The 71,799-nt window shown below is 41.1% G+C and overlaps 4 protein-coding genes and 1 pseudogene across 5 annotated transcripts in view; 3 read left to right on the forward strand and 2 right to left on the reverse strand.

Annotated features, from left to right (window-relative positions):
* The window catches only part of LOC103721059 (low affinity sulfate transporter 3-like), a 17,700-nt gene extending 16,857 nt beyond the window's left edge, over positions 1-843 (forward strand). The window contains exons 10-12 of the mRNA XM_008811094.6: positions 96-181; positions 281-357; positions 460-843. Coding sequence (XP_008809316.5) covers positions 96-181; positions 281-357; positions 460-609 — 313 coding nt within the window. The 3' untranslated portion in view covers positions 610-843. The remainder of the gene's footprint in view (positions 1-95; positions 182-280; positions 358-459) is intronic.
* A 3,082-nt stretch (positions 844-3,925) lies between these two features.
* LOC103721058 (bifunctional aspartate aminotransferase and glutamate/aspartate-prephenate aminotransferase-like) lies at positions 3,926-20,258 on the reverse strand. Of its 2 annotated transcripts, none has more exons than XM_008811092.6 (10): positions 20,083-20,258; positions 19,765-20,005; positions 19,549-19,642; positions 19,361-19,464; positions 5,490-5,738; positions 5,298-5,411; positions 5,067-5,150; positions 4,686-4,856; positions 4,496-4,609; positions 3,926-4,417 (listed from the first exon to the last, which is right to left on the reverse strand). In XM_008811092.6, exons 1-10 carry the CDS (start codon positions 20,193-20,195, stop codon positions 4,277-4,279), a joined length of 1,425 nt encoding a protein of 474 aa, XP_008809314.2. In that variant the 5' UTR covers positions 20,196-20,258; the 3' UTR covers positions 3,926-4,276. The 2 variants fall into 2 exon arrangements, with proteins under 2 accessions (XP_008809314.2, XP_008809315.2); XM_008811093.6 differs by having other exon boundaries at positions 19,765-19,990; positions 20,083-20,249.
* Positions 20,259-23,877: 3,619 nt separating this feature from the next.
* LOC103721057 (heavy metal-associated isoprenylated plant protein 6-like) lies at positions 23,878-25,515 on the reverse strand. Its single transcript, XM_008811091.5, has 3 exons — positions 25,130-25,515; positions 24,376-24,451; positions 23,878-24,263 (listed from the first exon to the last, which is right to left on the reverse strand). The coding sequence occupies exons 1-3, from the start codon at positions 25,412-25,414 to the stop codon at positions 24,142-24,144; spliced, it is 483 nt and encodes a 160-aa protein (XP_008809313.3). The 5' UTR covers positions 25,415-25,515; the 3' UTR covers positions 23,878-24,141.
* Positions 25,516-47,016: 21,501 nt separating this feature from the next.
* LOC103721065 (L-ascorbate oxidase-like) lies at positions 47,017-48,243 on the forward strand. The gene is made up of 3 exons (XM_039117196.2): positions 47,017-47,301; positions 47,902-47,994; positions 48,100-48,243. Exons 1-3 carry the CDS (start codon positions 47,017-47,019, stop codon positions 48,241-48,243), a joined length of 522 nt encoding a protein of 173 aa, XP_038973124.2.
* Positions 48,244-49,176: 933 nt separating this feature from the next.
* LOC148702995 (L-ascorbate oxidase pseudogene) lies at positions 49,177-50,398 on the forward strand (annotated as a pseudogene).
* The last annotated feature ends 21,401 nt before the right edge of the window (positions 50,399-71,799 follow it).

Consider the following 71,799-nt stretch of genomic DNA (forward strand, 5'->3'; position numbering starts at 1 on the left):
ATATTATGCCAAAGAATTTTAGAAGCTTGAGTAGAACAGCACTACAAACTGGGTCAATATTGGCATAATTAATCACCCAGTTCTTATTGTTTTAGGATTGCAAAATGGGTGAAAGAAGAACAAGATGAAATAGAGGAGAATCCCAAAGAAAGAATCAAATCAGTGGTCATTGACATGTCAAGTAAGTTTTTTAAAACTCTCAAGACAATATATTCCTGCATGCTTTCAAAAATTTCTCCAATAATAAAAAAAAAAATATTGTTGATGTATCTGGCTGCAGATGTTAAGAACATTGACACCACAGGGATTGCTGCATTAGAAGAGTTGCACAAGAAGCTAGACAGTCTTGGTATACAGGTGAGCCTAGCTACCTAGTAACTGAGAGAGAAGGAAACAAGCAATTCTTAGAATTTATAGTAGGGGTTGCTCTAAAACTTTAGAACTACTGTTTGGTTGCAGCTAGTTATGGCCAATCCTGGGTGGCTGGTTATTCACAAGATGAAATTGGCTAGTTTAGTGGACATGATTGGAGAGAAATGGATCTTCCTCACTGTGGGTGAAGCTGTGGAAGCATGCCCTAATGCCAAGAGAGACAATGGCAATGGTTGAGTTGATCACCTGTGCTCTGTTTATCTGTTTATAAATGAATGGCTACTTTAGCGCAGTATATATGTCTTTGAAGGAGATTTCAGTGAAATCTCTTTCTCCATATCTATCTATCTATCTAAAGAGTGAAAAAGCTTGGGAATGTAAAAAGGACATGTTGCCTGTATGTGGAGAACTATGTGTGTTTCCTAGAATATTTTAATGATGGTTATCGTTTGCTAATGTACAATGGATTAATCATATATTGGCTTTAGAAGGTAAGTCCATTGTTGAATGGTGAAGCTCACTTGCAAGTGTTAACTATTGTTAATTGGTAGTACATAGGTACTAAGCCAGTGGTGGATTGTGTTGGCATAAATTAGATCAAATTACTTGATCGTAAAGTTCTTTCATATTAATAATTTTGTTCAATTATTCTTAATTTTGCTTATCTATTAAGCTTTTTACTTGCTTAAGTATCATCTTTATTTTTTGGATAAAGTACATAATTAGTTAATAGCTATTAATGATTATTTCACAAATTATTCTAGTTCTTGTCTAAATTTATTTTAGCCAATCTTTTATATCAAGATTTTCTAGATTCGTAAAGCATTCTAGCCACTTTTTCTTTATTTCCCAATAAAGGTGTAATCTATACATTGTCATCAAAAAAGGTTGCAACCTATAGTATACTTTGTTTGGTTGAAAAAATATAATTTTTATCTGAAAGAAAAGAAAACAAAGAAATATGAGAATTTTTTTTTATTCATTAGTACTAATGAAATCAAGGGGAAAGTTTTCGAATAAAAGAATACCGTTTGATTGTGTAGAGCTAATTAGATGTAGGATGGACTGAATTCTTAGATGGTGCATCTCTAAAAATTTCATTAATATAATTAAAATGTGGGTGGGTCTCCCTTCTTCTTTTTTTTTTTTTCTTTTAAGAAAAGAATATGTTATGTGTAGGATAAGTTTGCTATTATCTCATCTAAATTTTGAGAGATGAGCAAGTTATTAGTTTTCTTCTCCAAAATTACTATTTTTGTGAGAAAAATTTTACAACGATTCGAGAATTTTTTCTTAGAACAATTTGATGTAATATATTTTCTTGTAAGAACTTTTTCTATTTTATTTCTACTACCAAGAATTACAAAAGAAGAGTTCTCTGTGAGTACTTTTTTTCTTGCAATTCGAAGAATACTCCAAAAGTTTTGCTAATGAAAAGTTTCACAAAGTTCAACATCTATAAAGTTTAATTTTATTGCACTTTTAGGATACATCATGTATAACAAAATAACGATATTTTTTATTTTATTTTTTGAAATTGCTAATCATGATTTTGTAATGTGGGGTCTTTGGTTCTATAATGAAATTTTAAAAAAATATTGTAAAAATCATAAAATTGGGAACTTCTACTTCAAAATTTTTTTATCAAATTCTCTTTTACCCTTTAGTTATTAACTTTAAACCTTTTAGAAAACTTTGATTCTAGGGCTGAAAATCGGATCAGATACGGATCGGATATTAGCATATCCATATTTATATTTGTTTTGTTGGACGAATATAGATACAGATACGAATATTTGTCGGATATAAAAATTCATATCCATATTTGTTTTAAACGAATGCGGATACAAATATGATATCGAAAAGATATAAATATGGATATAAATCGAATAATTAAATTTTATAATCACAGAATCAAGGATATTACTAAGTAGATGATACATTAAGTTAACAACAAATTAATATGGTTATTTATTTTTTAAAAATTTTATGAGTGTCATATAAAATTAAATAGGGTTAGAAATGAAATCGAATATTTAGATACGGATCGGATGATTGTCCATCCATATCTATATCTATTTTTTTAGCGGAAATAGATACATATATAGATATTAATTGGATACTCAGATTTTTATCGATATCCGTATAGATTTGGATACGAAAATGGATCCGAACGGATATTCTCCGATCCACTTTCATCCTTATTTGATCCTCAGCAAAATACCTTATTAAAAATCTCAACTTTTAAAATAAAAATATCTTAAATTCGTGAAAGCAAAAATCACGATTTTAAAACAAAAAAGCTTCAAATCCATAAATTGATTCCAAAAGTTGGGGCAAGTTCTAGTCTTTTTTTTTTTCGAACTTGATTCTAATATAATATACCTTATTTCTGTAGGGTTCTATGCTATAATAAAGAGCAGGAATCAGACTTTTTGGCTTGCCAAATATATTTCTTTTAGAGTTTGAAAATATATTAATTTGCTCCCGGTACCACAGAACTGCCTTAGGAACTCTGAATGTCCATGAAATTTGAATTAGTTAAAAAACCGAAACTAATCACCACCATTTCAGTTAAAAGGTTAAATAAAGAACACAGAGAAGACTGATCCCACTATTTCATTAATTTTCCTATTCATACTTATGTTTTGACCTTCTAATACTTTAAATAAAAAAAGCAATTCATTTGACACCTTTATGAGGTGGATTTGAAAGCACTTGGTGAACCAGCGAAAACTTCGCGTTTAGTTTCCGTTTAAAATTACACGCACTGTTTGTTAAAAATAATAATTAACGATTTTATAAGGATTTAATTTAAATTTGTTATTTCTATGTTCATACTTCACCCACCAACTATTCTCTAATTACAGCGCGAGGACATGAAACATAAAATTATTTAATAGTCCCTGTTCCAACGGTAAAACGTTTTAGGGTCCAAGGACGTTAAAGTAAGAAGGCTTGCTGTTGAGTTCGACGCTTTTAGCTCTCTTTTGTTTTTGAGCAATTTTCGTCGGGTCCGATTTCCAGTACGATTTATTTGATTTTTAATATATTTTGTCTTTTTAATTCATTTTTCTCTTGATTTTTTTTCCCCTTCCATTTTACTCCCCGAATTGCAGGTATTTATAGATCGAAGAGAATGGAAATCGGGTGGCAGAGTTAAGGGTTTGTTTTCAAAGTTTTTTGTTTAGTACATTAAATTCAAAATATAATGGGACAATGAATATATTTCTTTATTTTTTTTGCCAAAAAATCAGATTTTCTTTAGAAAATAAAAGGATATATGAAATTCTAATGACCGAATAATAATTAAAAGTGAATAAAATCGTAATGCATCGAGCACTCACTGTTGTTTCGGTGATAAAAAATAAATCTATTTTTTGGGCTTCTCGTTCATGGCAAGCTTCATTTGGAAGCAATTGACGGTGAAATTTATAATTGGATTCTTCCTCCAAAATTGATTCTGACTTCATTTTGCGAACAAGCAAACAGCAAATAAAGAAAGTGGAGGCAGAGGGGAATCTGACTGCAATGAAAGAATATACTACAACGCTTTTCTTGGAAGAAAAAGTCACAATTTCACAAACTCTTATTTGAGGGAGATCATTAAGTAAGAAGGCTAGGCAATTATAGATATAGCTCAGAATGTTCCACTCTGTGTCTGTCTGGGAAGAGGTTTTATATTTGACAGAAAAAGAAAAAGAAAAAGAAAACAAAGGCCCATTAGCGTCTGCTGTGGTCGACCACGATCGACCGACCGTGGGAGGTGGAGAAGAAGAAGTGGAATCATACAGTCCTTCCTTTTTTTGTTTTACTTTCCTCAATTTATTCCTTAATGACAATTTAGACACTAACTGCTGTGACTGCAATGGTGATTTTGATACTAGAACATTATTTTAAGTGATCAAAGTGGAATCTTTGGCCTAATAAGCACCATAGCTTTCTTTATCCTCTCCACTGCCTCTTTTATGGTTGGCAGAGACTCTGCATAGGAGATCCTGATGCAGTTGTCATCCCCGAATGCATCTCCTGGGACAAGTGCAACCTGCATTTGGACAACAATTTTCTAGTTCAGCTAATCCCTGATTTGAGACCCATGCTAATAACACATAGTTTCTCTTACCTGAGCCTTCTCCAGCAGAAAGCGGCAAAGAGATTCAGAGTCTGTGATAGTGCCAAACCCTTCAATCTCAGCTCCATAGTAGGCACTGACATCAAGAAACAGATAGAAGGCTCCCTGCAAAAAGAGATTGCATTTGATCAAGTGGCCAAATACTGGAAAGGTAGATAAAAAGATGGAGAAAGCTGTTTACTTGTGGCTCAGCTATCTTAACACCCTTGAGTTCCCCGAAAGCTTTAACTAAGAAATCCCGTCGCTCCTGAAATGCCTTGACCATGGTAGAAACTGTTTCACCACCTGCAAAGCCCATCCCCAATGCTGCGAGTCCTGCCTTCTGTGAAATGCTGCTGGCTCCTGATGTGGCCTGCAATCAACTCACAATCCTTCATTATGGGTTACTACTTTGAATGTCTACTAACAGATGATGCAAAGGACAAACATGTGCTCAAAATCAGCTTCCATGAACAGCAATGCTATTTTGATCCACAACATCTTACACCAACATTTCGTTTTTCAATTATCGATCAACAGTATGCAATGAAATGGAGATCACAACGGTAGAAAGAATATTTACCTGGCTCTGAATCTTTCCGCATGCTGCTACAAAGTGTGTCGGACCGGCAAGGTATCCAAGTCGCCAGCCAGTCATTGCAAATGTCTACGAAGTACAATTTTTCAACATTTCAAGCAGGTACTTCAAATCTTTTTATGCATGTTGGGTTTGTGGATTTATTGATTGCTGCAAATAAATTCTTATGGGTTCTTCATGAACTATAAGTAATGCTTACATAACTTACTGAACTACCTTTGAAAAGCCATTCACAGTCAGGGTTCTTTCCCACATTCCAGGTAAGGAAGCAAAGCTCGTGTGCTTTGCTGGTGGGAAGATGATGTGCTCATATATCTCATCAGTCATCACCTGACAGGGTAAGAAGGTTAAAGCCTAGTTACTTTGAAGGAGTTGGAATATCTGAACTTCATATCTGACAAAGCTTACTAGTAGCCTTGGATGCTTTCTAACTATATCAGCAATCTCTTCGAGCAGCTCTCTGGGATAAACAGCTCCAGTGGGATTGGAAGGGGAGCAGATTATTAGCAACCTTGACTTCTCATTGAGTATGGAAGCGAGTGACTCTGGCTTGGGAAGAAAATTGTCTGCAATACTCGTGCGCAGGATTACTGGTTTTGCATCAGCTAGCCTAGCCATTTCAGGATAGCTGACATAGTATGGTGCTGGAACTATAACCTGAAGGAAGAAAGTATGCTTGAGAAAATTTACTTGATAACTTTCAAGAAAGCAGCCACTGGAATGAAGCTAAGTGTCACGCCCCGAACCCAGCACTCGGGTCCGGTACGCGACCGGCCGCATGAGCCCTAGAGCAGTGCCCTAAAGATCATGCAAGGCCTATGATTAACCAAAAATTCCAATAAATCCACAATTAATCTAGTAATTCAAATAGAGCAGTCCGACATGTCCAAATAAACAAATTAGTTCAATTACAAAATCTTCAAATGTTCATCGACATCAAAGAAAGATAAACAAACTAACTAGCTAATGACTCTGATACTTGCACTCTGCGCCCATCCCATCTAAATCTAAGCATCCTGCAACTCTGATAAAATGAAAGAAAAAAAAAGGGGGATGAGCTTTACAGCCCAGTAAGAATCCCTACACATCCACACCAACACAATAATAATAAAAATCTGAAAACCACGACAAGTCGAAGCACATATTATGAAGTCATAAACCGGCTATCAAAGCTCAAATAATCGATACAAGTATGTACATCAAACATCAATAAAAGTCCAGCCACATAAGAAATATATAGCATATGATAGCTCATAAACTTGTATTATAGTTTCAATGTCTTTTCTTCAACTTGATCCAGATTAATTATCTTTCCGACTTTGGGTCAAATCTTGGTCACATTTCTCAGCCTGTGGTGGGGCAACCAAATTATCACATTTTCAGCCTGTGGCGGGGCTTGCACATTATAGTTCCACATTTCTAGCCTGTGATGGGGCCTGCCAAAGTATCACATTTTCAGCCTGTGGCGGGGCCTGCACATTATAGTTCCACATTTCTAGCCTGTGAGGGGGCCTACCAAAATATCACATTTTCAGCCTGTGGCGGGGCCTGCACATTATAGTTCCACATTTCTAGCCTGTGAGGGGGCCTACCAAAATACCACATTTTCAGCCTGTGACGGGGCCTGCCATAATAACAAGATAAACCCAAAGTTCCTTTTCATACAATCCAGTTTACATCTACACATCAATTTTCTTTATGTTTATTTCCGGCTATAAACTAACCACAGTCACGTTTCCAGCCCGTGACGGGGCAACCAATATCATATGGTTAGTTTAGAGCACCACATCCATCAGTCAAATTTTGCAGGTGTAGGTTATGCGCATGCATGCATCTATCATTATACCAATCACAAGCAAAGACGATCAAAATACAATTTAAATATAAAAACCATTTTGCTTTGCCTGGATCATAGCATATCAAACATATATATATAGTGCAAAATATTTATATCATGTAGGATTGGCGTACAAGGATTCTTACCTTTGTTAACTCAGACAGACTAATCACCCGCCCTCATGGCCATCTATAAATCCGGATATGCAGAACCCTGCTCAGCGTCCTTTCGTCTGTTAACAGATTGTTCTCCTATATAACCAAGACAATATTAAAAATTATCCGGAGTATCTGACAACCCAAAACCCTCCATTGACCTACGACTATCCAGCAGTCTGTACAAACAATGGTCTCCTCTTATCAAACTAGAGAGAGAAAACTCCAATCTAGAGAGAGAAACTGTAGAGAGAAATAATCCAAGGGAGAGGAACTAATAAACAAGCGAGAGAACCTAGGAGAGAGAAGAGAGGAGAGAGAAAACTCTTCCTCCTTCTCAAAACAGGGGGACCGGTCCCTCCCTCTCTTCTCGGATCAGGATGGCACAGCCACCAAGGTGCCCATCCTCGGCGACGACGGCCGGCCAGTGATGGCCATCAACTGCGGCACCACCGGCGACAGTGGTCGGCCGGCGACCAACCAACGAGGGGAAGGAAAGGAGGTGGAATCACGAGGAAGGAGATCTCGGTCCACCTCTTCCCATCCCCTCTAAAACCCTAAAAATCCCTCTCAACCAACCCACAGTCCCGATTCAACCCCCAAGACCATAGCTCCGGCCAACCCGGCGGCCGGCGGCGGCAAAATCCGGAGGAGAAAAGCCGAAACAGGGGTTCCCTGTTTCGGACTCTTCTCCGGCGATCTCATTGCCCAAACCCCAACCGGCGCAACCCAAAATCTAGCAAAGGATGTGCAAGGAGAGGCACCACACTTACCTCAGTCCGACGGAGTGCTCCGGCGACCCTTTCCGGCGAGAAAATCAAAGGAAACGAGCTCGGATCAAACTCCTCTCTTCTCCCGATTTGTGGATGGTCTTCACCGAAGGAAAGGGGCTTTGGGGCTTCCTCCACGGTCAGCCGGATCTCGGAACCGTCGCCTCTCCGGCACTCGGTCTCCTCCGGCGAGTCACCCCCTCTAACGTCGCCGCCCCCCCCCCTCTCTTCTCGTTTTTTTTTTTTCTCCCACGATCGTGCCTAGGGCACGATTGTAAACGGGTGGATGGGCCCGGTCTTTTCGGGCCGGCCCGTCCATCTTTTTTTTTTTTTTTTTTTTTAGGGGTATTACATACTCTCCCCCTTAAAAAAAAAAAATTTCGTCCTCGAAATTAACTTACTTGAAGGCTCAAATTTTTTTTTAAAAAAAAAATTGCATCCATTATATCATCCCTGAGATTTCAAATAGTCTCCCTCTCGGAGTACCTACCCACAAGATTTGACATACAAAAATTACAGCATCTCAAAACTTAATCCTTTCTATTTATCACACGTAGTAAGTTCTTTTGATCTCCTTCAAAAGAATTCCAACTCCCAACCTTGGATTAAAATGCCATAATTATATCCCAAAGAAATTAATTTCTCTTGATTCTACATAGAGATCATAATTGGCTTAATAGAAATAGGAGAAATCTTTAGTATCAAATGCTCTTAATATTCTATAATCATTTTTCTTTTCTTAACTTTGCCTGTGATTAAATGATCAATCTTTATCCTAGGAAAACCGCAAACCCTTTTCAAATAGATAGATTAACAAGTCAGAGCTAGGAGTCGAAGAACTATGTTAAATCATTCCAGGCTCAAGCTTAATCACAAAGCTAACAATCCGTTAACGTTAAATTTGAGATGCCCCAAAATTTTTCTTAGAATTATCAAAAATAGGAGAGCCCATAACTACTTCCAGTAGGCAAAGAATCAACACATTCCCCTCTAGTAGAAAACTAACTCAAGTCTTCCATAATAATACCCTTCAGATCAAGGTATCATCATTATTTTTTTTTTCTTTTTCTTATCGGTTTCAAAATAACTCAAACCACTACACTTCCGCTGCGCACTCTGATCTAACTCATCAAATTCTCTAAAGGCACAAAATGATTTCTGTCCAAGGTATCACTTTGCATCGAGACTAAGAAAATCCAAATTTTAAATTTTCAAGTAGAACTAGAGCAAAACCTCTAGATCTTTTTGTTCTCGATTTATATAGAGTATACTTACCATAACTTGTGAGGCCCAATAGTCCCACATCGGAAAGACTCGTTCCAGAGCCTGGGCATATGAGGCGGGTGTCTCCAAATCCTGCAGACGCGTTTTGGGTGGAAAACAAAACCGGGGAGGGGTGAAGGACGCTTGCGTGAAGCCCCAGAACCGGACAATATCTGGCAGGGGAGCCCCGTGTTCCCCCCTCATGTGGCCCCCACGTGGGCACTAGGTGCCTCACGTGCCTCGCAGAGGCGGGGGCGTGACATTTGGTATCAGAGCCGAGGACGGCTCTTGTCCGATGGTGGGAAGGGTGTGAGGCCCAATAGTCCCACATCGGAAAGACTCGTTCCAGAGCCTGGGCATATGAGGCGGGTGTCTCCAAATCCTGCAGACGCGTTTTGGGTAGAAAACAAAACCGGAGAGGGGTGAAGGACGCTTGCGTGAAGCCCCAGAACCGGATAATATCTGGTAGGGGAGCCCCGTGTTTCCCCCTCATGTGGCCCCCACGTGGGCACTAGGTGCCTCACGTGCCTCGCAGAGGCGGGGGCGTGACATAACTAACCCCCAATCTTTTAGTCAAGTTTAAGATCACTACGTGATCTCCACAACCTTTTTAGAATCCAAAAATATCTAGGTTTAATTTAAAGGGGTAATTCTTGTATTCCCTTAGCAATTTAATCAGAAAATCTACATTGATTTTCCTTCCAACAGAATTTACTTCAAATTCAATGGGTTAGAACTGTTGAGCCAATATCACTATGAGTAGAAATTAACCCTATCAACCTCCAAATTCTTTTTCACCAAAATTCTTAGTGTCTATGATCAATGCTACACATAATAACTCACATAAGCATCTCAAAATCGAAATTTCTACTCAATTTTGTATTTTACAATGACAAAGATTTCAAGTTAACACACCCAATAATCTCCAACAATTATAAGAAAAATTCAGTAGCCCAATCCAAATATGAGAATTCAAATAATTAGAATTCCTCCATCAATATGCATACTCTATGGTCTCAAAATAATCAAATACATCAATAGGAAATAGACCTATTTGCAATATCCAACATGCCAATATCAGATATAATCCACATGCATTTTCAACTTCGAAGAACGTTCCTTTCAATATTATGAAATCTTCTTAGCTCACTCCAATACTATGGAAGATCTACGTACAAATCTCACTCTAATAATTAGTAGCAAAATCAAAAGTACAATCATATCAAAACCCATATCAAGTTTGAATTTTCAGGTCATTTAAATAATATCTAAACATCGTATAACTGATATGCCATTGTTAACCTTCCTATACTTATCTTAGGTCTAACCTCTCTTATCATGATCACAGACAATTTATACTTTCCTTCTACACTCATCGAAAACCAAATCCGATGCATACATTTTATCACAATGCCCAGTGATCTCACACCTTAAGCACTGAATTTAATTATCATGTCCCAAATGATCGTAACCTTAAGCTATGATATATTTCTGTCACAATTCCTAGTGATCTTAAATATATGCTCAGATTCCAATTTGTCACAATTTTCAATGATCTTAAACCTCAAACTCTGATGCCACTAAGGCCACAGTCCCTAGTGGTCTTAAACATTAGATTATAATATCATTCTTGTTACAATCTTAAGTGATTATAAACCAAGTCTCTGATAGTTTTTTTTAATCATGATTCCCTACTCACACTCACCTGAACCTGAACCTCAGGATATCTTAACCTTAAGCTCTGATACCACTCTGTCACGCCCCGAACCCAGCACCCGGGTCCGGTACGCGACCGGCCGCATGAGCCCTAGAGCAGTGCCCTAAAGATCATGCAAGGCCTATGATTAACCAAAAATTCTAATAAATCCACAATTAATCTAGTAATTCAAATAGAGCAGTCCGACATGTCCAAATAAACAAATTAGTTCAATTACAAAATCTTCAAATGTTCATCGACATCAAAGAAGGATAAACAAACTAACTAGCTAATGACTCTGATACTTGCACTCTGCGCCCATCCCATCTAAATCTAAGCATCCTGCAACTCTGATAAAATGAAAGAAAAAAAAAGGGGGATGAGCTTTACAGCCTAGTAAGAATCCCTACACATCCACACCAACACAATAATAATAAAAATATGAAAACCACGACAAGTCGAAGCACATATTATGAAGTCATAAACCGGCTATCAAAGCTCAAATAATCGATACAAGTATGTACATCAAACATCAATAAAAGTCCAGCCACACAAGAAATATATAGCATATGATAGCTCATAAACTTGTATTATAGTTTCAATGTCTTTTCTTCAACTTGATCCAGATTAATTATCTTTCCGACTTTGGGTCAAATCTTGGTCACATTTCTCAGCCTGTGGTGGGACAACCAAATTATCACATTTTCAGCCTGTGGCGGGGCCTGCACATTATAGTTCCACATTTCTAGCCTGTGATGGGGCCTGCCAAAGTATCACATTTTCAGCCTGTGGCGGGGCCTGTTGGGGTATGTGGAGACCTTTAGTGATGAAGAGAATTGAAGGAGAATCAATTCTGAATAGTTCCGTCTGGTGGACTGTCGGAGTCGACTCGAGTTACAGTCGAGTCGACTCGGGAACAGTCGAGTCGACTCGAGGTCTGTCGAGTCGACCCGAGAGGAGAAAGCCGCAAAAACCATGTTTCTGTCTGGACTGTCAGAGTCGACTCGAACTACAGTCGAGTCGACTCGGAGCATTGTCGAGTCGACTCGAGATACAGTGGAGTCGACTCGAGATCGTGCCAGTCATACTGGAAGTTGTCCAGACGTGCCCGAGTCGACTCGAGCTCGCGGAAATCATACGGGTGAGTTTTCTTTTGGTGTTTTGTTGGCGTTTCGACGGCTATGATCATCTGAAGGTCTTGAGACTATATATAGGACTCATGAGAGCCCTAGGGTTATAGCGATTGGCCGTATATTTGAGAGATACTCTTGTTTGTGAGGCTAGGGTTCTAGAGAAGAAGAGGATTGGGATCCTACTTCTTGTGCAAAGGGAATTCTGTGTGAATCTCTTGTAGATCGATCGCTTGTGATCGTTCGGGTGTGTGCTATCTCTGTAATCAGTTCATCCTTATTGAGATTTGGAGCGGTGGAGGACGTAGGCTATTTGTAGCCGAACCTTGTTACACCTTTGTGTTTGCTTTGCTATTTTCTTCCTTCTTCTTCCTTTGATCTTTGATAATCCGTTGCGGTGCTCAAGTGTTTTACCCTACTGATACCACAGGGTAATCTTTTGCCCTTCGTAGGCGGAGCGAAGAGGTGATCCTTGAGTCCGGAGTCGAGGGAGCGAGAGAGTGCTTATCCATTTGTATCTCTCTTGCTTGTCCGACGTCGGTGGCGGCGCTGGTGTGAGTGGGTTCCGGCGTGGGGTGCCGACAACAATTGGTATCAGAGCTATTGGTTATTCTGCAATGGCGGATGAAGGGAAGTTGCGAATTGAGAAGTTCAATGGCACGAACTTCGGGTTTTGGAAGATGCAAATAGAAGATTACCTTTATCAGAAGGATCTCTATTTACCTCTTGGAGGTAGAGCAAAGAAATCAGAGAAGATGTCCGATGAAGACTGGGAGGTCCTCGATCGGAAGACGCTCGGCACCATCAGATTGTCACTTGCATCCCAAGTGGCATTCAACATCAAAAACGAGAAGACGACGATGGAGTTGATGGCAACATTGTCGCGGATGTACGAGAAACCCTCAGCATCAAACAAGGTATTTCTCATGAAGAGGTTGTTTAATCTTCGTATGAAAAATGGCGGCAGCGTAGCAGAATACCTCAACGAGTTCAATGGACTCACGGCCCAGTTGGAGTCAGTGGAGATTAGTTTTGACGATGAGATTCGGGCATTGCTAATCCTCTCCGGATTGCCTGATAGCTGGGAGGGCCTGGTGATGGCGGTGAGCAACTCTTCGGCAACGGGGAAGTTGATTTTTGATGACGTTGTGGGAGTGCTTCTGAGTGAAGAAGCAAGAAGGAAATCTTCTGGAGCTACGGAGTCGTCTGGAAGTGCACTAAACACCTCTGACCGGGGAAGACAAAAGAAGGACGGTCGATTTCGAAGCGACTCGAAGTCGAGATCCAGCAGGTCTCGAGCACCTCAGAACAAGGGAGCGAAGTGCTGGAACTGCGGGAAGACGGGGCACTTTAGGAGGGATTGCAAATCTCCTAAAGGGAAGCAAGGCGACCACACCGAAGGAGTCAGCAAGGATCTGGCAAATCTTGCTGAAGACGGTGATATGGATGCCCTCGTTCTATCTTTGTCTACCTGTGACGAGTCTTGGGTGATAGACTCGGGCGCGTCTTTCCATGCTACATCCCAACGGAAGCTTCTTGGAGGATATGAGAAGGGAGACTTTGGCAAAGTCTACCTAGGGGATGGAGAGCCTTGCACCATACAAGGAAGGGGAAGCGCGGAAGTGAAGTTGGTTTCTGGATCTTCACTTGAGCTTGAGGACGTACGGCACGTACCTCAACTGCAGAGGAATCTGATTTCTGTTGGACAGTTGGCGAGCCAGGGGTACAAGGCTACTTTCACAGCTGATCAGTGGAAGATATCCAGAGGTTCGTTGACGGTGGCTAGTGGCAAGAAGGTTGGGACACTTTATGTCACCAACGGCACGGAGAACTCTATTGGAGTTGTTGCAGCAGATGTGGACACCAAGTTATGGCATTGTAGACTTGGGCACATGAGTTATCAGGGACTGGAGGTGATGCACCAGTTAGGAAAGCTGCAGGGTCTCAGGAGTGTTGAGATGGACTTCTGTGAGGATTGTGTTCTCGGAAAGCAGAAGCGTGTTTCATTCAACAAAGAAGGTAAACCTCGGAAGCAAGAAAAGCTAGATCTCGTGCACACGGACGTGTGGGGGCCTGCACCAGTTTCTTCCATTGGTGGATCTCAGTACTATGTTACTTTTATTGATGATGCTACCAGGAAGCTTTGGGTGTTCTTCTTGAAGCACAAGTCAGAGGTATTTGGGGTCTTCAGGAGATGGCAGACGATGGTAGAACTCGAGACAGGAAAGAGGTTGAAATGCCTGAGATCGGACAACGGGGGTGAGTATTGTAGCAGGGAGTTTGAGGACTACTGTGCAGATGCTGGGATCGTCAGGCAAAGGACAGTTCCAGGAACACCACAACAAAATGGAGTTGCTGAAAGGATGAACAGAACAATTAATGAGCGTGCCAGGAGTATGAGGATACATGCTGGATTGCCACAGCAGTTTTGGGCGGAAGCAGTTAACACTGCTGCCTACTTGATCAACAGAGAGCCATCAAAGAAACTTGAATTTGGGATTCCTGAGGAAGCATGGACAGCGAAGAAGATTGATTTGGCGCACTTACGAGTATTCGGTTGTACCAGTTATGTCCATGTTGATTCCAGTCAAAGAAGCAAACTAGACGCCAAATCAAAGAAGTGTATTTTCGTTGGATACGGAGGTCAACAGTTTGGGTACCGGCTTTGGGATCCCGAACACAAGAAGATCATTCGTAGTAATGATGTGGTATTCAATGAGAAAATGCAGCAGAGCACTGAATCAGAAACAAAACCTGTTGAGCCGTGTTTTGTGGATCCTGAAGAGGAGTCTACAAATTCTGGTCAGAAGACTCAGTTAGAGCAAGAACCTGAAGCAATGGCACCCCCTCCACAACTAAGAAGGTCCACTCGTAGTACTCATGGGAAGCCTCCTCAAAGGTATGATGGGACTCTTAGTTATTTGCTGCTCACAGATAATGGCGAACCTGAATGCTTCACGGAGGCATTGGAGGTTGATACTAGAAAGGAGTGGGAGTTGGCCATGGATGATGAGATGAAGTCATTGGAACAGAATCAAACGTGGGATTTGGTGGATCTGCCCAAGGGGAAGAAAGCACTGTCAAACAAATGGGTTTACAGGCTGAAGGAAGAGCAAGGCGGGAAGAAGCGATACAAGGCCAGACTGGTTGTAAAAGGATTTCAGCAGAGAGCAGGTATCGACTTCACAGAGATCTTTTCTCCTGTAGTCAAGATGAGTACTATTCGAGCGGTGCTGAGCATGGTGGCAGTAGAGGATCTTCACTTAGAGCAGCTTGATGTGAAGACGGCCTTTCTCCACGGAGATCTCGATGAGGAGATATATATGCAGCAGCCGGAGGGATACATTGCAGCTGGCACGGGTGACTTAGTCTGCAAACTAAAGAAAAGCCTCTATGGTTTGAAACAGGCACCCAGACAATGGTATCTCAAGTTCGATAGTTACATGCTTGAGATAGGATACAGGAGATGTCAGGAGGATCACTGTTGCTACTTCCGGGACTTCGGTACATCTTACATTATCTTGCTATTGTATGTTGATGACATGTTAGTTGCAGGAGCTAGCATGCATGAGATTGCAAAATTGAAGCTGAAGCTGTCAAGAAAATTTGCAATGAAGGATCTAGGAGCAGCAAAACAGATCCTTGGGATGCGGATCAGCAGAGATAGGTCTAAACATATCCTCAGACTATCTCAGGCGGAGTACATCAGCCGAGTACTCAGGAGATTCTGCATGGAGGGTGCCAAACCTGTTGGCACACCGCTGGGTGCCCATTTTAAGCTCTCAAACGGGCAAAGTCCGAAGACGCGGGTGGAGGAGCTCAATATGTCAAAAATCCCGTATGCATCGGCAGTGGGGAGCTTGATGTACGCTATGGTGTGTACGAGACCAGACATTGCTCAAGCAGTGGGAGTTGTGAGTCGCTTCATGAGCTGCCCAGGCTTGGAGCATTGGCGCGCGGTCAAATGGATACTGAGGTATCTGAAAGGCACTGAGCACATGTCATTGTGCTATGGAGGTTCTGAGATCCGGTTACAGGGCTATGTGGACTCAGACATGGCAGGGGACTTGGACGGCAGGAGAAGCACGACAGGGTACTTGTTCACCTTGGGCAGTGGAGCCGTCAGTTGGATTTCCAGGTTGCAACCAGTTGTTGCATTGTCGACTACGGAGGCGGAGTATGTGGCAGCCACAGAGGCGTGCAAGGAACTAATATGGCTTCAAGGCTTGATGAAGGAGCTTGGGAAGGAACAGAAGGATTGCATGTTATATTCAGACAGTCAAAGTGCAATTCATCTGGCGAAGAATTCAGCTTTTCATTCAAGGACGAAGCATATTGACATACGGTACCACTTCGTGAGGTCATTGCTCGAGCAGGGACTCGTCAAGTTGGAGAAAATTCATACAAGTCAGAATCCTGCAGATATGTTGACGAAGGTCGTCACGGTGGAGAAGCTGAGGAGCTGTTCAGCTTCTGCTGGTCTTCATGCTTGAAGACGTTGAGGAGGCATCGTACCGATTTCACTAGGATGATCCAGTTTCAGTGGGAGCACAGAGGAGAACCAAGTAACAAGAGAATATACCCAAGGTCTCCAAGTGGGAGATTGTTGGGGTATGTGGAGACCTTTAGTGATGAAGAGAATTGAAGGAGAATCAATTCTGAATAGTTCCGTCTGGTGGACTGTCGGAGTCGACTCGAGTTACAGTCGAGTCGACTCGGGAACAGTCGAGTCGACTCGAGGTCTGTCGAGTCGACCCGAGAGGAGAAAGCCGCAAAAACCATGTTTCTGTCTGGACTGTCAGAGTCGACTCGAACTACAGTCGAGTCGACTCGGAGCATCGTCGAGTCGACTCGGAGCATCGTCGAGTCGACTCGAGATACAGTGGAGTCGACTCGAGATCGTGCCAGTCATACTGGAAGTTGTCAAGACGTGCCCGAGTCGACTCGAACTAAAGCCGAGTCGACTCGAGCTCGCGGAAATCATACGGATGAGTTTTCTTTTGGTGTTTTGTTGGCGTTTCGACGGCTATGATCATCTGAAGGTCTTGAGACTATATATAGGACTCATGAGAGCCCTAGGGTTATAGCGATTGGCCGTATATTTGAGAGATACTCTTGTTTGTGAGGCTAGGGTTCTAGAGAAGAAGAGGATTGGGATCCTACTTCTTGTGCAAAGGGAATTCTGTGTGAATCTCTTGTAGATCGATCGCTTGTGATCGTTCGGGTGTGTGCTATCTCTGTAATCAGTTCATCCTTATTGAGATTTGGAGCGGTGGAGGACGTAGGCTATTTGTAGCCGAACCTCGTTACACCTTTGTGTTTGCTTTGCTATTTTCTTCCTTCTTCTTCCTTTGATCTTTGATAATCCGTTGCGGTGCTCAAGTGTTTTACCCTACTGATACCACGGGGTAATCTTTTGCCCTTCGTAGGCGGAGCGAAGAGGTGATCCTTGAGTCCGGAGTCGAGGGAGCGAGAGAGTGCTTATCCGTTTGTATCTCTCTTGCTTGTCCGACGTCGGTGGCGGCGCTGGTGTGAGTGGGTTCCGGCGTGGGGTGCCGACAACAGGGCCTGCACATTATAGTTCCACATTTCTAGCCTGTGAGGGGGCCTACCAAAATATCACATTTTCAGCCTGTGGCGGGGCCTGCACATTATAGTTCCACATTTCTAGCTTGTGAGGGGGCCTACCAAAATACCACATTTTCAGCCTGTGACGGGGCCTGCCATAATAACAAGATAAACCCAAAGTTCCTTTTCATACAATCCAGTTTACATCTACACATCAATTTTCTTTATGTTTATTTCCGGCTATAAACTAACCACAGTCACGTTTCCAGCCCGTGACGGGGCAACCAATATCATATGGTTAGTTTAGAGCACCACATCCATCAGTCAAATTTTGCAGGTGTAGGTTATGCGCATGCATGCATCTATCATTATACCAATCACAAGCAAAGACGATCAAAATACAATTTAAATATAAAAACCATTTTGCTTTGCCTGGATCATAGCATATCAAACATATATATATAGTGCAAAATATTTATATCATGTAGGATTGGCGTACAAGAATTCTTACCTTTGTTAACTCAGACAGACTAATCACCCGCCCTCATGGCCATCTATAAATCCGGATATGCAGAACCCTGCTCAGCGTCCTTTCGTCTGTTAACAGATTGTTCTCCTATATAACCAAGACAATATTAAAAATTATCCGGAGTATCTGACAACCCAAAACCCTCCATTGACCTACGACTATCCAGCAGTCTGTACAAACAATGGTCTCCTCTTATCAAACTAGAGAGAGAAAACTCCAATCTAGAGAGAGAAACTGTAGAGAGAAATAATCCAAGGGAGAGGAACTAATAAACAAGCGAGAGAACCTAGGAGAGAGAAGAGAGGAGAGAGAAAACTCTTCCTCCTTCTCAAAACAGGGGGACCGGTCCCTCCCTCTCTTCTCGGATCAGGATGGCACAGCCACCAAGGTGCCCATCCTCGGCGACGACGGCCGGCCAGTGATGGCCATCAACTGCGGCACCACCGGCGACAGTGGTCGGCCGGCGACCAACCAACGAGGGGAAGGAAAGGAGGTGGAATCACGAGGAAGGAGATCTCGGTCCACCTCTTCCCATCCCCTCTAAAACCCTAAAAATCCCTCTCAACCAACCCACAGTCCCGATTCAACCCCCAAGACCATAGCTCCGGCCAACCCGGCGGCCGGCGGCGGCAAAATCCGGAGGAGAAAAGCCGAAACAGGGGTTCCCTGTTTCGGACTCTTCTCCGGCGATCTCATCGCCCAAACCCCAACCGGCGCAACCCAAAATCTAGCAAAGGATGTGCAAGGAGAGGCACCACACTTACCTCAGTCCGACGGAGTGCTCCGGCGACCCTTTCCGGCGAGAAAATCAAAGGAAACAAGCTCGGATCAAACTCCTCTCTTCTCCCGATTTGTGGATGGTCTTCACCGAAGGAAAGGGGCTTTGGGGCTTCCTCCACGGTCAGCCGGATCTCGGAACCGTCGCCTCTCCGGCACTCGGTCTCCTCCGGCGAGTCACCCCCTCTAACGTCGCCGCCCCCCCCCCCCCCCTCTCTTCTCGTTTTTTTTTTTTTCTCCCACGATCGTGCCTAGGGCACGATTGTAAACGGGTGGATGGGCCCGGTCTTTTCGGGCCGGCCCGTCCATCTTTTTTTTTTTTTTTTTTTTTTTAGGGGTATTACACTAAGAGGACATAATCTGCTACAATCATCAAAAACTTGGTGATGTGTTGCTTTCTATCAGAGTTTTAGTAATCAACTAAGTTCCCAGGGTTCTACGATGAACTTATACTTGGAAAAAGTAAAGCTCAAGCCAGAAGAGTATGTCAATGTGTAAGTACATGCCTGTTCTTAGTGGATATTAGCAAGTTCGAGGGATGGAAAGAATCTCACCTCATCTCCTGGGGAACAAACTGCGAGCACAGCCTGTAGGGCAGATTGCTTGGAACCATTGCTTACCAGAATTTGATCAGGGGTATAAGATAGCCCATTCTCCGCTGTATCAAGGACAAGCTTGACTTATTTACTTCCCTGGAATTCATATCATCAACTCATCACTGCTAAGGTTTTTGTCTTCTTACCCTCGAGCTTATGACAGATTGCCTTTCGGAGCTCCAAAGTCCCAGCATTGGGCGTGTATCTTGTGTAGCCCTCGCGAATAGCATTAATTCCAGCCTAAGCATTCCATCAAAGCCCCAAGAATTACAATAATATGATTGATGATGGGAAAAAAAGTCAAAATTTTTCAATTTGTATAATCTGTATTGAAGACACATCCTTTGCTATAGAACTGGTACCTCAGACACCACTTTCGGGGTGTCAAAATCAGGCTCTCCTGCAGCCAACTTTATGATGGGCACACCTGATTCTTTGAGAGCAGTGGCTTGGTCAGCTATGACCATGGTCTTAGATGGCTTCAAGGAGTTTGCTCGTGGGCTCACCAAGGTATCGACCGCCATGGCTGGGTCAGTGATGCAGTCCGATCTTACTGTGTATCTTCTTCCGATTGCTTGCATGTATTTCCTGTTGTTCCATGTTCTATCATACAATCAACTCTATGTTATTACTAGTCCAACAAGTGCTAACCAAAAAAAGAGGTGAGAATGGAAAGGTACTTGAAGGATATAGTTCTTAGGTTCTTGGCATCTGACGTAGCCTGAAGAGAGCTGAGAGATGTTAGGGAGATGGAGGAATGAGAAGAGGGAGTCAAGCACAGAGATGAGTCCATGGATGGCAGACAAGCTTAGGACTCTTGGACAGGAGGATTATGAATGAGCTAAATATAAACAAAATTCCAGGATTACTTTTCTTTCATTCAGTTTTTTAAGGGTTTGGTGTGAGAATTAGGTAACATAGGAGTGGTTGGTGGGAAGATGGCGCGCCTGCCAGAGTTGAATCTAGACTGAGCCATCTGATCAACGTCTTGCCTTCGTTTTGGACAGTGGATTGTTGTTCCTCCATTTGGTCAACGCATGCTTCGCTCATCAGTGGCAGGAGATTTCAACATCATGTGGTTGCCTTTGAATTGGTAACCTCAATTTTGTTTTTGAGAAAAGAACGGATCCCTCCAATGACTTGGTTTACTGGAGAAAGCCATGATTAGGTTATTCACTGAGAAATTTTCCTGGAACTTAATCACAGTATTGTAAGCTTGTTGAGTCAAATTGTATGGTTAATAGCATCTATGATAGTTGGAATACTGAGAGGTTGGTGAGGATTTGGAAGGGGGATACACGACGCCGGACCACTATTCATCATTCTGTTTTGGTGCATGACGAATGGCCCGATCCCTTTCAGCAAACTCCTGTGAATCAGTTGTCTATTAGTTCATATTTTCATATCTTCCTCTAAATTGCTTTTTTTGAATAGAATTGATAAAAATATAGGCTCGTTTGGTTCGCAGGAAGCATTTTTCCTCTTAGGAATATGATTCTTGCGAAACAAATTCCTAAAAAGAGGATGCCTAGAAAAGTATTTTTGACATGTTTGGTTGACCATGGGAAAGTGACAAATTTCCAAAATGCTTATGTTTGGTTGGTCATCCACTTTCCTAGGAAAGTTATGTATAATTCCTATTATGCCCTTAATAAAAATTAGGTTTTTAAAGTATTTTTAATGCTTCTTTAATGCTGAAGGGACTTTTTGGGAAAAAGTAAAAATGGAGTGATTCCCGCCTCATGGGAAAGTAACTTAATTTCCCATGTTTCTCATGAAAAAGACTTTTCCATGAAATGTGGGAATCATATTCCCATGGGAATACAACTTTTTCTTCTCTCTCCTTGAAAAACTCCAACCAAACAAGAGGCATCTTATTACTTTCCCTCTTTCTTTTCCTGCGAACCAAACGAGCCCATAAAAAATTGCTCTCTTTAAATTATTGAGTAATTTGAGAATCAACCTGAATCAACTTGATGCTCGTTGATTGGATTGGTTTAGTTCGTTCCATGATTGATTTGGTTCAGTTATTGTTCCAAAATATAGAGAACTGATGGGGATTAGATGGTGGCATGGCAATTAGCTAAAACTGCCTGTTCTCTATCAGTGGGTCCATGGTGCCTCTTGTGGAAAAAACCAAGTCTCTGGAGCACTTATGGAGACATTGAGCTATGCCCAAGATGCCACCTAAATGGGAGGGTGTCTTAAAACTGGACTATTGATGGCTTGACCATTTACTCGTTCCTCCAATAAGATCAATTTTTTGCTTTAATGCAACTAAGAAAAAAAAATTGTTCGACATATAAGTAACTAAGTAGTTCAAAGTTGTTTCCCAGAGTACTTGTTAGCTGCTTAGAAATTAATAAGTGGTGTTAGGATATCCTGTTTCAGATTTTACAAATAGTTATGTAATAGAGATCCTACAGTCCTTGTTACTGTGATCCTGAGCTTGGGGAGCCTGGAGTTTAGGTCCTTCCCAGTTCTTGAATTAATCTCTCCCCCTGCAACCCTCATAAATGGTTTCAAAATGATGGGTCATCTGAACAAAGACTGTGTGGATAAACAACCAAACAACCTAGCCTTTTTGACCCTTCCTTTCTTCTAAAGGGTTGCTTAACTTCTTCCAAGAACGACTATTTTTTTGTTCATAGAGGAAAGACTAAGTAAATAGCCTTTTATAAAATGGGTAAGGCAAAGGGCTGTAGTTCCACAGGGTGGAGTTTTATTACCTGAAATCTATATAGATGTTTGCTCAAAGAAGTCTTTATAAGTGCTCCAGTTAGAAAAATCTTGAGATCAGATTATAGGATAAGACGAGATTAAAGTAGCTATTCCTCCCAAGAGGTTTAGCTCTCCATGAGATCCAAAGAGGTTTAATTGAAGCAAACCATCCTTTATTATGCGATATGATCATATCAGATCAAGAATTTGTGGCCTCTGTCCATTCTTTTCATTGGGCATTGCGACAATTCTTGAAATGGATTTAACTCTTAGACATCCCCTGCAGAGATCCGAGCATGCGTGCCTGTGTTCCATGTTCTTCCCCTTGATGTTTTGTCACTTTTAAAGCATAGGAAGTGTCACTTTTGTGGCATGGAAGCGTCTCTTTAGTATTCTCTCCAATCTAGCAATGGTCGTTTTCCAATTTACGTCCCACACATTAAAAGGGTTGCTGTAACCACACCATGGCAATGCATAAATATAGTAATTAGCCTCTCTAAGAAGAAAAATCTAGTCCTTGTTCCCAGACTTCCCAGACTCTCAACATCCTCTAATGGCATCATCCAAGTTTCCCGTACTCTCTCAGTCATGATTCTGATAATTTCGAATCGGACTGTTCGACAAAAGAAACGAGTCTTTGTGATTAGCAATGATCTCGATATTTTAAATATACAAGTACCATGATCTCATGAAAAAATATGCAGCTAAATATAATCTCGCTCATAAGTAGGCAATCATCAACAAACAATAAATGACTATAGTGAAAATTGGTTATTCCAAATGATGAAAAATCAAGGCTTGATGACTAATAGCTATAATGGGTGAAATTAGCTTATTGTCACTGCTATCTTCAATTTTATCATCATGGTGATGTCATACCCCCAAACCTCTTTCAGCTGAGGAGGTAAAAGGAGAAATGATCTCTCATGCTCTCCTTTTTTTTTTAGGCTTCAATGGGTGTACCGGATGATGGGTTTACCAATGAAGTGATAAAGTGAAGTGGAGCGTGGAAGGTTGGTACTCACTGCTGGGAGTGGAAGGCTATAACATCTCAAGCGGCAATGTCAGGGTTCAGTCCATTCCAACAATTCATAGGGACCAATTACAAAAGTTGTCAGACCATATCACCTTGTGGAAACTTTAGTCAGCCCCCAAAGGCTCTCAAGGCTACCAAAGCAGCAGCCCAACAACACAAGGGGCAGGGAGGAAAATGTTGGTGTCACCAACTCCAACAAACCATGATTAGCCACTAAATTAACCTCCCAAGTCCCATCCTAACAACAAACTTCAGCTAATTATGTCCTTCTATATGTTTATTGTATGGAAAGAAGCCTTGCTATATGTTGATTGTAGGGTTTAAACAAGATTATAACCTTAAAAGTAGACTGGCTGTTGATGGAGGAGGGCCCTCCTCATCTAACTCTCTCCAAACTTGGCATCTCCTTGAAGATATTAACACCAGTTAGATCAAGTGCACAATATCAATGCTACTTTTTTCATAACAATGGCTGCCTACAGGAGAAACTTATTAGGTGGTCCCTGAACCACCAACTATGAGGTGGTCCTCTGAGGGACAGCATTCAAATAATTGTTTGCAAAAGAACCATTTTCACGACGCCAATCTCGCCACCTAACTGGAGAGTAAAACGGCGGCTATCTGATTAGAGGTAGCTGGGATTGTACTGCCAAATTAAATACCTAACAATGCTGAATCTTACCAAGAACTATGAACAACCATTTATAAGAGCTGTACAAAGAAGAATTTGGTCTGGTTGACTCTTAACAAAATTAAGATTCACATACATATATAAATTAAACCGGTCACAAGGAGTGCATAGCCATACATTGACATAGTAGTGAACAGGAATAGACCATAGGCCAAAGATCTTTGTCACCCATCAAGACATTATAGAAAAAGATATTCCATGACATACAGCAGTCCATAACAATACCATGATCACATGCCTAAAGAAACACAAGCTCTTGTGACTACCAGAAGAACACCTAGCTGGTTGGATTTAGCAAGGCCAGAACTCAGCCCTCTTCACCTTTGAGATGCTCTCAAGGACTCCCACTGGGGACACATGGCCCATCACAGTCACCCTCTTGGACTCCAGATCTATGCTAAAGGAAGTGACACCTGCCATTGTAGTTATTTTCATAAGAGAACGTTAGATATCATAACTCGAAATTGAGAAACCTCTGCTATCATTTGAAGCTATATGAAAATTTTATATGGAATATATAATTACCTTCCATTTTGGAGATGTGCTTTCTTACTTTTCCTGCGCATCCTTGACAATGGATGGAAACTCTCATAACCACCACCTGCCAAACAAAAAAGGAGTGAAGAAAGAAAATAAAAAATGATCGAACATTTGCAGCGGATGAAGACAAAAGAATAGGTTGGAATTTATGGATGATAAGGTACGTTCCAAAATATAAAGTGGCCCACTGCAATTCCACCACTAAACACAGTAGAGTAGTACCATTATATCTTGGATGCTGTTACAGATTCTGTGCTTCATCGAACCTTTTGCTCTAACTCCATGTTCTTCTGGATGTCATACTTACAGTTTCAAAGTAGTTTATATGATTGTCTTACAGTGGCATAATAACACTAGCCTCTGTACATCGACAGGTAGCATTCCGCATTAACAAAATTTATGACGGATTAGTAACTTTGCTGTCACCTGAATGCAAGCCGAGTCTGGGAAACTTTGTGATCTCAGAAACAGAATTATCGAAGAATACCAAAGAGGAAAACAGCACTGTCTTACAGACCCTTTTTTTTCAACACTTTGGTTTTGTAACATTATTTGCTCTATATATGCTGATCGCAAACAACAAGCACTTGATTCATATGTTAATGACCATGTGTAGAACTGATCAATACTCTTAAATGTAGAATTCTATTTCTGCGTCTCAGCCTTGCAAGGGTTTAATTGCAAGGCCATGATTCATAGAAAGTAGAGTTAGCAAGTGGTAAAGATCTGGCTTAATTACTTGAAAGACATGGCCACTGGAGGGAGGAGGTGAGGAGGAGACATTGGTAGGCTTGGGTGGCGCTCTCTCTTTCTTCAGAACCATTGGAAGGGTGACTGACCGCCCTTCCTCTCGCGGCATAAACCTCCGGGAATCCATGAGGCGAGAGTACTTCAAGTCGACGAGCCTCGAGTGCTCGACGAGCGTCCGGTCGGCCCTCCTCGACACAATCATCGACCGGGGATCGCCGGGAATGCACACCGCCGTGGAGGCATGCGACCGGCACAGCATGCCTGCAGTCCTCATGGATGTAGGAGGGATGGACAAAGAGATAGAGAAGTAGTTGTGAAGGAAGGAGGGAGGAGTAGAAGCCAGCAATGGGAGGGCAGTAGGGAGGGCAGGATGCTGCCCTTCTTCAATATGTACTGTGGCCACCCTACTTTGAAACCAGGATACGTTGTCCTGCTTTCATAATATAAGGGATGCTGTCAGGGTTCATTATTGACTTCCAAAAGTCAAGCGCCGTTTGCTCTCATATTTTCTGATTTGTTAGGTGGTTTAAGTTATATTGCTCCGCAGAAACACTAGAACCATATCATGCTTTCTTAATGACAGGTCTAACGAAGGCAGGCGCAGAACTCCAGGCATTGGTTTAATCCGGCTCCAAGCCTCGGGTTAGCCGTCGGCTCGGCTTGGTCGGACGAGTGGCATCAAATGACCAAACTGCCCTTCGCGTTTTACCAAACAAATTGCGCTCTAACGGTCAAAATTGGCTGAAAACAGAGAAAAAGAAGGGCCAGGGAAGCCGAGCAACAGGGTAATCACTAGGAATTCAGTTCCAATCCATTTCTGATCTGGACTTCACATCTATGAATTGGTATTGCCCCGAGATACATATGTTTTTTTGTGGATCTGGATCTGAATTAGAATTAAGGTTTGTTAACGTATATTCTGTTTGATCATCTATCCATTCATCTATCTACCTCTCTCTGTCTATATATATATACACACACACAGAGAGAGAGGAAAAGAGATATAAAGATATGGATTTATGATTAAGGTTTCGATGTAGTGCTGGTTTTTTTTAAAAAAATGAGATCTGCACATAAAGTTTGTTGCCAACAATAACTTATAACAACTATATCCTTGAAATAATTATGTACCACAGAAGTAAATTTGATTGAGATAAAAACCAGCACTTTATAATCAGGATCAGATGGATGTGGTGGACCAGCGGCTCTATATACTATAACTAGAGCGGAAGCAATTATAAGGGGCTAATATTTATGATATATGAAGACCAGAATTCAGAAGAGGAAAGCTGGTTAAAACTTCGGAGAGAGAGAGAGAGAGCGATGGTCAAGCGGGGGTGGTAAAAAGGGTTAAGATTCAGTTGAAGGCCAGTGCAATAACTGCGGTAAACAGTGGGAGAGATTCGGTCACCAAAGAACTGGGCAGCCTGCCAAACTCACTGTACCTCCTCTGCTCCATAAAGACCTCTTTGTAAACGGTGCCATTCTTATCATTTCCACGAGAAAATCCGGAACCATTTTGGATCTCCGACTGGGATCAACTCCTCTGTCCGTTTTCTCCTTGTATACATCCGGCCGTTCATATATATGTATTCTAATTTTTTTTGTCAAATTTTATTTTCGCATGGCTTTTCTTTTGCCTTCTGTTCTGTTGTAGTATCTTTTACTTTATTTTTACCAAAGCATTCCTCTACCAGTATAGGTCATTAAGGAGTTTAGTTTGTATGAATATGAAAATGTAAACCATGATAATATATTTTTTCCTTCAAAATAATGAAAGGAGCACCGTCAAGCGATAGATAGATCAAATTCCTGTGGGCAAACGGTATTTACACATATATTGAAATAAAAGAACTACAAATAGATGCAAGGAATGGTAGATGGATCTAAAATGAATGGTTTTCTGCTTTTTGATGGGTAAACTAGATTTGAAGCATTGATTTTAATGTAATTGATATTGATGGGGCAGAAAATGGGCTTGATGTTGCGGTGCAACCAGATTCATCCAAATTGTGGATGGCATGGCAACCTCTTAATATAATTTGGCCAAGTCGACTCTGATCAAGTCGAATAGATCAGAAGCAACTGATCTCTGAAGTTGGATGCCACCCGACGTATTGGATAAAGTCTCACAGTTCAGTTAAACAAGCATCCATCTCAGCAACCATCTCGAATTGATTTGAGTCTTTTCATCTCGAATAGCTAGCAACGTTAGTGCTCCCTTCGGAATCACCCGTCTTTTATCGCATCGAGAGTTTAAATATCATAGTAATGAGCCTGAATGGTTATATTATGTGCCGCATGGCTGCGACATGATCCTAGATAGTTATTGTGTATCTTAAGATGCTTAAGATGCAATCATGAATGGTTACTACACTTCTCTAAGCACTTATCTCACGACACCAAACCGTTAATCAGGCATTGTGGCTATTTATACGTCCAAAGCCATCATGTTAAGGGTAAGACAACTAGAAGTCTTTGATTTCCAAATGATCATAAAATTTCTTCTCTTTTCCATATAAAACACTCCCTCTCTGACTTAAATATCGAGGGCTCAATCAGAGCCAACTCTAGTGAGTTCTCTAACTTGTTGCTATCTTGCAGATCGATTGAGACGATCCATATCAGCAGTCTGAAGACCGGCAGTAGCAGATATGTTTGTTAACCAATAGTCTATTGGCTTAGAGACAATTAGATGCTGTGAACTACAATGATGTGCTGGCAAAATTTGGACATATGTTTCAAATGGTTATGGCCATATGCATTACTAATCAGTGAAAGTTTAGAATGATATCTTTTTCTAGAAAAAACTTGGAATGATCACTATCCACCTTGTTTTGTAACCAAAAAAAAAAAACAAATGTAATTTTATAAAAAAGCCCCGTTTGGGAGGTACATTAGAGAACAAAATTTTAACGTGGCTCCTTCTAACTACCGTGCGTATATAATCTCTTTTAAACACGCATCTCACTGGTAAAAAAACAGGGTGTTGTTTTGTAATTAATTAAACGATCATGCCACACACGAAGAAATAGTGGGCTTCTTGCCTAGGGCGTTGAAACCTCACATCAAATGATCTTTTACATATAGGATGAGCTCTTCAGGTGGATCATTTATGTTTTAAGTGTGCTATGTCATCCCTAAGTATATGCAATTAATTTGTTGCTTGCTACAACACCGCACCTTTTGCCAATGTTGTAGTGACCTCTTTATTAGTTTCAATTTTGCTACACTAAATCAATCATTGTCGCTATACTTTCCTGCCATGGTTGGTTCTAATGACTGTATAAATATTTCCAGAGTTTTGCTACGGTATTTTTTAAAAATATTTCATACAAAATTAGAAGATATCTGAATTGTCCAATAAATTAGAATATTTAGGATATTTTCTTGTTAACGGGTTGGCATGCAGCAGGATAGCTACGGATAATCAGCCTTCTCACTTCTTTTATCATGTCTTGAAAAGAGAAAGATATTTTGTTTATTTTCTATTCGGACTTGGCTGAAACAAGTCAGAAGAAAGTTGGCTAGCCCTTTCTCTTTCCAGCCTCCTTTTTTATTATTTTTCCACGGAGGCGTAGGCGGTGGCGACGCCCGAGGGGGAGGGGAGGAGGGAGTGGAGTACAAGGTGGGCGAGAGGAGGGTCTTCTCGGAGGGAGATAGTGAGTGGAGGTGCCGGTGCCCTTGACCATGGTGAGCATGGCGAAGAGGGAAGGATTGTCCATGGTGATGATGGTGGCATGTGCCATTGTTGTACTTGCGGAGGTGGAGCAGCGGTGTTGTTGAAGTTGAAGCAGCTGTAAATAGTGATGGGGATCAGGATGGAGGCCGAGGTAGGGACGGTGGTGGTGTGGTAGAGGAGGAGGAGGAGGAGGAGGTGGCAAAAGGAGAGACTGAGGGTGGAGCGCAGGGCATCACGACAACACTGCAGCTCCCTCTTCCCCTCTCTCTCCGACATTGCTATCGTGGCTTCCCACCTCCTACACCCTCGCCACTCTCTTCCTCTTCCTCGGATCTCACCTAAAACCCTGACGCTGCGCCCTCTCTCGACATCCTCCTCCTCCTATCTCATCTGCAACCCCAATGTCGCCCTCTTCCCCCTCCTCGAATCTCGCTTGCGACCTCGATGCTGCTCTCTTCCTCCTCCTCCTCTCCTCTCTCCAGCATGCCGTTATCGCCGCCGGCTGCACCTCCGGGGCCAACGTAGGGCATCAGAGAATAATTACTGCATTTGCCATTATATTTGATTCTAAATGTTTCTGAAGTTCGAAGTATTTACCGTATCAGCCATGCATATAATTAGGTAAAATCGGGTGCCGGTGGGTAAATCAACGCCATCCATGCTCAGATCAAACTAGCAGGAAAAAGCTTGTGGTACATGGACTCAAAGGTTCTTTGGATTACCGAAGCAAAATCTATCTTGCCAACCACCACAAGGAAATTGAAAAAGCTGCAGGCACAAACATCTTGCACAAGCCAGAACTAATTTAGTAGTAGTTTACATTTTCAAAGAAAAAGATCGTTTTCTGACATGCTAATTAAGCCTTACCAGTTGGTCAACCCAAGGAATGCCTGAAGACGCTCATTTTCCCCACCCGGCGTAGTGGTGGAGAGAGAACGGCTGCTGGCGATGGAGGCTACTCATGCGATCCGATCGGATAGATCTTTGATAGCTTGAGACATATGGAGCTCCACATTTGCTCGGTGAGCGCCCCAGTTAGTGTATTTGTTACCTAGGAGCATCCATCCCTAAGTTTTCTCAAAGTCAACTTCGACGGATGCGTCTTGCAGGGCGGTAGGTGGGGCGGGGCAGGCTTCGTGGTCAGGGGCTCCGACTCCAGGGTGATTGCATCTGGGGGTTGCCATTTGTCTGATATATCGGTGCTAGGGGCAGAGCTAGCGGCCTGGTCTGGCTTGTGTTGTGTTCGGCGTGCCTTGCAAGAGAGAGACATCCTCCTGAAGGGTGACTCGGCGACGGTGATTGGGTGGATCTTGCAGATTTCGGAAGGGGTCGGCGATTACTGCTCGCTCTTGAGGGATATCTGGATCATGGTTCATAACGGATTGGTGCTTTAGACGAAGTACGTGTTTAGAAAGGCCAATGAGGCGGCACATTGGGTAGCATCTTTTGTTGCTAACGATTTGGGAGACCACCTATGGAAGGGTGAGATGGAGCTGCCTACAGCTCTCCGTGATGTGCTGCCTGTAAGTATCCCTTGCCGAATCCTAGCCAACCAATCCCTTGAATTCTGAATACCATGTAGAGAAATGATGAACTCAAAAGTGTTTTATTTATTGAGTGATTTCTTTTTCTTTTTCTTGAAAAATATAAGCCACTGCTCCATCGTAAGACTAAAACCATATTATTTGTCATTTGAGATAAGATATAATCCAGAGTTACTTAGAGACAACTAATTAATTAATGAAGCTGACAGCTAAGCTGAGCTAGAGGGGCATGGTGGGGGCATAGAGAAAAAAATATAAGGCCGCTTTTCTATTTTGTCATGTTTTTGTTAGTGCTCATTTCAAAAAAGAAAGCAAAAAGTCAGAAACTTTTTGTACTAACAAAGTCGTTAGTTTTGTGGTTAATTTTTTTAATAAAAAAGACGCATGTGGCATCTTTTTTCTTCCTTGTTTCCAAAATATGCTTTTTACTGGTACTACATGACCAGATAACACATATCAAACAAATTAATCATTTACCAAGTCAATATAGATATTTAGATAAATTGATACATAGTTTCTAAAAAATAGTATTGATTAGTATATAATAGATGACCAGATGATACATACTTAACAATTTAGTCATCTAACAACCCAATACACACATCAAAGCAAATTGTGATATAGTTTCAGAACATCATGTTCGTTAGTATATACTACATGGCCAAGTAATATACATTCATCAACTTTCTGATACAAGCTTCTAATTTGATATACATCCAAAAATAATCAATACATATTTTCAGATAAATCGATACATAATTTCTGAAACAAACCTTTAGATAAGTCGATACATAGTTTTCAAAAAATAGTGTTCGTCACTACTAGTATATAGTTTTCTAATTTTATATAACATAAGATACATATACCGTTACTTAGATTCTATGAATTCTTAGGTGCAAAGATCCTACAAAAGAGAGAGAAGGATTTGGAGAGTCTCAACAGAAAGACTTCATAGATGAGAGGGACGACTTGATAAGAAAAATGATCGATGAAGAGACTTACTGGGAAAGAAAGAATACAGACGGTCCTTCTTTGTGAATCGTTTTTTTTTTTGTGCATATAATTTTTTTTAATTTTTTTAATTACGAAATTAACAGACTCTATGTCTTGTTCCTATTTAATTTTTATTTTTTTAAAAATAGATGCTAAAAAAATAGTAAAATAGAAGTTTTATGATATTTTAGGATGCCCGTTCCAAATGATTTTTGTTGGAGGCCGGGTGACAGGGCCCCGCTGACGTACGTACCGTGGGCTCGCGCAGCGCATGGCAGCCACGACGTCGGCGGTGGTGTCAACCATACGTCACCCAGAGGGACAGCAGTGTCCTTAGTCCACCATAGACTTCCAGTGCCCAAAAGAAAAGATCTACGGTTTAAAATTTATTACGGCAGCAGGGCAAAAGGGGAGCAGAGGCTGGGCTCCCCCCTCGTCTCACTGCCTCCCTCAACAAAAAGGCGTCACATGCGGCAGCCGTGAGCCTATAGAGCTGGCTAATTATGTCCGCATCCTATGAGTTGATGATGTAATTATCTTAATCGTAATGATCGAGAGGATTAACCTAATGGTCGCATAGGCTTAATGCTTGAATCTCACCAATCTTAGATCTCAAAGGGTCAAGAAGATAAATGTATTGAGTCACGAAGTAGATAAACAGCTTATCAGTTCCATTGACTTGAGATTTTTCTCTTTTTAGCAATACTTGGTATTTGAATCATGGAACCCCTCTGAAAGTCCTCCAGGGAACAGTTGCCAATCTACTGAGCTAATAGTTGTGGGCAATTCATTTGAGATACTTAACCTTTATGTTGGGATAGTTAGTGTAGATTAAGTCTTTCTTTTATGCAGTTCAATACAATAGGAATTAGTCATGGGTCTCATATTAAAAAGTAGTTCATATTTTAATTTTTTGTTATCTTTGAAAGACATTTTTATTATATACTAAGACATATTTGCTTGGAGGGAGTCGGACTCTGAAACGAGAATGGGAATGAGTAACACTCATTCTAGCCATTTGGTTGGGAGGAGTTCTATTTCTAATCTGATTGTAGAAAAAAATAGAAATGCCATAATCCCGTAAAAACCAATCCTTATTATTCTATAGTATTTAAATTTTATTCTGATTCCGATTTCGATTTCAGCCATAAACCAAATATGTCAGGAGATTTGACTATTCCGATTTTCTTTCCAACCCATTCCAATTCCAGTCACGAATCAAACATACTTTTAGTCATGATAACTGCAGTGCGGCTGTATGCCTCTTGCGCTATGGTAGGATTAGAGCTAATTAGAGCTTAGGCCAGCACATCTGTGAACCCGATATTGAAAGATTTACTATATAGAAAACCTAATACATGCAGCATGATAATAGTTAGGATGAGGTCACAAATAATTGGTTTTGTCAAGAAAAGTTGGTGCATCTTTGGCTGGAGGTAAGGTGCTATATGGACATAACAAACAAGACTTCGTCTAGTTGGTTGGCAGTTGGAACGCTCTCTTCATTTTGATCCAGGTGGTGACATGTTATATTATTGTATTCTTTTAGGAGAAAAAAGAGAGAGGAATTATAGATGTGACCACTAGACTGAACTTATTTTTGCTATTAATTTGTCATCTTATGAGCTTCCGGAGTATACATATTATAGGCTGAACAATACTAGCTAAACCGAGTGATGTGGCTCAATTATATGTTAACCACATTAAATCATGTATGAGCATGCCAAATTATAGTGAATGATTCAGGTTGATCTTCAGATCGATGTAAACTACTTTGGTCACTATGAGTAGGGTTGGATGAGGTATATATAGGAGTAAGATCCATCATATCGGAAAGCCAAATCGCAGGACAAACTTTTGGAGACCATAACTTTGTAATACAATGTTCGATTGAAATGATCTTTTTTTTCTTTAATCGAACATTTTTTCAAAATTTACAATGCGACGCCTCGCTCTTTAGGGGCTGGTTCCCCTAAAGATCAAGCCCAAGAGCAGACTTTATCACTATAAATAGACTATGTACCTTATTTTTTTAATTATTAATGAAAGAAAATGGGACTTAAAATAGACTATATGCTTTCAAAATTTTTGTATCTTCTTCTACTTATCTTTTGAGAGATTCAAGTTGAGTGGGTTAAAAAAGTTTTTCTTCTTTTCTGATTGGATCAGCGAACCACTCTAACAAATTGTGGCCAACAATGTCAAATCACATACACGCATGCAAACCCCACAACCAAAATTAGACCATTGGGCAGGGGCCAAGAGACTGACAGAGCTGCCTTGTTAGAGTATTCCATGGAAGGGGGAAGAATTCCTTCTATGATACCTTAATGATAGTTACGATTATTTAAGCAACCAGTTGAGCGAAAATTTATTCAGTCGATCATAGCCTATTTATGACTTCCCTTTGTCCGGCTGGTATTATGAAACTAATGACAACCATTGTGACTTGATCAAGTCTACCTATTACAGCTAGACAAGGATACCAATGTCATCAATACTTTGTGAAGTTCTTAGAATTTTATATTTTCGAATGTTATAATAATTTTTTTACATTAAAAGATGATTCTAATCCTTGGGTAAAAAGGACTTTTATTTTTTTTTTCTTTTCAAGAAAAAAGAACTGGGCAAGGCCCAGTTCAAATTTATTTACTTAAAAGAAAACACTTAGGCAAGGCTATCTGAAAGTATAAGAACTAAGTCATGATATTAAGACGGTCAAAGTGAGCTTAAAGAGGTTTCAAGTTTTCTCGAAGCAAAAAGTTAAGTCCAGTTGGAAATTAAGAACATGATATACTATTTATGAGAGTGAATCAACAGAGTTTGCACCTAGAAAATGCATCGATTTTCTTTCAAGCCATGCATTCCAACAGATTAAGCACTACAACTATGACAGTCGTCCTTCCAGCAGGCCATCTCAGCCTGATATTCTAGTTTTCCAGGAGCTTCATACCTCGTAGATAGGAGATCAGGACGATCAGTGATCTTGAGCTTCTCTGCAAGGAACAGTCATAAGAATCTTGAGGCATTGCACGACAAAAACTGATGGTCTATATATGGTCTCATGCTTAATTATCACCACACAGAACAAGGATTCATATATATATATATATATATAATGCTCTTTTTTACTTGCTGATGTGGGTTAGAATTTTGTAATCTTGATGAAAACTGGCTAATACTTGAGCTTCAACCTGCTAGGGGACAAATGTCCAATCCCTTGGCTTTGTTTTTGAGTGTGGGTCCAACTTATGACTCAAATCAAAGTGTTTATTGAGTGTGGATATTTGATGAGCTTACCATTCTTCAAAATAGTAATGCAGTACTGGCAAAAAAGATCATGGGTGATGTGCTTTGGAAGCTTTTTTTTTTTACCTTCGGCATTGATGGGGCCAGCTCAGGAATTGGAAGGTCCATGCATGCATGCCAGCCCAATCATTCACCCAAGTTAGAAGACAACTGCCAGTTGTGCAGTACTGCCTGACAAAATGCTGGCTTTGGTGCTCTGCCAACTCTCATACTAACCGCTAGCTTTAACAGTCTGCGCCCATGTGAAGCTCTTCTGCATCCTTTATTGTCAACCCCACCCCCCACCTTACATGCATGGGTGGCCATCTCATCTCATAGTGCCCTCTGCATGCCCGTCCTCGCAGCATATTCTAGGGGAAAAAAATAAAACCTCTAAAGCTTTAGAAGGGTGGAATTTATAATTTGGACTTTCCCTGTTGATTACATTTCAACTTTTTATCTATCTTCCAACTTGTGGCTAATGCGTGCCCCATATGTTGGTGTGGTATCTCCTTGACGTGGGACCCACCTCATTTAAAAATTTTAGAAAAAGATAAAAGCTTGGCTTGGTAGTATAGTAACATAGAAAACCAAGTAACGGGAACGGTAGGAAACAGAAAAGAAAATAGAGAATAAAACAGAGAAGAAAAAGAGAAAGAAAAAGATAATCGGATAGTTGATTTTATTTAGATTTAGTTGAAATTTCAGTATATTGTTTCCGATATTGAGAGATATAAATTGAACGATTTGAATCTGTGAAAATCTTTCTCTATTGATTATTTCAAGCATCAACACTTAGTAAAATCTATTCTCTATTTTTTATTGTTTATTATTGAAATCTGCTTTTATTGGTGATGAATGTCCTTGTTGTGAAAGCCAAAATTAAATCTTATTGATGTTTGGCCGGACAGGTCTCATGATTTTTCTCTTTACATCCAATAATTTTTCACGTTAAAAAATTGTGTTGTCTGTTGTTTGTGAATTGCTTGATTATTTTGTTTGTTAATTGGTTGAATAGATGGTAGAGATTATTGTTGCTTGGTGAGTGATATCTTATTTAATTACACAAAAAATGAAAACAAAATTGCAACATTATTATTTCTTGATTGCATTTTTCCAATAAGGTGGAATTAAAGCAAGATTGTTAGTGGCTGAATTTTCTTGTGTTGATTAAATGGAAAAGCATTCAGGTGGCAGTATGGTTAAACTCACATATTCAAATTATTTAATTTGGAAGCTCCAAATGAAAGATTTACTATTTTAAAAAGATTTGTATGATCCCATTGAAGGAGATAACACCAAACCAAGCGACAAAACTCAGCAAGTATGGAAGAAAATGAATATAAAGACAGTTGGATTAATCAGACAGTGGATAAATGATAGTATTTTTCATCATGTTGTCATGGAGACTAATGATCATAGTTTATGGAAGAAATTAGAGTCTTTATGAGTAGAAGACTGCACAGAATAAGGCATTCATGATCAAAAAGCTTGTGAATATGAAGCATAAGGAGGGAAGTTCAATTGACAAGCATTTTAGTAGGTTTCAGGATATAGTAAATCAGCTAACTACTATAAAAATGATCTAGATGATGAGTTGCAAACATTGTTATTGCTCAGCTCCTTGCCTGATAGTTGAAAAACTCTGATTGTATTACTTAGTAATTCAGCTCCTAATAATGTGGTAATATTAAGAATGGTAAAAGATAGTATGCTTAATAAGGAGACCAGAAGAAGAGAACATAGTGTGACTATACTATTAGAGGCATTAGTTACAGAAAAATGAAGAAGGAGTAAACCTAGAATCTTGCAAAATTCTAACAATTATGATAAGTAAAAGGGAAGGTCCAAATTCAGAAAAGAGATCAAATATTTTCATTGTGGCAAGCCAAGGCATATAAAAAGAGAGTGTAGAAAATTTAAAAGAGAGCAATCAAGGGAGAGAGGTGAAGAAAAGAAGGAATAAAAAGATACACTAATAGTTGTATCTGATGGTGATGTCGTTAGTATTTGTGATAATGCTTGTGTAAACTTTACATGCCAAGATTGTACTTGAGTTGACTCAGGTGCCTCTTTTAATGTTACTTCTCGGTGGGACTTCTTCACATCCTGCACTAGTGATGATTTTGGCAATGTTATAATAGAAATGATGGATCAACTAAAATTGTAGGCATGAGAGATAATTGCTTGAAAACCGGCATTGGGTGTCAACTATTGCTAAAAATGTGATATATTTCAGATATCCGCCTCCACTTGATCTCTACTAGAGCACTTGATGATGAAGGTTACCACAACTACTTCGGTGAAGAAACATGCAAGTTTACCAAAGGTTCTCTAGTGGAAACAAGAGTAAAAAAATAAATTACACTTTGCAGTTGAAGACTCCTCTATTAAATTATGACATAAGTGGCTTGGATACATGAGTGAGAAGGGACTAAACATTCTGACCAAAAATAAACTCCTTTCTGTAAAAAGTACGCTCCTAAATATTTGCACTCATTATTTAGCTAGCAAATAACATAGAGTTGCATTTTATAAATCTCCTCCATATAGAAGATCACATATTTTAGATTTAATTCACACTGATGTTTGCACTATAGATGCTAGAACTCTTGGTGGTGCTTTATATTTTGCTATTTTTATTGATGATCATTCAAAAAAAGTATGGGCCTTTGCTTTAAAATTTAAAGACTAGGTGCTCGATGTATTCAAGCATTTTCATGCTAGTGTTGAAAAAGAAATTGGAAGACAACTGAAGTGTATTTGAGCAGATAATAGTGGTGAATAAAAAGGTCTATTTGAGAAATATTATCGAGATCATGACATTAGGTTTGAGAAACCGTTTCTAAAATACCTCAACATAATGAAGTTGCTAGAGAATGAACTATACTATTTGTAAAAGAATTCAATGTATGCTCTCTAATGCTAAATTGTCTAAATCCTTTTGGGGTGAAGCAATGAGAACTGCAGTTGATTTGATCAACTTTTCTTCTTCAGTTCTTCTTAAAAGTGATGTACCAGAAAGAGTGTGGATTGGAAAAAATGTGTAATATGGTCACTTGAGGGTGTTTGGTTGTAGAGTATTTATTCACATTCCTAAAGATGAGAGATCCAAGCTTGATGGCAAGTCTAAACAGTTCTTGATCTGGGTCTAGTGCCTCCAATCATGATGAATGATGACAATAGAGAATATGTATAGGAAGATAAAATTCTTGCATGAGAACCGCACATTTGAGTTGATGGAACTACTTAAGGGTAACAGAGCACTCAAGAATAAATGAGTATTCAAGTTGAAACTAAAAAGAAGAGCTCACAACCAAGGTACAAGGCACTATTAGTTATAAAGGTATTGGTCAGAATAATGGTATTGACTTTGAAGAAATTTTTTCACTTATGGCCAAGATGTCTTCAATCTAAGTTATTCTTGGTTTATTTGCAAGCATGAATTTCGAGATTCAACAACTTAATGTGAAAATTGTCTTCCTCCATGGTGACTTAAAGGAGAAAATTTAAATGGAGCAGCTAGAAGGGTTCATAATTAAAGGCAAAGAGTATCTCATGTGCAAATTAAAGAAGAGTATATATGAGCTTAAGCAGGCACCTCAGTAGTGGTATAAAAAGTTTGATTCATTTATGATGGACTATGGGTATGGTAAAACCGTTTCTGATCATTATGTGCTAATGAAGAGATTCTCTTGTAGAGATTTTATTATTTTCTTACTTTATATGGATGACATGTTGATTGCTGGCAATGATGCTAGGAAGATTGAAAGCTTGAAAAGAGAATTAAGCAAGTTTTTTGCCACGAAGGACTCAGGGTCGACTCAACAAATCTTTGGCATGAGAATTACTCGTGGTAGGAAGGATAGAAAGCTTTGGTTATCTCAAGAGAGATATATCGAAAAGGTGTTAAAAATGTTTAATATGAGTAAGTCCAAACTAGTTTGCTCTCCACTTTCAAGTCACTTCAAGTTAAGTTCCAAGCAGTGTCTTAGCAGTCAGAAAGATAAAGAAGAAATGAAGAAGATTCCTTATGCATCCGCAGTTGGCAATTTGATGTACACCATGGTTCGCACAAGGCCGGATATTGCACATGTAGTTGGTGTTGTAAGTCCGTTTCTTTCTAATCCTGGTAAGGAGCATTGGGCAACTATTAAATGGATCTTCAAGTAAGGTATCTTAGAGGCACTTCTAGAGTCTATTTATATTTTAGTAATAGTAAACTTGTGTTGGATGGGTATACATAAGCAGACATGGCTGGTGATATAGATTCTAGAAAGTCCATATCAGGATACTTGATGACTTTTTTAGAAGGAGCAATGTCATGGCAATTTAAGTTGCAAAAATATGTTGTTTTGTCCACTATAGAGGCTGTACATATTGCAGCTACAAAAGCTTATAAATGAACTTTTGTGGACGAAATTTTTTTTGCAAGAGTTGGGCCTAGAACAAGAGAATATATGTTTTATTGTGACAGTAAAAGTGTCATCCATCTCTCAAAGAATCTAACATTTTATTCAAGATCCAAGCATATTGATGTCAGATATTATTGGGTTCGGAATGCTTTGGAGATGAAGTTACTGTATCTTAGAAAAATTCATACTGATGATAATGGGTCAAATATTATGACTAAGCTCTTGCCTATGGAAAAAGTTATTGCTTGTAGAGAAAAAATGAGCTTGGTGGAACCCCTCACATAAGTCGGGAGGGGGAGATTTGTTGATGTGGTCTCTCCTCATATAGGACGCACCTTATTTAAAAATTAAAAAAAAAGATAAGATAATATGATAGTGTTTTTGTTTTGCAAAATAGCTTGGCTAGGTAGTATAGCAACCATGGAAAATCGAGTAACGTGGACTGTGGGAAACAGAAAAGAATACAAGAACAAATCAAAGAAGAAAAAGAGAAAAAAAAATGCACTACTTTGTTGGATGATCGAATGGTTGATTTTATTCAAATTTAGCTAAAATTTCAATATGTTACTCACGACATTGAGAGCTACAGATCGAACAATTTGGATCTTTTAAAAGTCTTCTCTATTGATTATTTCAAGCATCAATATTTGATGAGATCTATTCTCTATTTTGATATTTATTGTTGAAATCCATCTTGTTGGTAATGAATGTTCTTGTTGTGGAAGTCAAAATTAAATCTTATTAATATTTGTGAAACTAGAGAGGGTCTATTTATAATCTCATTATTTTAAATAGTGAAAGTTTTTAGCTGGACTAGGTTCCGTAGTTTTTTTCTTTACATCAAAGAATTTTTTACATTAAAAAAATTGTGTTGCCTTTTATTTATAGATTGCTTGATTATTTTGCTTGTTACTTGCTTGAGTAGATGATAGAGATTATTGTTGCTTAGTGAGCGATATCCCATTTAATTCCACAAAGATAAAAAGAAGTTTGCAGCATCATTATTTTTTAATTACATTTTTCTAACACTATACAATATTGAATTTAGAGAAATGAACTTTAGGCCCCATTTGGTTCATGCAAGACCTGGAATAATCCTCAATGAAGTCATTAATCTAGCTTCGTTTCGCCATTAAAATATTTTTCGCACTAAAATCCCAAAATGGGAAGCAAAAATGTTCCCATAATGGCGTTCCTCAATAATATCATCGTGACTCCCGAGCATCAAGTCCAAAAAAATCGCTAGCAAGCACCTTTTTCTAGCTTGCTCCCCTCAACATAAGTAAAACTATTGGACCAAAATTTCAGACTTACATTTCATCATTTTTGTTCTAAATCTATTCCTCTTCTTTCAAGTAAGCTGAATAAACTCCATTGGAACAAGACAAGGTCCTAAGGCTACTTTCAGTTGCATGAGCACAAACTATGTAACGAATAAAAGAAGTCGTCCTAATTACTAATTACTGATCTTTCATTTCATGCCAAGCCCTTTTCTTGTCTCAAGGTTTTCTGAAGAAGAGAATAGGACATGTCAGAACACACACTAAAACTTACTATGATGAGAGCTAACATGTACAGAATGCTGCCTTGTCCCATAGAATGTAATTTACATGGAGAGGACAATCTTTTATATGATACCATTACCAATGCCACATGGTCCATCTTTTGTCGTCGGATGGTGGATTCCATCAAAGAAAGCAGATCTGGTCTGTTCTCATTATACATTCTTATCTCATGCAGTTTATTGAGATCTTGTCGCATTTGTCGAATATAAAGATAGGCTATTGGATATCGATTGTTCTTATTTGGTTTCATGTGGCTTTTGTTTGGTTCTCCTAAGTTTGGACATCTAAATCAGGCACCCATTTACCTGCAGTTTGTAGTTAATTTCTTGCAACCAATGATCGATGTCGGCACAAAGCCCGCTGGGTATGGGAAATCTTTGAAGTAAAACTGCATTTATTGATTACATCTTGTATAATACCGTTGCAAATATTTTTGGGAGTTAAGCTGTCAAGGGTTGAAAGAAAGTGATGTGAGCATCAATTGCCATGGTTCTCAATTTGCACTGATGGACTCCTGAGAGTTTTCACACTTTAAATGGTCCAAATGCTGATGTATTTGTGTTATTGTGGTCCTCTTGCAGTCTTCTATTTGTGGCCCTAACATCTATTCTACCATATAAACCAAACTCTGCAGGGGTACATCCAGGATGCTCCAAATTTCCATGACTCTCTTAATGCTAAATTTTGTTATACGCATTACATTTGCCAAATAAAAAAAGTTATTACAAACAAAATCCTATGCTTAGGACATAACTAGGCCCAACTTGGGGAGCATCATTGAGTGTGTTAAGTAGAACAAAGCATCTCTCTAGCATTAGCATTGAATTCTTTGTTACTAATAGCAATGTCAGATTAAGGACATTATCATTACATGCTTAACTTATTATACTTAAAACTGACTTGGGTTAAAACTCTTAAATCCAAACCTAGTCATAGGCTACCTCCCAAGATCCAAACCCATCAAATTGAAGTATCCTGCCTGACCTAATCCATTTCAACCTGAACTGCTCATCTAATTAAGTGTTATGGAGGACAACTAAGCAACAAAATGACCACCAATCTCACTAGAACTAAATGGGACCCTAAGCCAATGACCAGTAACATCCATCCTGACCCATCTAAACCACTGGATCAAGGTTTAATCAATTTCCATCCTTTTTTTTTTCAGACCTCACCCAAAAGAGATTGGATCAAGCTACTTATCTGCAAACACTGCTCCTTTGCTAAAAACAATCGACTCCACAACAGATCCCATGTCTCCATTTTTGGTTTTTGTCTCTATTTTTCAGAAAAAGAAACCAAAAGTCATGCCAGGCTAAAAGTGTAATTGAATTTGTTCGAATAATTAGCCGTAACTATCTATGGCATGTGTCAGTGCTAGCAAAAATCATGCCACTAACAATAATAAACCTAGATAACCTCGAAGAGTAAAAGGATAACATATATTTTAGTAACAGAACATTGTACTTTGTCATAAAATCTTCTTTTTGTTAATATTTACAAAATAACAAAAATCCATTAGATTAATATATTTTAATAATTTCTATTTAAAAATTATTTTGATTATGAACAATATACTTATGTTAAGAACATTAGCATGTTATATGTTTCTCCAAAAATACTGATATAAATGCGAAACTTTTTTAAAATGTAATTTTTATTTCTCCTAGCATATAATTTTATAACACAATCAATTTCAAAAACTTGTCAGCTTGTTATCACAAATTTGATAAGTATTCTCTACAATTCTAATTTACGAGATATCTTTCTAGAACTCCAGATTAGCCCAAATATTTAATTTCTTTTGTCAATTAAATCTTGAGAAAGAGCTTTTTCTTACTCTAAATTAAGAATGATGCCTTAAAATTATCACTTAATTTGCTTGCATCAAACATGATAGTTCTCTCTCTCTCTCTCTCTCTCTCTCTCTCTCTCTCTCTCTCTCTCTCTCTCTCTAGTTCTTCTTATCTTTGTACGAATCTTTTTAAGGAAATGGAAATACTTCTTACTAATTATATACATATTCTTTCATTAGTGGCCACATTTGCTAGTAGAAGGATGCTGGGTACCAAGTAGGAGGGTCCATATCCATCTTTTACTCCAGTGGGAATGAAAGATCCCATTCACTTACCCAGGTGGCAAGGAAAAATACCATCTAAGCAAGTGCTCAGATCTATCAATTTGCTACGTTAGACCTTCACATGTTTTGAGCTCTATCATGGTAACAAAGACGCCTATTAGTGCTCGATGCTGGGTTTATATTAGGCTAATTGATTCTATTTTGTTTGGTTGAGAAGATGATAAGAATATTTTACTCCATATATTCATGTACATAGATACGTGATTTTTGGTCAACAATATTTTTGGTGGTGTCATTGTTATTGTTATTGTTGTTGCCGTTGTTATTGTTATTTTTTTATTTTAGTTTGAGCCTTCCAAAGATTTTGTTCCGGTACGCCCGTATCCATGCTTGCGAACTTCAACCCTCTAACTTTTTTTTGTTTTCTTCAAAAAAAAATAAAGAAACTTCTTTCTAGGCGCTTCAGATTATAAAATATTAAGATCAACATATATTTAATTGGGGTCTTCTGTTGACTTTTACCGTCTTGATCGGGCCGTGCCTATAAAAATTCCAGTCAAGTGGATCACAACAAAAAGAAAGGGTTAAAAGTGAAAATTAACAATAGTATTTTCTTGATCTTTTTTGTTCTTATAAGAAAAATATTTTTATCAGGTAGTATAAATAATTGAGTTAAAAAAAAATCCATTTAGATGAATAACTGAAAATATTAAATAATTATTATGATGAACTAATGGCTACGCAATAATCGTTATTTGATTTTTTATATTGACATATACATACATACATAAATGATTGGGATTTCGTTTTCATGGATCGGATTTAGATGTGCCTTTTAATGTTCCTATCCTCTTTGTTACAGGCTTAGTTGAGGAGGCAGTACCCTCTCTCTCTCTCTCTCTCTCTCTCTCTCTCTCTCTCAGCTTTTTCATCTTTTTCTCCTCTTTTCCCAATGCCACCGATATGCGAACGTTCTGCTAAAAGGAAATGAAAGTTTGAGTTACGTAATCTGAAGTTATTTTCAATAAAGGAAAATTATTCTCAAAAAATTGAAAAAAAATTGTACCATAATTTATCATAATTATTTAATTTTAGCAATAATTTATTCAGGCATTGCAATAGTCATAATCAAAACTAATTATTATATTTAATCATAGTCACCTAAGTTGGACCAAAGTGGCAGGTTGGACGTGATGGAGCTCTTATTTACTTCAATTTTCTAAATATGGATTAGTTGGACTAACTTTTAGAATTTTATACCAAAATATTCTTCAAATTACTATTGAACTGCACATCGAATTTTATGTCCTTTAATTGATTAGAATCCTCTGAAGCACTAAAACATGTTTTGTAGTTGCTATACTATTACCATTTATTATATTTGTAGAAAATAAATCTCATCATTAAAAAAAGGCTAGGCAGTGACATTTCAATAACAAATTCTTTTCCCTGGTAGAACATGAAAATATAAATACTTTGCTTTATTCTTTTGAATTTTTTCAAAACTTTACTATTGAAAATAATTAAAAAAAAACTTTGTATACTTTGTCCATTCAATAAGCTTTGCATATTTTCTAAAATTATTCATCGTAGAAGGTGCAACCATATCACATGCAATTTCGAGTAATAAATTTAGAGCACGTCGGCAGACTATACTGTATAATTGTGTAATTATTATTCTATATTAAACCATGTAAGATCAGGTAATATAATTGATTATTTTCTAGGAGCATCAAATAAGAGATTATATTTTCAATCTTGGTCTATGTTACAAGGAACTAGGTAGCTTAATTCTCTAGCCTCAAGCCAACTTAACACATGCATGCCCAAACCAAGTTGGTGTGTTTATGGACGCAGCAGCTCATGCATCTACCCAATTGTACATGCTAGCCAACCATAAGAATTTCAAACCACATCCATGCCCCTAGTAGGAGTGGGATATGATACATATATAGCACGCACGTATGGGTTCCTTTTCATGCACATTAACACTCCAATATCCTACGTCACCTTCTTCCCAATCTAGCATGTTTAATTCGAAAGACAACTTACACATTGGAAGCTTGTTTTTTCTAGAAAATTATGGACTGGGAGCTTCAAACGCTATGTCGAACCATATATTTTTCATCTTTTCAGTCTTTTTTCATCTTTTTCCCGTTTCAGTGATGGTAATGCTACAGAAGACTACCCGAGACCATATATTTTTGCGTTCATCAATACCTTGAGGACAAAGAGAATCTTTCAAAAGTCGTGCAAGCAATATTTAAAATAAGGGAAGATTGTCCAAGCATGATTCACGTTCTTATGCGATTTTCAAAACTCTAGGTTTGGACATGAAATTTTTTCGCAATAGAAGATAGATGCAAGTGTGCAAATCTAGGCTACCCTTTTTGCCAAATAATTCACATTGTTATATGGAAGACTATTTCTTAGCACGTTTTTCTTGATGAGATAAGGGTTGCTTTGTTTTCTTAGGTAGCCAAGTGCATCGGTGCATTAAATGATATGATTTATCGTTTGCAGCTCTAAATTATAGTCCGGAAAATGAAATAAAAATTTCAAAATTTAAATCTTTTGAGAATGGAATTGCACAATTTGCATTGTTGTACAAAAGTTAGTGCTTCCCTTATGCCATCTTAAACATCAAACATATAATTTATCGATAGTGGAACCATCAGAGGTCTTCAAAACAAAAAGGAAAAAAAAGAAGCAGCATTATTCATATCACGATATGGAAGATAGTTGGCACCCTTCTTTCGAGGACTTATATTTAGAGAGGTCCAAAACTTGAACCCTAATGATATATTACCACCATATTCCTATTAGAAGAAAGAAATATCTTCTATTTTCAAGAGTGATTTTGTAAAGCTTCCTTTGTTATATAGTTTTAAAGCAATCTAAAACAAAAATCAAAAAAGGCAACGTCGAGCCTGAACCAATGCCTACAGATTTGATGGAGAAGGGCGCGTTAAAATCAAGCTTAACAAAACACAGATCGGAATAGCACATTAGACTAGTGCTATAGATTGATTTTCATTATGTCTTCCTAAGATCTGGACATAAACAAATCTCTTATTTTACTTGCAATCTTGCTAGCAGTGGACTGATCTCTGTCTGTTTAATTTCTTGAGAAGTACAATGGAGACACCACCCCAGGGAGTTTGAATCCAAGATGGATGCTTAGCTGAGCTAAGGCTGGTTGTGTACTCCCTTGTGTCTCTTTGACAGCCTTCTCACATTCCAATCGCCCCATATACTCCGAGTTTCCAAAATCCAAATGTGAGGGAGGTTGCTAATAAACATCCATGGTTGTGCGTTAACCCCAACAAGCATCTAAAGTAACTGCAAGACTGATGAATAGATGCTTACTCCATAGCTTAATCAGACTCTGGATTTCAAATACACAGACTTCCACAAATTGTATTGTAAACATCAAGCACAACTTCTATTAGAAAATCAAAGATGGTAGCAGTATTTTATATTCTAAAAGAGAGTAGTTGGTAATAAATGATAATTTCATAAGATTTGCTGATTGGCATCCCTATCCAAATGAGAGATATCAATTTTGAATCCTGGTGGTGGCATCTCCCACTGTATTTCTTCAAAACAAAAGGATGATTATCTTTATATAAACACATGGCATTATTTTTTGAGGGATATAAAATGAACTATATATTTGGCATCAAATCGTCATACCAATTTACCAATCCCCGATCGTGATATTGCACATTGCACATTGCACTTTACGATGAAAAGATAAACTTGCTGATCTTCTCAAGAAAATAATCTCTTTTGTTAATGCGGGGAATAACCAGACATAAACATTGTAAGATACGTAGGACACCATGCAACCCGTTTATTTATAAGCAATACATGCACGTAATTGTAGGGACGAGAGGTTTATCGCATGAATTATATATCCAACTATTGACTTCCATGAAGACGGGCTTGATCGTAACAGCTAAATAATCCTACACAGTTTGTCTTCTTGCCCTTCCATGCAGCACATGGGAGTTCTAAAATCCAACTGATCGATAGACTGCTCGTTAAAAACCTGATGAGGCTTTCACAAACACGTTTTTTTTTCTCTGTCTGGGGAAAAGAAGAATGAAACTTATAACAAATGAAAGTCGCCAATTCAGACTTGTCATTGTTGGGTCAAGATGGACAATCCAAATCCCTATAAAGCCGAAGTTTCTTACGCTGTAATCTTCAATTCAAAGTGCTAAGCCTTGAGACTCTTGCCAAGCCACCAACTCCTAGGATTAGAAAGATTGCAGAGGCTCCTCGGAGAAAATTTTGTGCGAGGATGGGATTGCTCTCCACTTGCTTTGGCTTTGTAGCCAAACTGCTCCTCCTGGCTCTCTTCATATGTGCCACCGCTGACTCAGTCCAAGCTAAGGAAGTCCGCCACAGATGGGAGGTCTCATACCAGTTCAAGTCCCCGGATTGCTACCAAAAGCTCGCAGTTACCATCAATGGAGAGACGCCAGGCCCAACAATCGATGCCCAGCAGGGAGACAACGTCATTGTTGAGGTTATCAATGGGTTGCTCACCGAGAACTTAGCTATCCATTGGCATGGGATTCGGCAGGTACCAGAATTTACAAGTGAACATTTGAGTTTATGTTGCGCTTGATAGATGTAAATTTACATCCAACCCATACCTAAATGCAGGACCAATGTCTTATATTAAGTTCATCTCTTTATCTATTAATTGATGTCAGTATCTTTCGTAGTGTGACCCTCTTTTATGATCTAGCTCTCTTTGTAGCTTTTGGTTGGAGGAGCGAAGGAGAAATACCAGAAGTTTAATATCTTCTAAGAAAGTATAACTGTCAATCTCTAATCTGCCTTGACACTTAGGACCTCCTCCATCAAAAAGACTGCCTTCTAAGAAGTATAACGTCGATTTTTGGCCGGCAACCCTAAACAATGTTCCGGTCCAAGTGATGGACATATAACATTTTTGGTTCCTTTTATCCCTTTATGTTTCTTCTTCATGGACTGCTAGAGTCCTAATGGAGCATGTGGCAATTGTTCTATCATGGTTTGTTCAAAATTTAGCAGCCTAAAAAAATCTTTTCCCATGCATGCCCCACCCTACTTGCATTTTGACTTCATTTCATGATTGAATTTTATGCACAGCCGGATTTAATTTGTACTTACTATGGAAGTAATTACCATCTTGTAGATTGGCACTCCTTGGTTTGATGGAACTGATGGGCTGACACAGTGTCCAATCCAACCTGGGGAGACTTTCACTTACAACTTTACCGTTGATAGAGTAAGTTTCAAGAAGATTTAACAAGAACACTACTCAAGATAAATATTAATTAGATGGCTATTAGACCTAACTCATCAATCTTTTTTTCTTTTTTTTTTTTCACAGGCAGGGACCTACCTCTACCATTCACACTATGGGATGCAAAGGTCAGCGGGGCTCTACGGTCTCATCCGAGTGGCAGTCCCTGATGGAGTGAATGAGCCGTTTACCTATGATGAAGACCAAAGCCTCCTCCTCTCTGATTGGTAGCACAATAGCACTTATGAACAGGCCACTGGCTTAAATTCGTTGCCTATCAATTGGATTGGGGAGCCGCAGGTATTTTGGTCTCAAAAAAAAAAAAAGGAATGGTATGACAAAACTTTAGTATGCCCTAAGGAAAACTGGGTACGAGAAAATTAAATTTTAGTTTCTAGAGTAAAACTCGATCAAAACAGTGATTTTTTGTTTTTGTCAAGTTTCTTTGTTGTGCAAGTTGAAGAACTATAGATGTTTGTATCAAGCAACGGTAGAATTTTCAAAACTCATGACTTGACTTTTACATTCTTTTTTTTTAGATTGTGAGAATTTTTGTCGAAACGAGTCAAACAGCATTGCAAGTGATACTTTACCGAGGTTTAACTAAGTATTCCTTCTTAATATTGCAGTCTCTTTTGATCAATGGGAGGGGCAAATACAATTGTTCCCTGGCAGCAGCTGGGGTCTGCAATGAAACCAACACCGAGTGCTCCTCGTCGGTGGTGACGGTCCATCCCGGCAAGACCTACCTACTTCGCATTGGGAGCATCACATCTCTCTCCGAAATATCGAAGTAGAGGTAACCTTTTCTCTTTTTTTTTTAAAAAAAAGAAATGAAGGTAACATTCTCCATTATATTATTTTGATTTCTATGTATTAATAAAGGTTCAAATATCTTCGTAATATACATACTACAAACAAACGTAAAAACTCTAAATATGGTTGTCACAACATTATTTCATATAAGAAAATAGAAGAATTAAAGAATTATAAATGCCGAATGCTATGGAAAATTACCTCCCTATGATTGTAATAACATGGGCATATATCCCTTTTTGCAACTCATTTGATTGTAATAACATTTTGATGAGCATATGCTAGTTGTTATATAGTGTAGGATTTGAGCTTTGTTTTGTTAATATTTCTGATGTAAAAATAGCTAATACAAGGCCGATATCTTAAAACTCATTAATAGTAGAATGCTAATATGTATAAGAAGAGTAGCAACATTGTATACTAAAAATTATTGCTAATACAAGTGTGATCACTCCAGGGGCATAATATGACTGTTGTTGAAGCTGATGGCCATTATGTGAATCCCTTTGTCGTGAAGAACCTCAACATCTACTCAGGTGAGACCTATTCTGTAATTCTGAAGACCGATCAAGACCAATCCCGCAACTACTGGATTGCTGTAAATGTTGTTAGCCGGGAACCGGCGACTCCCACCGGCACTGCCATCCTCAATTACAACCAAAACCAGCCCGAAAGTCTCCCTCCGACTGTTCCACCCACCGGACCGCTTTGGAACGACACCATGTACAGATTCAATCAGAGCATCACCACCCGAGCGCATCCAAATTATACTCAGCCTCCACCAAACACTTCCGACCACCTCATCATCTTATTAAACACTCAGAATACTGTCAATGGCCATGAAAGGTGGTCTCTTAACAACGTGTCGCTTGATCTACCACATACACCCTACCTAGTTGCAATCAAGGAGAACTTGACCAATGTCTTCAATCAACCTGCACCACCAGAGACTTATGATTACAGGAATTACGACATATATAGCATACCAAAGAAGCTGAATGCGACAACAAGCTCTTCAATTTATACATTACAGTTCAATTCAATGGTGGATGTGATCTTGCAGAATGCAAACACATTGCATGCTAACACCAGCGAAACACATCCATGGCACCTGCATGGGCATGACTTCTGGGTGATGGGGTATGGGTTGGGGAGATTCGATCCAGCAACCAGTCCAAGCAGTTATCAGGTCGACCCGATTATGAAGAACACGGTGGCACTGCACCCCTATGGATGGACGGCCCAGAGGTTCTAAGCCAATAACCCTGGAGTGTGGTTTTTCCATTGTCACATTGAGGCACATTTGTTCTTAGGCATGGGGGTGGTGTTTCAAGAGGGAGTGGACAGGGTTGGGGAGCTGCCTAGGGACATTATGGGGTGTGGTGAATCCAAAAGTCTGATTAGGCCTTAACCTAATCAAAGCGTGAGAGTAGAACTGTCATTCAAGTTACAATTGTATTAGAGTAGGCCTTCCATGTGATTTGACATTTTTATTCTTCTCTTGGATTGAAGTCCGCTTATTCAATAGGAAGTATTTACATTTCAAGTTATCAGACAAATTGTATGACTCTGCCCAAGAGATCTAATATCGTGATCTGACATGAAGAATGAAGTATATAAGATTCTGTTCTGTTTCTTGTCAGTTGCCTCAGTTGCTTATTTTTATGTTCTCATATCCAGTAGAAGGATTCATCCTCCATGATATCCAGTAAAATCAGACATAATCGGCATCTTCTAGCCAGGCGTTTCAAGAAATTTTCTCCTTGTGCTGGACCCCCCAAAAAAGGGGCTTCGAGGCATAATGGTTTTTCATTGATGGTTTATCATAGATTATAGGAGGTGGTTAAAGGTATCGTTCGATAATTTGGTGATCGGAGTCAAGAATCGCTGGATCCAGACTAGATTGGTAAGATTCCGTATTGGATCGTCTTTCAAATTACTTGAATTCAACTGATCCGATTAGATAAGTCAGCTGAGTTTTTGAGTGGGCTGGTGATCTAAGTCAATCAAATTTTCAGTAGTGTCCCTGTAAAAATAAATATTCAATCTCTTTTTCATGCTCTTGATTTTATATAATTATTTAATACGTTATATTTATATTTTTACATTATTTTATATTTATTTGATATTATAGTATATATTTTTATTTTTTAATAATTTGTATACCTATAAATATAAATATGTGTGTGTGTATGTATAAATCAATATATAGTATATGTATTTTTATTATGTATATAATCTTATAAATTATACTACTTTGAGTTATTTATGTATTAACTCGCAAGCTAATGTGCCTGCTTTATCAATCCACCTAGATTCTTGGAACTCCAAGTTTAATATTGGTTGTTCCTTAGTCCGTAGTCAGCCTCATGAGCTCTTGCTGCAATAACCCTTAGTCCACTCCACATGGGTCATAGGCCAGGTCTGCTCTGATACCATTTGTAACAGTTTAGGATCTCAACCAAAATAGTTAGTTGGAAGGTATTTTTTGGATTCTTTAGTTCTGCATAAATATTTAAGATCTTTCCAGCAAATAACTAATATGGAACTAAACACACGTCCGTACAAATCCTCGCACTTGTACTATAGAATAGCTAAGGTTTATAAGATCGATCAATCTGATATAATTCTAGTCAGTAAAAGCAGTATTTTAAGCTCTATAACTGACTTTAGGCCTATTAACCTTCTAAATAAACCATTCAAAATTCTCATGAAAGTACTTGCCATGCACATCATAGGATGCACAGATCTACTGAGATCTATGGTCTCGTCGAGTGGCAATTCCTACCATTGTGGTTGATAGGTTCACCTACGTAGAGTATTATCCATGCTACCTGGTGGCAAAGTAGCACCCATGATCAGGTTACTCGATATCTGTCAGTTGAATTGCAATCTCATTTATGACAAATGTTAATATGCTCAAATGGGAAAAAAAAAGCAGGGTCAAAATTTTGGGGCATTTTTTGATTTTAAGAAATGTTAGTTGGTATGTCGATGTGTATTTTTGGATATTTTAGAATTTTTTATTGATAAAAAGCGATGGAAATTTTGATTTAACTTTTATTATGTGTTTTGTACATATGTGTGCGTATTAGATATACGCAACATGTGTTTAGCAACCAAAAGAAATTAGGAACTAATTTGTAATGAAACAAAATACAAAGATAAAAAAAAAATACATAACCATTAATTTTTTTTTGATGTAAGTACATAACCATTATTGTAGCTTTTCGTAGAAAATAAAAAGCACCTTCTCATGCAAGTCTCTTATGTATAATTATAAATTGAAATGTCAATAAAATCATATAATAAGAAAAATATATACTCGCGGTTACTCTTCTAACCTTTATTTCTTGTTCTGAGAAATCGTTTATTTCTTTCATGTTCATAATCAAATCTAAAATGTCTGGAGATATTTATTGGTAATATATTGCTGAGGACGTGCGGTTGGAGTAAATATCATGGGAATAATAGTAGATTTTTCAATATGCTGGAAAGGGGGATGAAGGACTTGTCATTGACAAAAGTACAAATTAGTAGGGCATGGACCAACAATGCATGCATATTAGGAACGGTGTTTGGAGACCCAGCAAATCATTCAACTTGTTAACTCATACAGTTAAATTTGTGGGAATTGTGCTGGTTAGTAACTTAGCGTCTATTTGTGGATTGGACCATCCATTTAAGTATGGTCCTCAATCAACCAAATATATACCATCTAGCCCAAATCATATAGAAATAATAAAAAGAATCTTCATTGATCTTCTTTTTCTTCCTACAACCCAACTGCAAGGATTTGGGTTGGGTTTGGAGACTTTTAGAAAATGCAAAAATGGATGGGCCAACAGACCCGATTTCTGCAGAATTTTTAGTCCAACTTTATAAGAATATCCAAATAGATCTCATTCAACAAAATCTCGAGCACCCAGATCACCATAACTTGTCCACCTCCTCCGATGACCGTATTCTTTGTTCATCATGGCACCGTAGAGGTTGAGGCAATGGGATTGAGGGCCTGAGGATGAGGGGATAGAAACATATATGGTGGGAGGTAAGTTAATGATGTGAATTCAAAGGAGGGTTAAGGCAATGGTAGTACAAGGGGTCGAGGTGGCTACGTTGCAGTGTAGAATTCCAAGGGACCATGCGAAGTGCGTAAGTCCTTATACGTTGGGCCTCATGCTAATGTTTTGTAAAATAGAAAATATACCATCAGGTACAAGCACACCAACACTCAGATGGCCCGTGGAGGGTTGCGCGCGATAACGGTTAGAGTGAGAAATAATGGTTTGCACCGCATGTATTATATAGCCATGCATCATGCCAATCATCTCATCTTCTTTCTATAGATTAGTATGATGCATGACCATATTGGTGCCTATTGGTGCCTATCAATCTCCTGAATAGCTTGTATAAAATAATTTCAAAGGTTACTTGTTAGGTCTTTTTCTGTTTTAAATTGATGACTCCATGCCAGCTTGAATGGATCAACTATATATATTTACACACACACAATAATATCCTTACTATTACAATAGAAACTCTACCTTAGCATCCATCCCACTTTTGATTCCATTACGCTAATAAATATTTTTTATAGCAATAGAGGCCTATCACGTGTTTTGTTATCTGTCCAGCACTTTCCATGTTGCCGGAAAAATCAGATTTATTATACTAATCTAGTAAAAATATATCCATATGAATCAGAAAATAAAATAGACAAAAAATCAGAAAGAATATTAGATGCAGCAATCCACAAAGTAGTTCTTACATTAAGTGGCTACATAAGTTGTTATCTTCATTCACTCAACAAGGATTCTTTTCTTGAGCATTCGTTCACTCATGAAAATTTCATTAGTGATTAAAGGACATTCCATATATTTTTCGGCATGGTTGACTATATACAAAAGATGGATCGAGTTATTTTTCCATTTAAAATCACATGACTTTGTCAAGTGAACACAATGACTGGATGAACCTAACTGATCAGCAGCACCAAGTGAAGGAGCTGAAGGCTACTTTTACTGCAACTATTGTCAGCTACTATCTCCTTGTTCTTCATCATCCAATCTCTTTCCTATTCGATACGTCATAATTCATTTTCCCAGATATGGATCTTGTGATGAGAGCACTTCAAGTGACTACCTAAGCTCTCACTGGTATAACAACGCATATTACCAGCATCACGAAGGCTCGATGTCGTAGTAAGGATCAAACATACTTATGTGTACATTCGCACATCAAATGGTCGAAATTGACGGACGTTGACCGATGCTAAGCTGTTCTCATACATCGTAGCACACATGCCATTCTCTTTCCCTGGCACGTGCAAGCAACTCACTGGAGCAGCTACCTCCTCATCCGGTGGCACCATCGATGGCAAGTCTATTGATCCTATCGGATGCTGGCATGTCATCCATCAAAATAAAAAAAATATCATCCTAATGATGATTGATATATAATTCTTCAAACATACGTGTCACGCCCCCGCCTCCGCGCCACGTGGGGGCCACATGAGGGGGGAACACGGAGCTTCTCTACCAGATATTGTCCGGTTCCGGAGCTTCACACAAGCGTTCGTCACCCCTCCCCGGTCTTGTTTTCCACCCAAAACGCGTCTACAGGATTTGGAGACACCCGCCTCATATACACAGGCTCTAGAACGAGTCTTTCCGATGTGAAACTAGTGGGCCTCACACCCTTCCCACCATCGGACAAGAGCCATCCTCGGCTCTAATACCAAATGTCACGCCCCCGCTTCCGTGGAGCACGTGAGACACCCAGTGCCCACATGGGGGCCACATGAGGGGAGAACACGGGGCTCCTCTGTCAGATATTGTCTGGTTCCGAGGCTTCACGCAAGCGTCCTTCACCCCTTCCCGATTTTGTTTTTCATCCAAAAACGCGTCTGCAGGATTTGGAGACACCCGCCTCATATGTACAGGCTCTAAAATGAATCTTTCCGATATGAGACTATTGAGCCTCACATACGTATGTACACACGAATATATATAAAGAGAGGGAGGGGTGCAGGAGGTAGAGAGAGGTGTAGATCTCCACTTAAATCCAATCAAAATTTTAATTAAATAATTGAGATTCTATATTAATGATTCCAGCAATTTGATATAATCTATTACCTTTGAATTGCTTATATACTAAAATTATATGATCTAGAGGTCTCTAGTCTATATATTAAGTTGTTAAAAAAAATTGCATAATTTTTTTTTGTGTAAATTTAAAACTTTTAGATATCAAAAGAGTTTTTAAATTATATAATTTTTTGTAAATCATTTAAAATAAAAAAATTACATACAACAGTTTCCATCATCAATGTGGAATACTCTGTCATCCAAAATAGGTCTGGCAGAATTTGACTAAAGATCTACTTGATTGGACCCTATTCTCTCTCCCTCAAATATATATATATATATATATATATATATATATATATATATATATATATATATATATATATATATATATATATATATATATATATATATATTGTATATTTGTTTGTATGCGGCAAATTGACCGATGTTGGCCGGCCTACAGAGGGAAAGGGTCCTACAGAGCATTGTGTTAAGAAATCTTCAAACGGCTCTTTAGAGTGAGAAACTCTGAGGAGAGAGAAAGGTCTGGTAATCCCCCTCTTCGCCGGCGTCCGGCGAGCTGTGCTGGCCGGTGTTCTGCGGCGAGAAGGGTTCTGTTGGCGCTTTTGCTCTGTGTCTTTTGTGTTGCAGGTCGCTTATGGCCAGGCGGAAGGGGAAGGAGCCGATTGACGGGTCGCCGGGTCCGGCAGGGGAGCAGGCATCGGGGCCGGCAGGGGAGCAGGCATCGGGGCCGGCGACTGCAGAAGGCAAGGACCGGTCGACGACGAGGACGTGGGCGGAGGTGGTAGCGCAAGGCAAAGGTACGAACTTGGGGCGGAAAGGGGAGAGACCCGCTGGCCGGTCGCGGCCGGCCCCATGGGTTACTCACCGGCCGACGGAGACGGAGGTGGCTCGCTTGTGCCACCACTTTCCGTCGGTTTTTGAGCTCTCGGTGGAGCCCATTGAGGCTGCCCGCCGGGAGTGGGAAGGGTTGGCGCTTGTCGACCGGAGCCTCGGCCGGCGGGTGCCGGTCGAGTGGGTGGCCAAGGACGTGGCCGCCCGACTGAAGAAACCAGGGGAGGTGGTGGCGGTGTCTTTAGCTGACGACCACTTCGCGCTGCGTTTCCGGGCGCCGGAGGTCCGGGACCGCGCCCTGTCGGAAGGACCCTGGGTGGTGGCGGGGCAGCTCTTAGCCCTGGAGCCGTGGACGCCGGATTTTCTGCCTAGGAAAAATCCAGTGAAGACGGTGGTGGTCTGGCTTCGGCTGCCTGGGCTCCCTCCAGAGTACTGGTCGACGGCGACCATTCTGGAGATTGCGGGCAAGGCAGGGCGACCACTGGCGGTGGATGGTGTCACAGAGGGGCGCCGAGCTATGGGATTTGCGAGGGTCAAAGTGTCGATCGATGCTTCTGAGCCCCTCCTCCCTGGCATCCGGATACTCGGGAAGACGAAGGCCCTCTGGCAGCCGTTCGTCTTCGAGAGCATTCCGGCTTTATGCGTGCGGTGTGGTCGGATCGGTCACCTTGAGCCAGGGTGCCGATTTGGGGCTCCGGCGCCGGCGGAAGGGTGCCCTCCGGGGGAGGAGATCCGCGGGCCGATCTACGGCCCGTGGTTGGTAACGACTCGCTCTCGGCAGATGCAGGAGATAGATCCGTCGCAGTCGCAGCCGGGGAAGACGACGGAGCCCTCAGTCGCAGGGCCTCCATCTCGGCCGCCCTCGCCGGCTGCCTCGCCCAGGCCCCCGGTGTCCCCGCCGGACCTAGAGGGCTGGCAAAAGCCTACTAAAGCGGCCCGTCGCCATTCCCCGCCGGCGGTGGGGGTCCCGGCTCCCATTCGGCACGAAGAGGGTTTCCGAGTTGACACGTCCGGCGACTCACTCGCGGGACGAGTGGACTCGGTAACCGGGCCGAGGCAGGTCTCTGGACCCAAGAAACGGCCCAGGAACGCTGGGCCGTTCCTGGATGCAGGCCGCCTGCAGGGCGTGGGACGGGTGGGCCGCGGGGGAGCTCGCGGGGCACGTGAGCCCCGCCGGGCGTACGGGCGTTATCGCGCGACGGGTTCCCAGGCCCGTCGCGCGATGATTAGCGCGTGGCCCAGCTTGGCTGGGCCACGCGCGGAGGACCCTGGGAAGGCCCCCGTGGGCGGGGGCCTGGCGCTGTTCACGGCCCAAACGGGACTGATTGGGCCCGATTCTTGTACGGCCCAAAGGGGTCTTATGGGCCCTGATATAGGGCCTGTGGCCCAGGAGGCGGGGCCCAGTGATGGTGGGTTCCAGTTTGGGGCCCAGGCCACCGGGGCGGTTCCGTCGTCTGTGAGCCCCACTACTCTAGGCCCTCCAGAGGTGGATATGGGGCAGGGTGATGGCGTCTCTGGTGGACCACATCTGGGTGGTAGGTCCGTGATGAGTGAGGCCCCTGTCTGTGCGGACTGTCCCATTAGTGACCCTTTGGTGGGGCGGGATACGCTTGCACTGGTGGAGCCAGGGGTAGGGGACCCGAGTGGTCATGAGGGGGCTACTCGCACGACCATGGATCACTCGACCGTCGTTCAACGGGTGAAGGCGGCTGTGCTGCGAGTCGTGTCCGGGACTAGTACGGATGAGGGTCAGCAGGTTGACCCTGATCGCGTGGTGGAGAGGGACCCTATGGCCCAGAGGGTTGATGTGCCTGTGGCCGACCTCTCGGACTTTTCCCCATGAGGATTCTTGCGTGGAACTGTAGGGGGGCGGCAAAGCCGTCCTTTATGTCATCCTTTAGGCGGCTGGTCCAGATCCATAGTCCGGAGATCTGCCTACTCTATGAAACACGACTTTCCGGTAGAGGACTCAGTCGTGTATTACGGCGGTTAGAGGTTGACTGGGAGTCCTATGCAGTAGACTCCCAGGGGTTGTCGGGGGGCATTGTGGCTCTGTGGAAGCGGGGTGTGGCTACGATTGACGTATTCCACTATTGCTCCCAACAGGTCATCATGATCATCTCGGAACCCAATGCTGCACCGTGGGTCTTGTGCGGAGTGTATGCCAGTACAAACCATCGAACCAGGAGGGTTCTGTGGGACGAGCTCACCCACCTAATTGCTCAGGGACTTCCGTCTGCGATGGTGGGTGATTTCAATTGCATCTTGGAGGAAAGTGAGAAACGTGGAGGCAGGGCCTTCACTGACTCTGTGGACAGGAGGGAGTTCCGCGATTTTCTCTCGCGGAACGGCCTAGTAGATCTGGGTTTCTCCGGTCCGCGCTTCACTTGGTGTAATAACCAATCCGGACGAGCTAGGGTGTGGGAGCGACTGGATAGGGTTGTTGCTTCCACAGACTGGCTCATTAGATTCCCGTCCTATAGGGTTGGCCATCTCTCTCGGATTGCATCGGATCATTGTCCTTTGCTGTTCTCGACGGTATCAGGCTCGAGTCACCAGAGCCCATTCCGTTTCGAGAAGGTCTGGCTATCCTTCCCTCAATCCTGGGACATTGTCCGGGGAGCTTGGGGTCTGCCGGTCCACGGCGACGCCATGCAGAGGGTTTCACGAAAACTGGAATTGACCAAGCGACGGCTACGTCGCTGGAATCGGGAGGTCGTAGGTGATATTTTTAGGAAGCTGGAAGATGTGGAGGCTGCGATTACTGACCTCCAACGTAGGGAGGATCAGGTGGGCGTGCTCCCCGAGGCTGATATGGTGAGCCTCCGGGGACTACTCGCCACCCATCACTCGATCCTACGCCAACATGAGATCTTCTGGAGACAAAAATCCAGAATTCAGTGGGTCAGAGAGGGTGACCGGAACACTAGTTTCTTTCACCGATCGACGATTATTAGGAGGCAGAGGAACACTATTCGTTCCTTGCGGGATGAGCGGGGCCATTGGGTGGACGATGATTCGGCGATCAGCCACATCCTACTCGAGTTCTTTCGCTCCCGTTGGACGGAGGATAGTGGGTCGGATGTCGTCGGCCTGCTCCCGAGAGCTGAATCCCAAATTGGGGTGGCTGCGAATGCTCTATTGGTTCGACCAGTGACGGAGGGGGAGGTGCGAGAGGCTGTTTGGGCATTGGGCGAGGACAGGGCTCCGGGCCCAGATGGCTTCCCTCCTTTCTTTTTCCGGAGATACTGGAGTATCGTCCGGTTCGCAGTGGTAGAAGCGGTCTTGTGTTTCTTCAGTCGGTCAGGTATGCCGGACGACTGGAAGGCCACTTTTGTCACGCTTATTCCTAAGCGAACGGATGCGTCCGAGCCGAGCCATTTTAGACCGATCAGTCTGTGCACTACTTTATACAAAGTGGTGGCAAGAATACTGATGGATCGTATGAAGCCCTTTCTCTCCGGCATTATTTGTCAAGAGCAGGGTGCTTTTGTTGGAGGTAGGAGCATCTTCGATAACGTTATGGTGGCCCAAGAGATGATGTGGGATCTTCGACGGGCCCCGAAGCGTCGAAGCCTGATGGCTATCAAGCTGGATATGGAACGAGCTTACGATAGAATCAGGTGGAGTTTTCTGAGGCGAGCTTTGGAGTCTCTGGGTTTCCATGAGACCTGGATTGGTTGGGTCATGGGGTGTGTCCGGAGTCCGCGGTTTTCCATCTTGATCAACGGCTCTCCGTCCCCATTCTTTAGCTCTACTATGGGGCTTCGGCAGGGATGCCCGCTATCCCCGTACCTGTTTATCATTTGTTCTGATGTTTTGTCTCGATCGCTGCGGGCTGCATGTGCCGCCGGAGAGTTGGAGGCTTACGTCCCAGCTCTAGGGGCCCAGCCGATATCCCATTTACTTTTTGCCGATGACTGCCTACTCTTGTCGCGTGCCCGCGTAGCAGATGCCCTGGCTATCAGGCGGGCTTTGGCCGCCTATTGCCATGCATCTGGTCAGAGAGTGAATGCCCAGAAATCCTCTATCTCCTTCAGCCCGAGTTCACCTCTCGGGGTCCGACGTGAGATTCGGAGGATTCTGGAGATGCCTGAGCAGGACGGGACCTGGACATACCTGGGTGTTCCGATCACAGGTAGGAGACTGCGTGTATCTGAGTGCTCCGGGATGGTGCAACGGGTCCAGAGTAGGCTAGAGGGCTGGCGAGCAGTGTCTCTATCGATGATGGGTAGAGTTTTGCTGATTAGATCTGTTTTGGGCTCTATGCCTATCTACCTCATGACTAGCACGGTGGTTCCGAGATCGGTCCTACTAAAGATTGAGCGACTGATTCGGGGCTTCTTATGGGGCTCGCTAGGTGGGAGCCGTGGGGTGCACCTGGTGGCATGGGAGAGTATTTGCCTCCCCCTCAGGGAGGGTGGCCTTGGGGTGTTGTCTCTCCGGGAGAGACGAGAGCTGCTCCTCGCCCGGCATGCTTCCCGCTTCATCCTGGAGCCGCAGGGCTTCTGGAGCCGGATCATGACCGCCCGCTATGGGGGGGTAGGTCAGGAGGGCGGGGTTCGAGGAGGGCGGGGATGTTCCTTTTTATGGCGTGAGATTGCGAGATATGTGCCCATGGTGTCGGATCACACTCGATGGCTGATAGGCGATGGCCGCAGCATCGATGTGACCAGGGACTCATGGGTTGATGGCCTCCCCCTGTGCCGCTGGCCGACTACTGTTAGTATCGAGGTTGGGGAGGGTTTACATGTCTGTGATCTTATGACTCCCGGGGAGGCTGGATGGGACGAGATTCGATTAGCCCACCTCTTCGGGGAGCATCTGGTGGAGCGGGTTCGCTCCCTCCCTCTGCCACAGAGCGGTGGACCAGATGTACGAGTGTGGGGTTCCTCGACCAGTCCCAGAGTCAGGATGAGTGTCCTTTCTCGCATGTTTAGGCGGGAGTACGACCCTGGTCCTGATTGTGCCTGGATCTGGCGATTGGCCTCCTCCCGAGGGTTGCGCTATTCCTCTGGAAGGTGGTTTGGGACCGTCTTCCAACGAGAGCAGTACTTGGTGGACGAGGATTGAGGATCCCCCTGGAGTGTGGGATCTGCGGTGTGGCCGAGACGGTCGACCATGCCTTGTTTCGGTGCTCTAGGGCGAGGGACACTTGGCGTTTGGCAGGGGTCCCGCAGTCGGTATGGCTCTGTAGGGACCAGTTCTTACAGGCCATGCGCCAGGGCTCGGAGTCCCCGGCGCTGCGTCAGGAGGTGACTCGAGTGAGCTGTACTGCCTACCAGATCTGGTTGGCCAGGAACGCTCGTATATTCGGTGAACGATGTATGTCGCCGAGATTTGTGGTCGAGAGTGCCCGTAGTCAGGCGGCAGAGATGTGTCATGCCTCCACCACCGGAGGGACCTTGACAGCTCGGGACATCTGGGGCCCCCACCCTGCTTCGGCAGCATCCCACACGGTGTTTTTCACCTGGGAGCCCCCACCCCCGAGTTTCCTCAAGGTCAACTTTGACGGGTCAGTCCTGGATGGTGGTACGAGGGGAGGTGCGGGTTTCGTCATTCGGGACCCTTTCGCTAGGGTTGTAGCCGCTGGTGGCAGTCACTTATTTGACACCTCGGTTCCGAGCGCGGAGCTGAGTGCTGCCTGGGCAGGCCTTCGACATGCCCGGTGCGTGTTACAGGCTAGGTCTATCACCCTAGAGGGCGATTCAGCCACCGTTATCAGTTGGATCCGAGAGGGTCCTAGGGGTGACGGTTGTGACCACCCTTTGCTTCGCGATATATGGACTATGGCGAGGGATGGAGGGGCCTTTCAGGCCAAGCATATTTACCGTGAAGCCAATGGGGCTGCGGATTGGGTGGCTGCATTTGTAGCTCGCCATTCCGGAGACACTTTGTGGACTGGAGATGGGGAGTTGCCTCTGGCACTCCGAGGTATCCTATTTTTTGACTTTATTGGGTGTATTCGTACCCGCCAGGTATGACCCACCCGTATTAGCAAAAAAAAAAAAAAAAAAAAAAGGTCCTACAGAGGGAAAGGGGAAGAAGGGATGAGGGCGGGGAGCTCCGTGTGGGTGACGCATTGTTCCGATTACCAACGTAGCAGCTTCCCACGTGCGGGTCAACCGGTAGGCCCGCTCCCGAAGAGATCGGCTCGTAGATCCCGTGATCCCCGACCGTACCCCGAACGTTGAAACCAAATTATCGAACGAATTTAAGTAGAGGTACGAGAATTAGTTAGTTTTGTTGGGGAAACAACATGTACCCGAGGGACATCAGAGGGTCGAACCCAACGAAGTTTTGCTGGCTAGGATTGGCTGCGGTTTCTGGGACCCACTGGCCCACCTCGTCCCCGAACGCGCCGGACATTTTGCTGCTGCAGGTACATCTGCACATAATTAAAGGACAAAAATTAACCCGCTAATACAGTTATGCAGTAGAATATCTTCTCAGGGTGACACTTAATTAAGAGGCGAACAGCGTGCAGGAAATATCTAAGTACGCGCCCAGAATTCGTTGCAAAATTAATATGCTGCAATGGCATGATCCTTTGCGCGATCTTCTCTCGCGACGTTGGCTACTGGATCGTGCCTTTCTTCATCAACCTGCTTCGAATCTCAAAGCCTCTATCGAATCTAATAGTATATTGGCACTATAAATAATTTTTTTTTTTTCACACAAAAGATACAATCCTTCTCTATTTACATTACGTATCTGCATACTAGACGTTGAAGGATTGTACAATGAAAAAAATAAAATTAATTTAGATAAAAATTTAAAAAGAAAGAAAAAGAAATAGAGCGGCATAACTGGCTGGAAGCTCAAGTTGATAATTAGGTATGCAGCAATTCTATGAACCACATTCTAATTTGAGGTGTAATATTTATCATTTTTTTTAACTTTAAGAAGATATTCATCAAATGTGTTGAATATATATTTTGATTAATATATTTTAATATCTGAAAATGGAAGGTTTATATATTGTGACACTGTTCTTTTAAGAATTTATTTTGAGCTTTTCTAATGTTCGGACCAAATACTGCAAGGTTGCATGCAATACTATCAAATGCCTGTTCACACGTCCTCTACAAAGCACAGTAGAGAACTAGGAGAACAGTGGAGCCTTTACCTCTCGATTTTGAATAACTCTGCGTCCATAACAAACATGAGGGAAAATCAGAAAAAAAATCAACAAAATTCAAATTGTCGACCAAAATTTTCTGAACAAAACATCCAATAAAATCTCTTAAAAATTATTTGAGAATAAGAAAATATATAAGACCATACCGTCCCCTATCATATTCTGGGAGATCTAAGCACCGACACTACAGTAAAATTAGAAAAAGCCGACCCTTTTTTGCCGACGCTATGGAAAAGCGTCGGCAAAATACTCTGCCGTGCCAAATTTTATGACGCTTTTAAAGAGCGTGGACCTTTTGAAGAATAAACGACGCTTAAAAGCGTCGTCATTGTCCTCTAGTGCAAGCGTATAAGCATGGATCAAGGACGACGCTTATAAGCGTCGTCTAAGGCTCAAAACCCAGCGCTCGACCCCGATCGATCCCTCAATCTGCCCCATCGATCCCCCTATTTCTCCTCTCCGGCTTCCGTCTTTCTTCTCTCCGGCAGTGCCCTAGCTTCCATCTTCCTCCTCTCCGGCGCTGCCCTTGCCACCCGTCTTCCTCCTCTCCGGTGCCGACCGTCAGACTCCAACCTCCTCTCCTCCTCCCTCCTCTCCGGCGCCGACCGACCAACCCCGACCTCCACCTGAGGTATTTTTCTCCTCCTCCCTCCTCTCCCTCCTTCTCGTCTCGCTTGTTCTCCTCCTTCTCCGCTTCTTCTTGTTCGTGTGTTCGTGGGTGTTTTTTTCCTTTTTTACTGATTCTCTAGCTTTGCCTCCGCCCGAGGATCTCCTCCAACTCCCTCCTCTCCGGCGCCGTCCGAGCAGACCTCAAACCTCGATCGAGCGGCAACCCTGATAAGTATGATCAGTTTCTGAAATTAGTGAAATTTAAATCATATAGTTTCATGTTTCCAACTCTCATGTCCCAGAGTTCTAGTCATAAAATTGAAATTATGAATGGTTTTCATGATTAAAATTCTTTTGAATTTTCTTCAGGGATTTAATTCTAGAGTTCTGATTCTAAGGCTCTAATTATAGAGTTTCTGGTTTCGAATCTCTTCCAAGTTTTAGGACGTCAACTTATGGCTCTAATGGACGCATGGATCCCAAAACCCTAAGACATATTAGAAGATAAGAATTGATGGTTTCAGGAAATGAAACCCTGGAGTCTGGAAGTCCCAGAAAGAGTTAAAAAAAAATTGATCAAGAGCTCTCTTAGCTGAGAATTTAACGAGTTTGTTTTACATAAGACTTACCAAGTTACTAGTTTCACGATCTAGAACCTTAAAACTGAAAAGAAATAAAAAAAAAACAATCTTCTAATGAAAACTTCACGGGTTCTGAGAGTTTCATATCTGTTACTCTGATTCTAAGGCTCTAATTATAGAGTTTCTGGTTTTAAATCTCTTCAAGTTTTAGGACGTCAACTTATGGTTCTAATGGACGCATGGATCCCAAAACCCTAAGACATATTAGAAGATAAGAATTGATGGTTTCAGGAAATGAAACCCTGGAGTCTGTCCCAGAAAGAGTTCAAAAAAAATTGATCAAGAGCACTCTTAGCTGAGAACTTAATGAGTTTCTTTTACATAAGACTTACCAAATTACTAGTTTCACGATCTAGAACCTTAAAACTGAAAATAAAGAAAAAAAAATCAATCTTCTAATGAGAACTTCATGGGTTTTGAGAGTTTCATATCTGTTACTCTGGGACTGAGCAGGCGACATCTCGGTCTTAATTGAGTTTTATGGTATAAAAGAGAAGTGAAGAAAGAGAGTACCAAACTCATTCCATGGACCTAGAAATCATTTGCAAAGATTGCAAGTCTCACACTTATTCTACAATACCACAAGATTTGAGAAAAGGAAACCCACATTTTATATTTTATAGAGAATCAATGACATTAAGCTACTTGACCATGAATTGTAGGGGATTTAAGAACCCAGAATACAGAAAACTCTATTCTACATAGCATAGAAGCTAGTTCTAGCTAATATTAAGTAGTTCAAAACATTAACTAATGTGAATCATTCATCTTTTAAAATTTTTCAGTTCTTCAGGCTATGCCAATTCCGATTATCCCAAGACTTTATTTGTCACACAAAAATACCCTTGAGAATGTCCAGTAGAAACCAATTTCACTAAAGAAAAAGCTTTTACTGCAGTTAATTTCCCTTTGAGAACCTCTTGAGTGTATTTCTTTATTCTGATATTGTTAACTGAGACAATTTCTTGACCTTGTCCCCATGAATGCATTACTTGACAGTTTAGAAGCAAGAATGGGAAAACACCATGCTTCCTCCAACTTCCTCCAAACCCATCATCTAGACCCTAGATTTTGTCCATTGTTAACAAAGGCCCAATGTTCCAAAGTATGCCAAGGTTTCTGAGTACTGCTAAACAACGCCTGTGCTGTTTTTCAGTGGAATGATACCCATACAGTTAAGTGTTCGAAGTTTCTACATAAAACATGTGAATTCAAAGTTGAGTTTTATTTGTAATGTTATAAATTGCTTGAATCTTGGTCTTGCATTGGTAATTGTTTTGCATCAAATGTTGGATGGCTTTTTGTTGCCCAGATAGACAACCCGAGAGGGGGGGGGGGGGGGGGGGGGGGGTGAATTGGGTCTTAAAATAATTATAGCAATTAAAAGGTTTGTGAATAACTAATTAATGCTTTTTGCAAGTGGATTAATTAGATGCTATGTGCAGTGTATGAAATGAAAGTAAGAGACAACAAGACAATCACAAACACAAGGAAATTTATAGTGGTTCGGGGCTAACCCTTGCTCCTACGTCCACTCCCCAAGCCTCACTTGGGAATTCACTATAACCCCTCGGATTACAGCCGGTTGTTTTACAAGCTCACAACCTAACTTGTTGTTTTACGAGATCACAACGAACTCGGTCGGTTTTTCCAGGCTCACCGACTAGAACCACCCGATTGTTTTTCCGGGATCACAATCAAACCCTTACACGTTGGTTTCAACCTAGGCTCACCAACAAATCTTTACACCCTTGATTCAATCCCCTGATTGAATCAAGTAAGGAACAAATGGATTGAAAAACAAACAGAAAAATACAGCTTCTAAACAAGCAGATATTTAGCGATATAAATAAGAGAGAAGTTAAGAGCCCTCAAACGAATTTATGAAGATGTAGATGAGGGCTTCTCGAGCTCGGGGTCTCCTCTTGAATGTCTTGAAGACTTGAAGACTGAAGGAGACTTCTTTAATGCTGGGAAGAGTTGGTTGGATGGAGTTAATGGCCCCTCTTCCTTTTTTTCCTTTGAAATCCTTTGGTAGATGAAGATTTCTTGTTTTCTTTGAATGGAATGTCGCTTCTCTACCTTGCTACAGTTCTCTGTGGCTATTTAAGCCATTCCCCACGGAAACTAGTCGTTAGACAAAATCTTCTAGCCGTTCTGCACATTCTGCACATCCTGACAATGTTTTCGTTGGGATCGGAGTCGACTCGCGCGATTTGAGTTGGTTATGATGCATAAAGATGGTTTGAACAAAACATAAAAATCTCTATCACACAATTGACTAATGCTAAGTAGATTATGCTTAAGACCATCAACATATCTAACATTATCAATAAAGGTTGAAGGGGTGATTTGTACTTTACCTATACCAATGATGTGACCTTGGTTATTGTCTCCAAACGTCACAGCACCTCCCTTCTTAGGCTCAAGGGTGAAGAATTGGTCTTTGTCACCCGTCATGTGTCTTGAGCAGCCACTATCCAAGTACCAATAATTTTTGTCGACCTTGGCTGCAAGACACTCCTACACAAGCAAATCATACAATTTTAGGTACCCAAGTTTTCTTGGGTCCTTCATGGTTAGTAATGTTGGTTCCTTTTGGAACCCAAACCCTTTTAATTTTTCTCTTAGTTTTTTCTTTTCTATAATCACACACATTTGCTTTATGTCCTAATGTTCCACAGCAAAAACATGTTATTTTCTTAGTTTTGCTTTCTCCTGCTTTTACAAAGAAATTACTAAGGAGCTTTTGCTTATTTTTAGGTTTATACCCTAAACCAGCTCTATTGAACACAGCTCGTTGACTATTAAGTATCATTTCTAATTTTTCTGAGCTATATATAAATTTTTCTACAAAAGGCTTGTACTTTTCAAGTTCTAGTGCCATTTTTTGTTTTTCAATTTTTAGTCCATTTAGGTCTTTTGTGAGACTCTCTTTTATGATTTGTTTATTGTTTTTAAGTTCTAATATTTTTTTGGTTAGTCTTTCGTTATCTTTAATTAAGGCATTAGTCTTTTGAATTAACATTTGGTTGCTTGTCTTAAGTTCTGAATTTTTTTTAATGATAACATCTTTATCCTTAATTAATGTATCGTACTTACGGAGGTGAGTTTGGTTAGTTAGTTTCAACTTTTTGTTCTTAAGGTTTATTGACTTATACTCGCCCATTAATTCATTGAAAGCATCATATAATTCATCAAAGGTAAAGTCTAAATATGTTTCGGATGTTACCTCATTGTCGTTGGCCATAAAATATAGGTTGGCCTTTTCTTCTTGTTCCTCATCCGATGATGATGATGATGTATCGGAGTCCGATAGGGTGGAGACGAGGACTTTCTTTTTCTTGTACTTGCTCCCCTTCTTCAGCAAAGGACACTCAGCTCTGAAATGCCCCGGCTTCTTACACTCATAACATCCGATCCCCTCATTTTTCCTTTTCTTACCTTTATCCTTGTGATAGGAGCTTGAGGGGCCTCTCCTTTGATGAGAGGACTTCTTTCGGTTGATGAATCTACAGAATTTTCTTACAAGGAGAGCCTCATCATCATCTCCCTCATTGTCTTCCTCTTCACTGCTACTGCTGCAAGACAAATCTTTGTTAGTGGAAACAGATTTTAGTGCTATTACCTTTTTCTTGTGAGAGAACTCTTCTTCATTGTGTTGTTTCATTGTTAGCTCATGCGTCATGAGGGATCCAAGTAGCTCCTCGAGTGGCAGCTTGTTTAAGTCCTTGGCTTCTTGGATTGCCGTCACCTTGGCTTCCCGTGACCTTGGTAGACAACGAAGAATCTTCCTGACAAGCTCACTGTTAGTATAATTTTTGCCAAGGTTTTTTAGGCCATTGACAATGTCAGTAAATCTAGTGAACATGCAAGTGATTGTTTCATTAGAATCCATTTTAAATAATTCATACTTATGAACTAATATATTTATTTTGGATTCTTTTACTTGATTTGTGCCCTCGTGGGTCACTTCAAGTCTATCCCAAATCTCTTTTGCAGAAATGCAAGTAGAGACTCTATTGAATTTATTTCTATCTAAAGCACAATAAAGCACATTCATGGCTTTGGCATTTAGTTGTGCCTTCCTTATGTCATTGTCATCCCAATCCTTTTCAAGCTTGGGTACAGTGACACCCTCTACATAAATGGATGGGATGTATGGTCCATTTAGTATGGTGGTCCACATCTCATAGTCTTGGGTTTGGATAAATATTCTCATCCTAGCCTTCCAATATGAGTAGTCGGATCCATTAAAAAATGGAGGTCTATGGGTGGACTGGCCCTCAATGTGAGAAGATCCAAATGGGGTTGTCATTTTGATTTTTTACTCTTTGGGTAATAGAGTTCCGGCTCTGATACCACTTGTTGCCCAGATAGACAACCCAAGAGGGGGGGGGGGGTGAATTGGGTCTTAAAATAATTATAGCAATTAAAAGGTTTGTGAATAACTAATTAATGCTTTTTGCAAGTGGATTAATTATATGCTATGTGCAGTGTATGAAATGAAAGTAAGAGACAACAAGACAATCACAAACATAAGGAAATTTATAGTGATTCGGAGCTAACCCTTGCTCCTACGTCCACTCCCCAAGCCTCACTTAGAAATTCACTATAACCCCTCGGATTACAGCCAGTTGTTTTACAAGCTCACAACCTAACTTGTTGTTTTACGAGATCACAACGAACTCGGTCGGTTTTCCCAGGCTCACCGACTAGAACCACCCGATTGTTTTTCCGGGATCACAATCAAACCCTTACACGTTGGTTTCAACCTAGGCTTACCAACAAACCTTTACACCCTTGATTCAATCCCCTGATTGAATCAAGTAAGGAATAAATGGATTGAAAAACAAACAGAAAAATACAGCTTCTAAACAAGCAGATATTCAGCGATATAAATAAGAGAGAAGTTAAGAGCCCTCAAACGAATTTATGAAGATGTAGAGGAGGGCTTCTCGAACTCGGGGTCTCCTCTTGAATGTCTTGAAGACTTGAAGACTGAAGGAGACTTCTTTAATGCTGGGAAGAGTTGGTTGGATGGAGTTAATGGCCCCTCTTCCTTCTTTTCCTTTGAAATTCTTTGGTAGATGAAGATTTCTTGTTTTCTTTGAATGGAATGTCGCTTCTCTACCTTGCTACAGTTCTCTGTGGCTATTTAAGCCATTCCCCACGGAAACTAGTCGTTAGACACAATCTTCTAGCCGTTCTGCACATTCTACACATCCTGACAATGTTTCCGTTGGGATCGGAGTCGACTCGCGCGATCTGGAGTCGACTCGGCTGCAGCAGGAGTCGACTCATGCTTTTCTGGAGTCGGCTCGGCAACTGTTCTGGATTTGAATTAAAGTGCTCTTCTCGACTGGGAGTCGACTCGACTTAACCCGGAGTCGACTCCCCAAAGTCTGGAGCTAACCTGGCACTTTTGGAGTCGACTCATTCCAAGAAATCCATAGATGTATTCTTCAACTTTGCTCACTTGAGTCGACTCGGAAATTCTGGGAGTCGACTCAACACTCAGAGTCCGAACTCCCGATCTTCTGTCTTTTGACTCGTGCCGTCCTGGAGTCGACTCGAACTGTTTCGGAGTCGACTCGGCTCTCAGTATCCGAAAAACAGTCTTCTATCTTTTTGGGGTAGCGCTGTCTTGAAGTCGACTCAAACTGTCTTGGAGTCGACTCGCCTCTCAGAGACGAAAATACTGTCTTCTGTCTTTTTTGGGGTCGCGCTGTCTTGGAGTCGACTCGGACTTTGCGGGAGTCGACTCGGCTCTCAGTGTCCGAAAGTTGCTCTCTGACTTTTGCCTTGTATCACACTAGGAGTCGACTCTCGCTTCCTTTGGAGTCGACCTGCCAACCATCGGAGTCGACTCGAGTTCCTCAGGAGTCGACTCGGCTCTCAGGGTCCAAAATAACTTCTCTGTCTTTCTGTCTGTAACTCCCTGGAGTCGACTCGTACTACCCTGGAGTCGACTCGGCAGTATCGGAGTCGACTCGCGTTCTTCAGGAGTCGACTCGTTGACAGGTTTTGAGTTGGATCTTTCTATTCGTCTGTCTGTTCTCAGTCGGAGTCGACTCGTAACGTATCCGAGTCGACTCGAGCCTGTGCCAGTGCTTCTGATACGCTTGGAGTCGACTCGTAATCTCCCGGAGTCGACTCGAGTCTCAGACTTTGATTCAAATTGACTTCTTAACTTATCCGAAATGTCTTGAACCAAATCTAGAGACATTTAACCATAAATTTACAAGAATTTCACTGAAATACTAGATTGAATTCATTAGTAAACATAAGATATACTCAAATGCTTTGAGCTCATCAAAATCAAATAGGGTTATAATCAATCACTCCACAATCTCCCCCTTTTTGATGATGACAAAACATTGAGTATATGTAAAGTGAATTGCTCAACAAACAAGGAGATTTATAGTAAAATTTTAAAATGAATTCAAGTGTCTAGTTATTTTAATTTATCCAAAACTGAAAGGTGTGAAACAGTAAATTTTGAAGTTAAAGCTCTCCCTTTCATTTGGAATTATATAAGCCTTCATGTCATGCAATCAATTGTTTGGCTTATATATATTTAATGAGTTTGCCTTCTTAAAAATTCAGATTCTCCCCCTCAACACATGCATTCAACTTTGTTTTGATTCTCTGAAATTTCTTTTAGTATTTTGAAGCTTTTGAACTTAAATTTTTGGTTTTTAGAGGAAAAATCTGCCAATTTGTTCTTGAGTATGATTCAACTAATCTCCGAATATCCCTTGAATAGATTCTGGAGATTACTCCGTTAGGAGCACCAACAGAGAGATAATGAGCCTCGAGGTATCGAATCCACTAAGAGCAAATTATTGTGTGTTTTAAAAGTTTGTTTTTTATTGATTTTCATTGATTCCCTTTACATGTCTATTCAATATATTTTCTCCCCCTTTTTGTCATCATAGCAAAAAGGAAGAAAGCACATCACACAAGCAATTAGAGATTAAATTTGCACAGTATTGAAGAAAATTGTCTACTCATTGTATTGATTGTATATGTAGGTACACTTGTAGATACAAAGAGTAAAGCAGTAAGTACATGTCAAAATGAAAAAGCAAGCTAGGGCTTCTTTGAGGAGGATGTGGCTCCCTTGCTCAGTCTTGATTGTTCCATAAGTAGACTGACCCCATCTGTGACGTTCCCTAGCTGCATGATGATCGCCGAGGTGGCTCTACTGTGGATCGAGGAGAGCTCAGTCAGACTCTCCTGAAGGGTATCCAACTTGGAGATCAACACATTCGCCAGACGCTCGGCCCCCTGACTCTGGCTGCCCAAGTCGTGTCGGATGTCATCTCGCATCTTTCTTGTGTTGCTTGTGACATCACTCATATTTGAGAACTGGGCTTGTATAAGGCTTCTGACGTTGTAAATCTCTTCCCTCAGATGAGCCGTCATCTCGGTCACGGCTGACAATGAGGGAACCAATGCAGAAGAGGGGGCAGTGGCTGGACCTCGGAGCTCCCTCAGTAGGTCGTCCCGAAGATCCCGCATGATCTCCTGCCGCAGCTCCCGGAGCTACTCAGGAGAGATCCGGACCTCTAGTGGCTGAGTAGGAGGTGCTGAAGAGGAGGGTCCGGCTGAAGTGGATGGTGCTAAG

The sequence above is a fragment of the Phoenix dactylifera genome, chromosome 7, assembly GCF_051530095.1.
Source record: "Phoenix dactylifera cultivar Ajwa chromosome 7, Ajwa_hap1_PhDact_Kaust_v1.1, whole genome shotgun sequence".
NCBI lineage: Eukaryota > Viridiplantae > Streptophyta > Magnoliopsida > Arecales > Arecaceae > Phoenix > Phoenix dactylifera.

Excerpts from the sequence above, each read along its gene's own strand:
- LOC103721058 (XM_008811092.6), bottom strand. The coding sequence starts at position 20,195 with ATGGACTCATCTCTGTGCTTGACTCCCTCTTCTCATTCCTCCATCTCC. Across the intron at positions 20,006-20,082 it reads CTAAGAACTATATCCTTCAA|AACATGGAACAACAGGAAAT; the intron begins GTACCTTTCCAT and ends ATTGTATGATAG. Across the intron at positions 5,412-5,489 it reads GAAAGCATCCAAGGCTACTA|GTGATGACTGATGAGATATA; the intron begins GTAAGCTTTGTC and ends TTACCCTGTCAG.
- LOC103721057 (XM_008811091.5), bottom strand. The coding sequence starts at position 25,414 with ATGAGGACTGCAGGCATGCTGTGCCGGTCGCATGCCTCCACGGCGGTG. Across the intron at positions 24,452-25,129 it reads CCAGTGGCCATGTCTTTCAA|GTGGTGGTTATGAGAGTTTC; the intron begins GTAATTAAGCCA and ends TTTGTTTGGCAG. Across the intron at positions 24,264-24,375 it reads GCACATCTCCAAAATGGAAG|GTGTCACTTCCTTTAGCATA; the intron begins GTAATTATATAT and ends CTACAATGGCAG.
- LOC103721065 (XM_039117196.2), top strand. The coding sequence starts at position 47,017 with ATGGGATTGCTCTCCACTTGCTTTGGCTTTGTAGCCAAACTGCTCCTC. Across the intron at positions 47,302-47,901 it reads ATTGGCATGGGATTCGGCAG|ATTGGCACTCCTTGGTTTGA; the intron begins GTACCAGAATTT and ends ACCATCTTGTAG. Across the intron at positions 47,995-48,099 it reads ACAACTTTACCGTTGATAGA|GCAGGGACCTACCTCTACCA; the intron begins GTAAGTTTCAAG and ends TTTTTTTCACAG.